Source organism: Epinephelus lanceolatus, chromosome 23, assembly GCF_041903045.1.
Source record: "Epinephelus lanceolatus isolate andai-2023 chromosome 23, ASM4190304v1, whole genome shotgun sequence".
Lineage (NCBI taxonomy): Eukaryota > Metazoa > Chordata > Actinopteri > Perciformes > Serranidae > Epinephelus > Epinephelus lanceolatus.
Window position 1 is genome coordinate 31,101,916 of NC_135756.1, and position 50,894 is coordinate 31,152,809.

The following is a 50,894-nucleotide window of genomic DNA, read 5'->3' on the forward strand; positions in this document are numbered from 1 at the left end:
CAAACATATATATTTTATTCTCAATTTTATATGTACTAGTGTTAAACATTGTAGTATAATGCACATTTGTATATGTATTTATATCTTATTGTACTTTATTGCTTTATATCTACATAGTTCTATTTCATAGTCTTTTCCTACTTATAATAATCTATTCTTTACATTGGGGCGACTGCAATAAATCATAATTTCTCCTCCAGACTCAATGAAGTATTTCTGATTCTATCTCAGTTCATTGTCTGTGGAGCAGTTCCACACTTGAAGACAACATAAATCTGAGTTTTAGCATTCTTGTTTATGGATTTGGGATATAGTTGTTTATATTTGTTTTTTGGATGGTCTCAGACCATAGGAACAACATTTATGAATTTAGAAAATGTGCGTAGTTCTCCTTTAATGTCATGTGAATTTGAAGTTTAGCAGCTCTTGCTCCAGCTCAGCTCTTTCCACGAATACTGATTGGATGTTTCTTGCTGACGAAATGCATCTAGGGAGTCGTAGTTAACATCAACCTCAAGGTTTTTATGTACACACACTTCTGGTTTCTTTTCTCAGAGAACTATGAGTTCTCAATCATTTCTCCTGCTGAGTTTCGTACTCATCAAAATAGTACAGTTGGAACTTCCAACTGTGAGTCACATAGGTCACATACCATTGTCCAAATTAGCTCACGATCCACTTCGCAACTCTGTGAAGAACGAAGGTGAAGTTGCCACGTTGAATGCGACACAGCGTTGTTCCGGAAGATGACATCGCGAGAAAGTGTGTTTCCGGAAGACGTGGCTGTTGCTGCAGTGGCAGCTGTCATCCAAATTGTTCCAGGAGGAGTACTTGAATGCCACAATAATATTTTTTCTGTTTCTGTTTAATCTTCACCCGTTTATTCGGCGTCAAGATGATTTCGTTAACGGACTCCCAAAGTAAGACTCTTTGTGTTTCAGCATCTCTGTGAGCTACTGCTCTCTCTGTGACACCGGCTTTATCTCAGCTGCACCACTTGGTTAACTAGCAATTAGCATTCGTTGCTAGGAAAGTTAGCTTAGTTTTTTTTCTCATGGTGTGTCATAACGATAACCTGTGGCCCAGAAAGCTAATAGCTACCTCCTGCTACTATTTGTGCTGCTCCTGGCAAGCCTTTTACTTGTAAATAACATACGGCCATGTTTTAATTCCGCATTTGAAAAGCTGTGACTAGCTTCAAATACAGAGGGAACAACGGAGGTCCAAAGGAAGCGTCAGTGAAATTACTGTTTTAGTTTGAATGTGGTTCAACTTGAAATATTGACCTTTATTTGTTTACCTAACTGTTTTTCCATCTATGAACGGAGTACTTTGAGGTATTGTCAGGTTAAATACTGAAACCATTCAGTTAAGTTGATCATTAACAAGTATAACATACAGGACAAAGTGTGCTGCATTCACCAGATATTTATCTAGATGACAAACTGATTGTGGCCTTGGCTGTGAAACAGCTGGGGACCTGTTAAACCTTACATCATCGCCTATCTCTCTCTATAGCAGCTCTCTGTAACAATAAGTTTAGTTTGAATTGGCCACCCATAACAATACAAATCACACTTTCTAGGTGATTTCCACTTGTTCCTAAGAGTTGAACAGTCAGTGACATGCAAAGCAAACCTCTACACTTCAGTGGCTATCTCAGATGGAGTAATTAAATTTTACTGTGGTATGTGTGTGTCCTGCAGAGATTGGAATGGGATTAACAGGCTTCGGCGTGTTTTTCCTCTTCTTTGGGATGATCCTTTTCTTCGACAAAGCACTCCTGGCTATTGGGAATGTGAGTGTTTCTGCTTCATTGAACTGTCATTATAAGTAATGTTGAGAAACATACAGATGCAGCTATCTTTCCTCCATAAGAGTTTGTGCTGACCCTGGAAAGCACTCTGTCCTCAAGTTATTATTAACATGAAGGTCCATCCTCTGCTTTTCACAAAAGAGGAGCAGTTTATCAGGTCTCACCTGGTTGATAGTGCTGATTAAGTCAGTTCAAGACAGACTCAGCGCACTTGTAGAAACAGGTTTGCAAACACTGTGTTAGTTGTACAGTAAAACCACCTGCATGAGTCCTTGATAGTATCAAAACTGGCTAACTGACATGTTCTTGAAATTTTGCTGCACAGCTTTCTCAACAACTCCTCTAGCTTTGCTGTTCTTCTGTTGTCTCTCACTGTTGGGATTGGGGGACTCACAAGTGACAGATTAAAAACTGAAGCAGCAGATATCATAAGATCTTACCTTGGTTAGACCTTCAAAATCACTGGCTCACACATTTCCTACAATGCAATTCCATATCATGTCTTTGTTAGCTCCTCCCTGCCATGTAAACTTGGATGTCTTTAAACTCCACACCCCCTATTTCATAATTAATACTTTCTGTTTAATGCTGGGTACACCCTACATGAAAATCAGGTTAGTTTTGGCCCCATTCCACCCTCCCAACAGTAGCCAGCAAAGCCTTGATTTTTTGATGGTGCTAAAGACCATGTTGTGAGTGTTGTTACAGCCCCCGATTTGCTCAGAAGTCCTTCCTGGCTGCATCGATTTCAAATTGTAAACACATTCAATATGTTTGCTATGTATCCCTGTTGTGAGAGTGGAACCCCAAGGACAACCAGCAGTCCTGCAGGTGTCAGTTTTAATGCAATGTCAAATGGGATTCAACTCAGAATTTACTCACCTCCAACTTGGAGCTGTAACTTGTACAATCCATGTTCATGCTGTCTCCATTACTTTATTCAGATTTTTTTCTTTTGTTTTCCTGATTTTTTTTGTAAAAAGTAGTGCACATACTAACAGTTAGTTCTTCCTGCCTGACTTCTGCCATCTTGTTTGTTCTGAAGTCACATTTAATTGTGAGAAATTTGCAAGATTTCCACTTTTGAGTCTCCGGACTTTGGTTGTTAGTGAGTGTAATCTGTTAGTGTGTGGTGTGCTGTTTTGGCCAAATCATGGCTGTCGCACACACTATAGGAGCAGAGTAGGCAAATTTATCATTACATTTCCAACATCTGTTAAGATTTGAAAAATCTTTTTATGTGGGCCAGTCTTAAGTCTGAAGTCCCCAAGCCAAAACTGAAATAACCCCAATGCCATCACTATGACATCATCTGTGTTATTTTCTCAGACGTGACAAAGCTCCTCCAGAGCAGCACAAGACAGTTTTCACAGGTTCTCACCCTATCTTGATATCAGTTGAGTGCCCCTTCACAGTAGTTATATATATATATATATTATTTAAGAATAGGTGGTGTAATCCTGCTAAATGTGATCTGCAAAATGTCAGTTCCCAAATACTAGCTATAAAAAGATCAAATTTATTTTGACAACTGGGACATACCAAGAGGAGTCTCGGAAATGTGTCTCTAATATTGTTTCTTTGCTAGAATTGTTTCTTACATCGATGTGTCCTCATACCACATTTGTATAATATCCTATGGATTAGCACCCCACGTACTTCATGTAAAATTACAGAATTAAGGTAAACATTAATAGCATTAAATTAAATTTTATCCCTAGTCCTACTATACCAGCACTAACCAATGCTTTATTGCAGTCTGATTGGATGCTGCATGCAAGGTGCAGCAGAGAAAGGGGCTAAAATTGAAATAGACTCCTCAGTCAGGATAAAGGAAAAGGTGGAGTTGTTCCTGCACTTTCAAAGGACAAATATTGGACCAAATTTGACACCCCCCTCTTACACTGTAGATCCTGTTTGTTGCTGGACTTGCCTTCGTCATTGGGCTGGAGAGGACCTTCCGTTTCTTCTTCCAGAAGCACAAGATGAAAGCCACCAGTTTCTTCCTGGGAGGTGTGTTTGTGGTGCTGATTGGCTGGCCCATCATCGGAGTTGTGCTGGAGGTCTACGGCTTTTTCCTCTTGTTTAGGTAAGGGTAAAGAAACTCTAAATAATAATAAACTACTGTACTTTCTGGACATCATTCTTATTTTACAAGATCCAAATCATTTATACATGTTTAGATGTTATTATTTTTTCATAAATTGTCGTCCTCTGTTTAGTGCAGTTCTCTTTATTTGGACTCTGACTTCACTGTCTTTGTCTTTTCTCCTCCCTTTCTCTTTCACTCTCATCCTATCCAGGGGTTTCTTCCCAGTTGTAGTGGGCTTTATCAGAAGAATACCTGTCCTTGGCTCCATCCTAAACCTGCCCTTCATCAGTGCAGTATGTATTACCCAGCACTGCAGCGATCCTGCAGCTCTGCTTCGTCCACACGCAGCATGGCTTTTTCTTGTTTATTAATCACTCTGTTCAAACACCGCAGCTACAACAGATTAACCAAACTGCCCTGATCCAGTGACAGCTCAGCTCCTGCATATTACAGCTGGCTGAAACTGTCAGTTTGTCTGGGTTAGTAAACCACTGGGAAACTACCTGCAAATCTAGTCAGAGATTAATTCAGTGATCACAAGATCTGAGTATACATGGCAAGAATGTTGTGGTATATCAACATCAAAAAAGTGGTTTCAGAAATGAAGTGATATGAGGGTCATCTGGCCTTTAACCCCAGTCTCATGAGGTCTCCAGTGGGGACTGGTACCCATTTACATCTAGAGCTATGAGTTAGCAGACACATAGTGTTGTGGCTAGTGGACATGCTCCTTCCATGCTGTTGTGTGCGAAGCTTTGTTTTGAGGTGAATGTCTCTCTGTCTTTGTTTTTTATTAAAGCCTTCGTAAGGCTCTGAGGACAATCAGCAGTCGTGGTCAGTCACTGCCGATTTTCCCTTGCATGCTAACATATACGCTTTACAGTATCTAGTAAACAATTACCTCATGATTAAAGGGGAAATATATACTTTGGTTAGAGATCTGCTAATCCTTTTTTGTTTTTTTTTAAGATTAAACCTTAATGTTCATTTGACTTTAAAGGCACACACCATAGGTAAAGCAAGATTCAAAGGCAACTATGAAGTCCAGGTTATTTATTTAATGGTATTTTCAACATTTTCTGTGGCCTTTTCTGAACTATTATTGAGAATATGTGCATGGGAAATAAATGTTGCACAGAAAAATGTATCTCTTCAGCCTCGCAAAATGGGTCCTGCAGGAAGGGTGATGGCATAGTGACTGTTAGCAGGGGAAGTTTGTGATCTGCTATAGCTGGCAAGCAAACTGGTAACATAGATAAACATAGACATCTCATTGGCTGCTGGATCATACGTCAACTTTTCCGACACATTGGACAAGACAAGATAAATGCCCGCATCTGCTTTTTTTTTTTTTTTTTAATTTATTTATTTATTTATTTTTTTCCCCATCGACGATTTGACTGCAGATTCCGTCAATGAATGAAATCACTCTGATTGGCAGTTCACCTCAGCGCACAAGAACAGAAACAGAATTGACGAAAGTAAACACACAGGCGAAGTCAAGAGGGAGTGAGGTTGAAACAAACTTGTTACATAAAGTAATGTATGTAATGTGGGTTCAGATTGTTTCCCGTCCACCAGCGAGCATGATCCTGGAAAAATAAAAGCTTGCTAGCATTAACATGCTAGCTATGCTGGGGGCAGCCAGAAACAAATAGCTATGATCCGTTTTCTGTTTAATTATCTAAACAGTGGTGGCCTTTCGAAAATGAGCAGTGTTTAAAGTTTCTATGCTCCAGAATGATCAAGGAGTTTGTAAGTAGACAGTGCTAGCTAGCTAGCTAGCTAGCTAGCGCTGGCTGAATAGTTATGTATTTCTGCATTAAGTTATATTATATAGGGATGTCTCCAAAAGTATTAACCAAGGAAAATAAGCCAAATCCATGCTTGACAAACTTGAGTTTTTATAGCCTCTTATAACAATTAATTATTTTCCACCCTGTAAGTAAGTGAGTTCATGTAAGCCTATCACACAGAGTTAAAAGTTATTTTTTCACCTCTCTGTATGAATTACAGATGTATTCTTACATATTTTTCTTTAATACATGGGTCTGCCACCCAACAAAAGACTTATTTCCACCAACTCTGTATCCTTTGTAACACTTTTCAAAATAAAAACCCATAAATCAAACCCACAGCTAGTGTCGTTATTAAGAAAACCTTGTAATAACAGCTTGCGTAGTCAGTAATGGTCAGTTTTTAGTAAAATTGCCGAGTCAGGCCTTGTGGGTTTTAGCGTTTGGTAAATTCACAAAGTTAAACTCACATATAAAGCTGCGTGCATCGTTATTTCACCTCTGTCAGCAAATCCATTAAACACCGTTTTCCCTCGAAAAGAATTAGCTTTACTCCAGTTTTCTATTCTAAATACTCGGGGTGGGAATGAGCCGAGGCCCCATGATAGGATGTTTTCACAATACTTTTAAATGCTGATTTTTAATGCTTTGTGATGTGCTGAGTATTGTAATTACATACATTGCAATTATTACCTTTTTTCAACTGCAAATTATGTCCCTAAAGCAAAACTTTGTCAACATCTGTTTTATTAAATAAGATAAAGTTTTCAGTCTGTTCGTATTTCAGTCATTTTTTGCAGTAAAGTGGACTGAAGCTATTGATTTTATTATTCTGGTAGGTGCTCTTCTGCAGTGGTACAATGGCACCAGGCTGGAGACTTAACGCCACCTGTTGCTTATCTTGATGAACCAACTCCTAATTTTCACATAACAGTAGTGGATGGAAAAGTACATAAATTTTCATTTTCTTTCACTGATTTATTGAACATTGTGATACATATGGATGGAACCCCAACTAAAGTCATTATGCTTATATGTGAAGTTTAGTTTGTAGTTTTATGAGATATTATCAAGATGAATGAATCAAATTCTTGTGTTCTTTAAATTATAACCTGTTGAATGATTCTTCACAATTAAAACAGAACTCAACCTATGCACAAATTTGCACATTTTCAATGAAAATTTTCATTTCATTTCCAAATTGTAATAAGAATACAACCAAAAGTGACAGAGTAATTCTGTTTGTCCTGTTCACCTGTGGTGTGTCCCCTTAAGTCATGCATGCTTGCCATTATAATATGCTTCAGGATAGCGGGCAGACAATGCAGTCCAGTCATCGGATTAATCCACACTAACACTTTGCATCTCATCAAAAGCTCACAAGTGTGTGTGTGTGTGTGTGTGTGTGTGTGTGTGTGTGTGTGTGTCAGATCATGCTTTATACATGGGAGAAGCTGAAAATCAATCAACTGCCTCTTAACATGATTTTTTTTCTTTTCTTTCAGTACGTGGATCAAGCGGGCGAGAGCAACACCATGGTATAACAGTGACTCTTTGTACCCAGAGAAGGCTGTTTGAGTACAGCAGGTTTTATAGAGCAACACAATCTCCCATTGGGCTGATTTAAAGCCGCTAAGGTTATACGTTCAGATTCCTCCCCTCCTCCAGCAGGCAAAGACTGCTTTCTGTCTGTCTGCAGTTTCACTGGTCAGTGCTACCAATCAAAGGTTCATCGGAGCGTCGCACCACCAGTCTCTTACTAAAGGGTGGAGTCACTAAGGTCACTACAATAAATATTTCAAATGCTATTGATCCCTTCGCCATTGAGTGCATCCGACATGAAAATGGAGGATGGAAGACTCCCTCAGAGCACCATCGACTCTGTCTACGTGACTTTCTTACTCTGTGGAACAAACAGACAAAACCACTGACCCTCCACAAGGATGAGAAGTGGACCGACAGCCTGTCATGTTGCCATATTTCTGTGCCTGTGCTTTAACTTTATTTGGACAAAAGCTTAAGTCCAGCATTTTGTCTCTTTGCAGTTATTCTGTGACACTTTGTTCATTTTTTGTGGCTATTGTAATATTTTCCCTTCATTACATGTTATTTCTGTTCACAGTTGGCTAATGAGTACTTCAGTATAAATTATTTTTTAAACGATCCGTGCTTTACTTAATCTATGGTGAGGTGCTATGAGGTCATACTAGTATTTGTCACTAATGCTGCTGTTAAAGGGACAGTTCACCCCCAACTCAAATATATATTTTTTTCTTCTTACCTGTAGTGCTGTTTATCAGTCTAGTGTGTTTTGGTGTGAGTTGCCGAGTGTTGGAGATAACTGGTGTAGAGATGTCTGCCTTCTCTCTAATATAATGAAACTAGATGGCACTTGGCTTGTGGTGCTCAAAGAGCCAAAAAATAAATAAATTCATAAACGACGTCTCTTTCCAGAAATCATGACGTGGTTACTCAGGATAATCTGCAGACCTTGTTGTGAGCAGTTTCATGTAGGAACTATTTTCTTTCTAACAACCTACCCCTTCCCACGGCATCACTGCATAGAAGAAAGCGTGCATCTACTGCTAGCACACCTAGCACTGCTGAGGTAGTTAACTTTACAGCTCACCTGAGGAGAACGCTATTAATGTTTACATCTTGTGCTGTCACAAGCATGAGCCTCCAGTCCATGACTAGTAATACGGTTGGCAGGTGTTCGGTAGCGAGGAAATGGTTCCTACATGAAACTGCTCACAACCAGGTCTGTGGATTATTATGAGTAACCACATCATGATTTCTGGAAAGAAACATTGCTGTTGAGTTTTTCAATTGTATTTTTTTGGTGCTTTGAGCACCACAAGCTACATTCTGGGTCCTCAACCCTAGGGGGTCCTCAGACTTACTGTAGGGGGGCTGCCAAATTATTGTTTAAGTTTTAATTTAGTTTATTTTTTAATTAAAATATGCCTGAAAATACACATGAATGTGGGTCAAATATATTAGCTAGGATAAATTAGCCTATTAATAAAAAACATTTAATTTACAGTACAGAGCATTAATGACTAACTAACTGTGAACCATGAATCTTGTGCAATCATGTTAGCTAGCTAACGCTAAGTCACTGTGTGGCACCTGTCCATACAGCGAGGTGAACTACTGACTTAACGGTTCTTGTGAGCCACAGTGGATTGTTTTGTAACTTTCTGAACAAAAGACTCAAACAGACATACCTTCACCTCAGACACTAGCGAAAAACCCTTGTTGTTGAAGACCCCTGATCTAGATAAATAAAAAGGAATACAGGAAGGAGGGAAAATATGAAGGCCTAGTTTGGATTTTGGGGTGAAATGTCCCTTTAACAACTGGTCAAATCAGAAAGTGACAACACCTAATTCACAATGACACATGGACGGGGAAGTTTGTTCAGGTGGTGCTAGAAGCTTGGTAATTTATTGACCACTCATAAAGCCACCTCGATCACCGTTGTAGTTGGTGAGCTAACAGCTAACACACTAGCCAGCCGGAAACATGCTAGCGCTAGTCGGTCACAAAAGCTCTCCAAGCTAGCTGGTTTGCTGTTAGTAGCAAGCTAGGTAGCTTAGTTGTGAAATACTCAAGGTTCAGTTTATTCAATACATGTTTGTACCATCCTGTCTCTCAACCTTTCTGGTGCAACAAGAAGTTTCCCACACAAGCACTTAAACAAATCACCAAAAGAACATTTTTCAAAATGTAATGCTAATTGTAATGGATTGTTTGAGCAGCATGGTTGAGTTCTCTGCAAGCTGATTTTCATAGCTTACTGAAATGAACCGGTGTCTGCCTGTGAGGTAGAAAACTAGATATACTGTGGAAAATGGTTGGCGATATAAAGTGTACACCTTTTGTTATCAAAGGGTATTATTGCTTTATTTCAACGTGGGTCCTATTAAAGCCAAAACTATGAAAAAAAGCCAAATTGTAAAAAACAAAAAATATATGGACTAAAACATGTTAAATACTGGTATGGTGATGATTTCTCACTTAAAGAATGTATTATTTACTCAGAAATATTACTTCAGTGGTTTAGAGCAGTCTGTCCAGTTTTTGTGTAAAAGTCTTTTTAAACCTGAGAACTTTCACTCTGAAGCAGCTGCAGCTTCACATTCTTGTGGACTTACAGACCCTTTATATCTAAATGAGCATTAGTTTTATAAGATCATACCACTTAGAGAATCCCTCTGTGTCCTTAAACTGTGTTGAGCTTTAATGTTCAAAGTCTCCTTTTTTTCTTTGAGAGAGAGTTCTTCAGCAGTTCGTCAATTCGCCACCACAACCCAGGAACTGAAAAAATGAACTCTTCAGCTGTGGGTTTTTTCTGTTTAGGGTATCCAGAAAATTGAAGTGACCTGTGAAATGACAATGTTTTGCTGTATGGCACTTTTGTAAATAAACTATGGAAGTTAGCTTTGTATCTGCCATCCATATTGTTTCTGTTAATTTCTTCCTGTCTTGCCATTGACCCTTTACATTCACTATAAATCAGATTTCTCAACATTCACATGCCAAATATAGATATACACAGTATATATTTGCATATTGTCTGAGCAGTTGTAGAGTAACCATTCAAAATTAAACTGAAAAAGTAAAGAACAGATGTAGGTGATGTGAGCCAATCAGTAAGTCAGCCCATCCAGCACTTTGGTGCCAGATATAGATGACAAAAAAACCTGAATAAGTAATAAGTAAGTATAAATACACTGCTCAGCAAATTATGAATGAATTATTCCAAGTTGGAAATTTTTTACTGATGTACATTGTATAAGTTATTGAGAACAAATTTACGTGACAATGGTAAACGGAAACCACAATCATCAACCCACTGAGGGCTGGATTCAAAATCACACCGAAAATCAAAGTAAAAAATTGAAATCACAGGCCGATCCAACTTGTATCAGTTTTATCACAGCAACTTATAATGTGACTCAGTAGTGTGCATGACCCCCGCATGCCTGTATGTACTACTAACAATGTCTGGGTATGCTCCTGATGAGTTGGCAGATGGTGTCCTGGGGGATCTCCTCCCAGACCTGGATGAGGGCATCAGTGAGCTCCTAGACAGTTTGTGGTTGTACTTGGCGGCGTCGGATGCACCAATACGTCCCATATGTTCTCAGTTGGATATTTGAATTGGAGAATCCACGTCAAGGAGCACTGAAGCTGTTCTGGAGGCTTGAAGTGGAACACTACATCACTAACACACTTAATATTGATTTTTCCATTCATTTGTCACTCATCCATATCTTGAAAGTACCAGCCAGTTGCTATTTATATTTATGTTTAGGTACTCCACGGGACAAACTCTAAAATCTAACCAAAAAAACCCCAGAAGAATCTGACTATCTCAAAATCTAATAGTCAAATTGGTCTAAAATTTACTGGACATATTTTTTACTGGACAGAGAGCATATAAATTTTGAATTTTGCTATGACTCTCTCTGGAGAATCTTAGTTATTAATTCTGGTAATCCAATGGCCTTTTTAATATCAGCAGCAGCTATGGTCGCAGGCATTTTGTTTGTGGGTTGTCTGTCAGTCCATCCATGCATTCCATTCTCGTGAATGTGGTATTTCAAGAGTGCCTTGAGGGAATTTCCTCAAATTTGGCACAAACATCCACTTGGACTAAAGGATGAACCAGTTAGTGTTTGGTGATCAAGGGTCAAGATCACTGTGACCTTGTCTCAATCCCCTTCTTGTGAGCATGATGTCTCAATAATGCCTTGAGGGGATTTCCTCAAGTTTGCACAAACTTCCACTGGAACTCGAGGATGAACTGATTAGCTTTTGATGGCTGAGGTCAAGGTCAATGTAACCTCACAAAACATGTTTTGACCAAAAATCAAGAATTCAAAATTTAATAATTTGGTAATCCAATAGCCTTTTTTTATGCCAGCTACATCCATGGACGCAAGCATCCATCCATACATTCCATTCACAAGAACATGATATTTTAGGAAGTCCTTCTGGGAACTTCCTCAAATTGGCACAAATGCCCACGTGGACTTTGTGATGAATTGTTTGATGTTCAAAGGTCACTGACATTTGGTCAGATACTGAATTAGTGACATTAATCTTGGGTGTCCATCTTGAAACTGTGCTGATTGTATAGATGATTAGATGATCGTAAGATGTGTGTGAAGTATTCACATTTTAGAATTTGTAGCATCCCTGCAGTAACATCCATATCTGACGCATTGTCTACAGTCATGGCTACATATGAGTCTAGACAGACATTACTGTAAACTGTTACTGCAAGTTAACGTATTTGTATAGGTATACAATCATGAGGCAGTAATTCTAGTTTGATAAAGAAATGTGGCTTGTGTATGACAGTATAATAAACCAATAAACACTATACATGTTGAGGTAATTCTTCAGTGGGGCAGCAGTGGTAGGCAAACTTGGACTCATGACCTCAGTATTTCTAAAAGTAGCAATCTTCCTGCCTGAGTGTCCGGGGAAGGGGTGGGGGTGCTGCCCTGACAGTTAATGGTATTACTTAGACTGTCTGACATCACTGACAGGAAAATTCAGTGCTCCCAGTCTCACTCACTCATGGATAATTACATTCATAATTGGAAGTGTGGCCTTTTGATTCATAAAATCCAGCTCTCATTCCTTCTCGTCATGCTCCAGTGAGCAAGGTGCAAACATATCAATACTCCCACGGAGGGGGACATATTACCTGTCATATCAACTTTGACAACATCCCCCAGAGCCCATCCACATTTAACAACAATGACCTGCAGCACCAACATGTGTAATTTTGAAAAACTACATCGAGGGGGCTGAATGTGCTAATGGCAGCAGGTTTAATTCAGAAGTATTTACAGGCCAGCTCTCAATGGAAGGAGCTGAATCGATCGATGGATCCGTTCATTCACTCCCCTCACCGCCCCCGATTCAACAAATTGGCGTGACCTATCGCTGCTGGCATGGTGAAGGAGCGCAGAGCATGGAGGCTTCCCCGTCCCGGAGGATATAAATACAGGGAGAGGGAACACCGCCAGCAAGCATCCTCAACTCTCTCATCCTCTCTGCTGGACACCAGGAGCTTCGACGCCATGAAAGTAAGTACAGTGTAGAGATGTGGAGAATATAGTGAGATGCGTTTTTCCTCCTACACTTTATTGGAGAAAATAAGCTTAATAATATTTTAATTAAAATGCTTTCTAAAAAAATCGACAATTCTTTGAAACGAAAGAAAGCTTTTCTGGCATTTTACGCACCATTGGACTGCTGCTGATAAAATAAATAATAAAACATGGTTCGTATCTACATATATCAATTATACTATCTTGCACTCAATTTTCAAAGTTACTAAATGAATTCAATGTTTGGTTAATCTTCTTCTAATGCGCGTACCCCGTGCGTAAATTACGCTCCAAAAACGCACATGCCCGATTAAATCTTTCTCTGAGAAGGACGCTGCTGTGTTACAAGTTTCTTTCCATTTGCCTTTATCTCCAACAGGGTTTGAAGGCCGTCACATCAACTTATGTGCTCAGCCTGTTACTGCTGGCATCATTTATCTCGCAGTCGTGGAGCGCACCGAAGGTAAAACTGTTTTCTTTTTATTAAACTATCGACGGTGATGTTTTCACTTAATAACTGGAGGAAGAGAGCTCCAAATATGAAATGCGATTGCAAGATTACAGAAGGGCAGCGTTACAAGCATTACATGTATGCAGCTTTAAGATTTGTTTCTTTATTAAAGGGCTCTTTCCAACGGAGAAACTGGACGCCGCAGGCTATGCTGTACCTCAAGGGCACTCGTATGTATCTACCTAATGATCCCATGTCTGTATGCAGACTCAAAGTGTTCATTTTTTAGAAAAACAAACAAACATTTAAATATGATTAAAGACAGACGCACTATGTAATGCAGTTTTTCCGCAGTCAGTTTTAATTCATAATGCGTCCTTGGGAACCCTTTATCTAGTCAAGACAAGCAATTCAAAGTTTGTGACTTTGAGAATTTTTTTTTAAAAACGATCATTGTGAAATAAGAGCTGCTGTTAATTGATAAAACCACTCTTTTATTATGGAAAGAATGAACTGATTTTGAAACACCTTTTGGATTTCTTACAGTGTCATGTGTCAGCCCAGGTGCCAGAAGTCTTGGCATTGTACGTTTCTGCAAACCACAGATTCGTTACATTTGCACGTTATTATGTAGTTTTGAAGTGTTATGTTTGAACAATGCTGTGGGTAATGTGTGGTTAGGTTTTGGCACAAAAACAACTTGGTTATGGTTAGGAAAAGATCATATTTTGGCCTAAAATACCTGACACTGGTGGCACAACCCCTGTTGGAAAAGCAGCAGTGTATTGTAAAACCAACAAGTGCTTTTTGTGCCGAAAAAGCCTACTGGAAAAACAGTGATGGATCACTTAAAATGCTGCTGGAAACACAGTGGCAGGACGCCACCAAACTCCCATGCTTGGTGCCTAAAAAGCAACTGGAAACAGGTTATGTAGTTTGTTGGTCTTGAACAGTGGTCTGCAGCTTGGCAGGCATCTTGCCTGGGTGTGACATCATCCACCGTCCTCTACACCTCCGATGACTAAGTCAGCTCACATGGTATGGTATGATACATATGAAATGTACAAATGTAACGTATTTATGGTTTGCTATACGAACATTTTCCTCTGGCCTCTGGGCTGCATGTGTATTTCACATAATCTATATGCTTATTGATATTATTATTTACTTCATTATATCTAATGTACTTATTTAAGAACACTCTAGAAGAAAGATGAATCCTTGTGTATCTGTTTCTAGGCATTACCCTCCAAAAAGTGAGTATTAGATGCATCTTTTTATTTTATTTTTTCCCCCAGAGGGACGAAGGTTCATCTCAGAGGACCGAAAAGAAGGAGATGTCTATGACACATTACACTTAGGTACATGAACATTACTAAACAAAAATTCTTTGTGTAGTTCAGAACACACTTTGTTAACCGTCTTTATTTTATTGGAGAAATTTCCCCAAGAGCTTCCTAAAACAGTCTTGAAGCTGGAATCACCTTTGGCACATAAAGCAGACAGATAATCTGTATCTGGTGTGTGTTCCCTGTCAGAGACCCGCAGTCAGAACACAGAGAAGCTCAGCGTGGACCAGGCAGCCACCGTCCTGCTTAACTTCCTGCAGCAGGCCAGAGAGGGAGGTGAGAGCAGCATCTGCACCAGCTGCCACACAGCAACTACATCTACACATGCAGGTTGACACAGTTGGTAACTTTGATTTAAAAAAAGAGCTGTTTGTCATATTAGATGAAACTGTCATTATATCCTGACAGTAGTTCATGAGACGGATAATCTGAAAAAAATCAGGTTCCTTTGCCTCCACATAGTGCTCCTGATGGCACCTATAAGAATCCACAACACGTGAAAGGTTGACGGGCTGTATTTGGTTAAGACTGGATTTCTAACCAACATGGCAGCCAGGTCACAAACTGTCTTATTTTACAGCTAAACAGTACACTAAAATATGTTTCTGAAAACTTTTTAGGCGAGAAATAGGCAATGCGGTAACAAAATATTGATCATATTTGATCAGCGCTGCCTAGTTTGACAATTTGACCGCAGTTCACTAGCAGTGATTGTCATGATTGAAAGCTGCGTTAGAGACTCCTCAGCTCTGACTGGTTGTTTTTTTTTTTTTTTCACATATTATCCATCTCATGTAGCACTATCAGGATATAGTGACAGTTTCACCAAATATGACACTTTTTAAAACATAAAAGTTGCCAACCATAGCTTTAAGAGCTGAGGTTTGGTTTCAGCAGTGCGGGAGGACAGTTAAGCCAATATATTTCTCTCAAAAGCAAATAGCAGAGTATGACTAAAATGATTGCAATGATAATAGAAAAAAAAGGCTGGAAAGGAAACCAATTTAATTCGTGTGAATTTCTGTATTATTAAGACCGACTTTAAATGACACCCAATTTTATTTGTGGATAATATTGTATTGGTAACTTTTTGATCAAAATATAGATTGATTGATTTTTAACCCCCCAAAAAAGTATAAGAGGTGACAGTGCTTTCATCACTCCTCAGTAATTCAGCACTGGACAGCGTCCAGTATCAGAGGATATGGGCAGCCTGTATGTAGTCTGTTAGGTGAAACCCAAAGCAAAAAAGTCAACAAATGTTTTCTGTTGCTTATAAAGCTTATTGCTTTGAGCGCACAGAAAAATTGAAGGTCACCCAGTTGAGTGTATCACCATTTTTATAAAATCAGAGTTCTGGATTATGACAGCTGGACAGACAAAGGACAATGTTTACAGAGATTTTAGTGAGTTAATCAAACAAACCGGAAATGTAAAACAGTAGGATTTCAAGTTCATCATTTTTGTGACGTTTTCTTTTTTTAAACACAAGAGTATCTTACTGTCCTTTCTCTGAACACCTACTTAGAAATCCAATGTAAGGGTCTTTCCAATACTTTCAAGGTCATTTATTTATGAAATTCAAGGAAACTGGGGTAAAAAAGAAAACTGCATGTTATGATCATGAAATTTCTTTCTTTTTTTTTTGTTTTTTAAAAAAAGGGACAAATGAGTAGTGAAAAACTTTTGAGGGCATTCAAGGCATCCAGATGAGTGATTGTGTCATTTGCTCTTTCTTTGATTCAAACCTTATATTTGAATTCTATAAGTTAATGGTCATTTTCTCTTATTTAGCAGATGAAAACCCAGATGAAGTGTATTTCCAGGAGCTGCCGGTGTGGAAGAGAGAATACTTCTGACCGTCTTTCATACATTTTTAAAGCTGCCAGACAACACTGTCTTTGTTTTCAGTCGAAGGTGTTCAGCTCTGTGAGAAGAAAAACAGCTGTTTTGTAAATACGAATTCTCTGACTATGTTTGAAATGTAATGTTTTAATAAAAAGAGTTTGAATTCATAGCACTACTGGTTTAAGATTGACTGAGTTTTGTAAAGTTCCTTGACAAAATATTGAGGGTTCTACTTTTGTGATTACAAAGTAGAACACATACAGCATTTATGATGGCATATCAATTACAATGCATACAAATTAATCAAAATTCTGTAATATAGCCATGTAAATGACAAACGTAACCAAAGAGAGTTGGTGGGGTTTTTTTGTTTTGTTTTGTTTGTTTGTTTTAGATGATTTCTTTTTTTTTTAGTGAACATACACTATTTTTTGGTGGGGAATTATCTCTGAGAATGACTCTCTCTTTTTTTTTTTTAATAACAGGATAGAACATAAGGGAAAGAGACGTTACATGTACAATTACATCTGTCCATAAATATGATACACTGTATTGCCAAAAGTACATGCACCCCAAGAAGAGGGGGTAGATCACACATGTGCAGGTATCAAGCAAGCATCAAGTCCTAACCTTCAAGTCACAGTTAAGTCCCAAGTCGAGTCAAGTGCCTGCTTTAAGTCAAGCAAGACAAGTAAAGTCATTGCTCAGGTCAAGTAAGTCTCAAGTCAATTATGATCAGCCAATAAGCTAATAAGTTAACAAAAAAAAGACACATTCACATAACTTTCTTTTTTGATTTTGTAGAGATGCATGACATTGGATGTTGTGGTCATGTCACTTCGTAAGAACTGTAAGAACTGTGTTCTTACAACCATCATCAACAGCATAATCCTGGATCCAAATTTTACTATTTTTGGACCAGCCCCCTTCATGATAGCTGCCCCGTGTGTAAAGCTAGGCTGGTCTACTGCATCTGAGTAGGTTGCCAAGTTGCACTAGAAATCAGCCAATCGTGTTTCAAAAACAATGGATAACTTTGCAATATCCAGAATAATGCAAATCTTTAATTTTAAAAATCCAAGTCCTTTCGAGTCATCTGTTTCAATACTAATTCAAGTCTCAAGTCATTAATACCAAGTAAAAGTCAAGTCTAGTCTTTTAATGTAAGCCAAGCAAGTCTTAAGTCCTCAGATCTGCAACTTGAGTCTGACTCAAGTCATATCTCTCGAGCCACCGACCTCTACATGCCCCTGTCCACATACATAGCAGAGCTTATCGCCCGACATCAGTGTTGGACCTAATTTGTTGATGAGCTATCAACAGTGAGGTTTAACAGCAAATGATATATATTCTTTTTTTCATTTCACTGTATGCGTACATGTGACAAAGCACTTGAACTTGAACTTGAACTTGATTGGTTAGGCTACTAGAATTGCTTGATGCACCAGAACATGTAACTGTATGCCATCTGCATAGTAACTGGGGACGACATCTTTCTTCTGTATATCATGACTGAGAGAACACATGCATATTGAGAACAACAGTGGACCAAGAATGGAGCCTTGGGGAACACGACCACTGAAGCTTAATTAAGAGCTTTACAGGAGAAGTTTGGGTTTTGTGATGGACCTGGATCAGGACTAGTATATTCCAAACCAACTCAATCGAGACCATCTACTTTTGTAACACTTTTAGGCCTTTTATCATTTTGTCTCAAATCTATAAATATGCAATGATTTAAGAGAAAAAAAAAATATCCATACCCAAAATTACTTGTTGATGTGTATTTGTCTGAGATAACTGATTAACACAGACACACAGGGTGTGAAATTGTAAAATTGTTTTATTTATTTATCTTTTAATTTCACTGTTATTAAGGCAAACACTTAAATGAATTAGGCTGCTAGAATTACTGGATTGCATTATAACATATAACTGAATATGATCTGCATAGCAACTGAGGACAACATCTTTATTCTGTATGACCTGACTGAGGGGAAGCATGTATATTGAAAACAGTGGACCAAAAATGGAGCCCTGGGGAATCCCACAAAGACAGCTTATTTCTTCAGAAGCGAGGTCTGGGACTGTGTTGGACCTAGATCAAGACTAGTACATTTCAAACCAGTGCAATCAAGACCATCCATTTTCATTACACTTTCAGGCCTTTAATGATTTTGTTTCAAAATCCACTAACGTTCAAGAAACTTTATTATTTTTTTAATTTATTCTCCTCACATTCCATTAACCTGTGTATAATCTGCAGCTACTCAAGGTAAATCTCAGTTTCCTGACTCTCCAGGTTGCTTTTTCTTGCCCTCTGGTATGGTACCCAGCACAAAGGGAGACTTGATGTTCAGTCGGTCCCTCTCAGCCTCCTCATCTTCATCATAGGGCTCGTCATCATCATCCTCCACATCACTGTGGTGGGGGGTGGAGTGGATGGAGGCAGAGGGAGAGGGGGGCACTGAGTAGGGTCGGGGGTAACGGAAACCCTCAGTCTGAGGAGACAAAGATGTTACTGAAGATTACTCTGCATAAAGTTTTATAAAGTATACCTTAAGATTTTCTGTTTTCCAAACGGCTTTCTGTTCACGTCTAAACTACCTAACAGAGACTTCAGATTTTCTGCAAATAAATAATTTATCACTATCAGTTACTTCATAAATTGTATTTAAGTCAGGTCAAGTTTTATTGTCACTCCTCTCTTTCCATCATTCACAACCCTCCTTTTCCCTCCTTTCTTTACCACTTTCTTTACTTTTCCTTTGTTTGTCCCCCTCTTTCCTAGTTCCTTTCTTCATCTCTTCTCTTTCTTTTGTATCCCTCTTTTTTCCCTCCCATCCTTTTCGCTTTTTTCTTTTTCCCTTTTTTGGAACTAGATGTTTATCACTCTTGTATTAATACATGTCAATGACGAATTAACATTTAATCTAATTGTGTTTGAAATTCGAAATTTGTAACGAACCTGAAAATTGTGTATCAGATATAGTATAAATCACAGTCCTTGAATCAAAAAGGAGGAGCAAAGGTAGAAAGGGGGAGTCTTATTTTATCTAATTCTGCGGGGATCGGCATCAGCACACTCCATGATAATGTCTTGTCATTCATCCAAATGTTAGGCTGTCAATTAAAGTCTGACAAATGTGGGTGAAATCTAAAGTATCCAATGTGTGTGTGTCAGTCAGTACATGAGAGGGATTCTCATGTACATGCATGTGCAGTTAGAGTGAGACCCCGTTCTTGGCTCTCAGACAGCAATTCACTGGGAGCTGCTGAAAGATGCTTTTCAGTCTGTAGCACCATTGAGATATTGTGCTTAAAAGTTGTTGTTTGCTTATTTGTCAGTGAGAACTCTTGCTGCATAAAATGAATAAGGGTGGGAAGCATGGTAGTGCCGTAATGCTTTTTAATGGGAGGGGGCTGACTGGGGCACATTTGGGAAATGAGAAAATATCTGGTAAGACTCCAATTTAAAGTCCTGTTTTTTTGCAGTAATAAACATTTTAGTCATTTTGCGTCTCTTTGTTGACATTGGATTGACTTTTTAAGGAGTCACATCATCCAGAGGTTCTGATAGTAACAAGCCAATTACCTGTCTGTCTGAACCACACCTGGACATCCCTCTGGCCCAGTCTCTGAGCACTCTTAAAGGGATAGTTCATGCCAAAATAAAAAATACATATTTTTCCTCTTATGTAGTGCTATTTATCAGTATAGATTGTTTTGGTGTGAGTTGCAGAGTGTCAGAGATATCACTTACAGATGTCTGCCTTCTCTCCAATATAATGGAACTATTGCCTGTATGATTAGGACCCCCTTGTAAACGAGATGGTTCATCTCAAGGGGCTTATCCTGCTTAATAAAGGTACATACTAATTAGATGGCAGAGGTGTGGACTTGAGTCACATAACTTGGACTCAAGTCAGACTCGAGTCAAAAATTTAATGACTTTAGACTTGTGATATGTTTGGATATCAATTACAGACTTCATCTTCAGTTGAGCTGGCATTAATGCAGAACATCACAACAAGACCATCATGCGGTTATAGCCTCTTCTCACTCCGCCATATTACCGTCTACTGGGCGCTTCTACATGCTCTCACTATTTCAATCTCACTGAGGCCCTTTACTGGTCTTGAACTGACATAGCCTAAGTCAACTTGGACTTAAACACTATTGACTCTTGACCTTACTTGGGCTTGAGCCTTTTGGATTTAAAATAGCAGATACCTTCTCCCAAGCCCATTACTTCCAAGCTACATCTACTCATGGATGAGAGGCTTGTGTTCATGACAGCATGAGATGTAAACATTAATGGGTTGAGTTGCAATATTAGCTTGTTCAGTGGTCCTAGGTGACCTGCTTCCTTCTGTGCAGTGATCTGGTTGGTGGGTGTAGTTTAGAAAGAAAACAGTTCCTACATGTCATTGTTCACAACAAGGTCTGTGGATTATCTTGAGTAACCAGGTCATGATTTCTGGAAAGAGGCATTGCTGTTGAGTTTTTCAAATTTATATATTTTTTTCTTTTTGGTGCTTTGAGCACCACAAGCTCAGTGCCATCTAGTTTCATTATACTGGAAAGACAGCAGACATCTCTATGGCTTATATCTCCGACACTCAGCAACTCACACCAAAACAATCTGGGGAAAATATGTATTTTTGATTTAGGGGTAACCTATCCCTTTAAGCAGTCACAAGAATTGCTGTCAAGGGGCAGTAAATGGGAGGCAATATGGGACAAAGCCCCACATCCAAGAATTTTAAAAATAATCTCTTAACATAGATATGGTATTTTACCTAATTTCCCATGAACTACTGCACATAAAACAGTTGCATTGGATACTAAAGGCATCTGTTTGCAGGTGTAGATCCAAAATGTAAAAACAGTTTTTTCATTATTAAAATAACTTATGCTGATGACTCTGGGGCCTTGGCAGAGGTGTTCATTCTCCTGTTCACTCACTCATTCACAAACTTCCAGATTTCTTGGACAGTATTCCTTACCTTCATTGGGGCCATGGGGTCTATTTTGAACTTGTCTGGGAATGCTCTATGAAGTGCCAGATGGCGGGCATGTATGTAGAACTGCAAATGACAGATCAGCAGAGATGGACATCAAAAACTGAGTAACATTTGACAGAACATCTGGCTAGATCTACATCTTCAGCTCAAGCTTTCGCCTTTGTTTTGAAAATTTTTAAAAGGCATTTTACGATTCTGTTTCAAAACAGTAACATGAAAAAGGAGATGGGTTTACGGAGGGAACACAGTGAAAAGACTTCCTGTTTCTGGCCCACGTTTACGTCCAGTACAAGAACTTAACTTCTTGGTCTTGAACTTGTTTACTACTCAAGCTACACTGACTTACAGCTCAGTGTCATATCTAATGTGCATCTTAAACATGGTTTAATGAAAATCTCTTTCTGTTTTATTGATTATTATGATTCCATTAATGAACTGTGTGCAGACATGAATAAAGTGTTCTGCCAGATAGATATTGTAAATTGCTAAATTGATAAATTGCTGGTGCAGCAAAGACAGACCCGTCCCAGGTATCTCCAGTCCAGCAGGTCAGACAGCCTCTCAGTTCGGTTCCGTTGGATAATGCGCTGGCGCAGAGACTGCTGACAGAAATTGAACATGAACTGGGTCAGCTGGTTGCAGGACTCCTCGGCTGCACGGAACCGCCGGTCCACGATGTAAACGCCTGATAGAGACGGTGAGGGACAAGAGGGGTAGTGCAGGAGGGAAAAGAAAAAACACAGACAGTATCAGTGTCAGCATGTGGACAGTCATGTAAATCTCAAAGTGAAAGGGCAGCAATAGTTCTGATTATAACCTGTTATAACCTATTATATAATTATTATGTGTGTGTGTACTCGCCATAGGCAGCAGGGTCTGACACATGCTCCTCCATAAAGCAGCCAAAACCTGACAGGTTGGTGGTCACACTGGGAATGCCCATTACAGTGCATTCACCTGGGGAGGAACAACACAGCTCAGAAAGAGTATGACAAGATCGTCTCATTGCATTAAATAGTGTGCTGATCAAAGACTACCAGCTGGGTGAATTTCATATACAGAATGTTGAGGATTAATGTTATGTTCACACAACGAGCTACACAGCAACAAGCTACAAGTCTTTTACAATGTAAGCCAGTGACATGCAACTTCAAACCGACACCAAACACTGCATGCTTCAGGGATGACGACCTGTAGGCTGATGTGAACGTAGCATTGCCTTGGTTCCCTCGTCAAAAAACCTATGGGATTTTCCCACTGGACTTTGTTTGTCACAGAGCTTATTTTCTGCAATAGTCCAAACATTTATGATATACAGATATAAGATAATCTTCACAAATGAACACCACTTTAATGAGTTTTGAAGCCCAAATGCAATCACTAAAAGCTAACGTGGGGCTATAAAGAAATACACCACAGTTGCATAAATTAGCGTCCCTACCACAGTGAGGCTGTGAAGCCATGTTTGGCATGATGACGTTCTATCATCTCATTTAGCCACTTGTTAGCAGCTGCCTTTTTTGAGACGCATAAAAGTTTCAAAATTCACAAGTATCCAACGACGCATTTTATGCTGTAGAACAAAACATTAAAGTCTCTTAAGCTTGTGTTCAGCACAGAACGTATTTTGGGCATCTAAGCAAAAAACCCATAAAAAAACCCCCATCAACTTTGAGACGAGGAAACCACGTGTTGCAACAATGCAAAAAACTAATTTCCAAATTTTAGGTCTCATTCCTGGGGCACTCTGTGCAAGCCTTCTATGTATAGAGAGCCAAAGTCTCTCCCTTTTCACTGGACCACCATGGAACTGGAGGAAATATATAGGTAAAATCCAAAAGTATCCACTTTTGTAGAGAAATTTCAGAGAAAATGTGTACATAGTTAATGGGGAGGGACAAATAATTTTTGATTTGAATTGCACCATGAATTACACATACAATGTTTGTCAGTTTAAAAAATCATTCTGCAAGTTAAGAAAGTTTGTCCTAAAACTGTTTAAGTATAAGACTGAAAATATGTAATTACAACATTTACACAAGTCATGTAAATGACATCATAGTGTTCTCTCTCACTGAAGCTACGACGCCTGTGCGTTTTGTATCGTACTCGTTGCTCTTTTCTTTGCTTCCTGGCTGATAAAAAAACAGGAGTCACTGGATAAAAGACATCAGGTATATTAGATACATAGATATTTTTACATTTGCGCGTGGAACATAAGTAAATTACCCAGATAGCTAGTTAGCTAGCTGGTAAAGGTGACGTATATTGTGCCAGACAACAGATGTACTTCACTGAGCTGAGTTTCACAAAAAACTATGGAGTACTGCGATGAACCCACGGCATACAGCAACCTTCTTGACTTGCAAAATTAGGTTTTAAATTGACAAACATCATATGACACAATTGAATGGGATCAAAAAATTATTTGTCTCTCCCTGTTACTGACTACTGCATGTATTGTTTCGTAAATAAGGTCCAGACATTAATTAAAGCATAAATATTTTTTTGACCAAATACAAAATTTAGATGACATTTGGTCGGGGTGCTTTGTCACAAGTAGCAGACACATACAAGCCCAGGATGACATAACTACGCCAACGAGCAACACTTCAAGGGCAATTCAGTGTTAATGCAGCTGGCCACATTGTTGCTTTGTAGCTCGAAGTGTGAACACAGGATGTCAGCTTATGTAAAGTGCCTTTTAGCACAGCGTGTTCTACAGATTGCTATACAAAGTATGCGTCATGCATTAATGATGCAGCACAACATGCACTGTAAGCCTGAACAGGTTTCCAGGCTTCATGGGCTCATAGACTGCCATATTGTAAAGTGTGCACCGGCTATACAAAATGCTGAAGAACTACTCCGTCATTGCCTCGTGTGTCTGCTGTGGAGATTTATGTCCCAACTGTGAAGTTACCAGGTGTGTATCCCCATGGTTCATAGTAAGAGGGGAACACTCCAAGGTTACAGCCACGAACAAAATCCTCATAGTCCATCGGCAGCAGAGGACTGGTGGAGGACAGGAACTCAGGGTGGAAGATAATCTGAGAAATGTAGAGTAGAAACATGAGCTTTAGTCTCCACTTGAACGTGGACTTGTCATTATTTGCAATATGTGAAACAGTAAATACAGAAATATGAGGTCTACCTTGACTCGATCGGTCCTGGAGTTGAAGAGGCCGACGCGTCTAACGTTGGACAGGATGGGATCTTGTGAGTCGTCTTGCATGTTGTGAGTGGTCACTGGAGGAAGGCTGTGTCTCTGTGCATACAGTTTTATTTAAAAGACAGGCACAGGTCAGTTTGGTGTCTGGATTGTGTGGTTCTGTGATGGAATTTTCAAGCACCACATTTTCATACCTGACAAAATATAAGAAAACACCAGCCCATTCAGAAAATGCTGTATGTTTTGCATGTTGATGCAATATATGTTTCTGCATGCCACATATACATTGCATTTGTATGCTTTATAGTTATCATATCAACATTTATATAGGGAAGCATTACATAAGCTGAGGTAGAGGTGATTGTGGCTGCAGTGACACCTTGGCGAGATGTCTGGGATGACATGCAGCAAAGGACTGTGAGCCGGAATCAAACCCGTGGCTGCTGCAGCAGGAACTGCCCATTGGTCCGACATCCCATTGTTCCGACCATATTAAACCCATTGTTCCGAAGTCCGTTCCGAAATCATCATGATGCCCTGTGGTTAAGGTCTGGTTAGGTTTAGGCACAAAAACCGCTTGGTTAGGGTCAGGAAAAGATCATGGTGTGGGTTAAAATGAAAAAGAAAGTGACAAACACATAAGCTGTGAGCCTGCTTCACCTCAAGCTTTTCCCAGCTGACCCAGAGCCAGTCACAGCGCACCATCAAGGCAGAAATACGCCCGCCGGGAGCCGTTCAGCACCACGGACCGTCAGACTAATGGGATGTCGGACCAATGGGCTGTCGGACCAATGACATGCACCCACTGCAACAAGGATAATGTCTTTGTACATGGGGCGCCTCCTCTACCAGGTGAGCTAGTGGGTGCCCTGAAATGCGGTAATTTTTTGCAGAGACATCACTGCGTTTAGAGCTGGATAGTCATGAAAAGCGGTTATCATTTTTACCGAGACACTGTTGTGTTTCCAGCCCCGATAGCGCCACAAAAAGCAGTTGTTTTTTATTGTGAAATTGCTGTGTTTTGAACTTGGGACAGTGCCATGAAAAGCGGTTCTTTTTTCCGAGACATCGTTTTTTCTCCAGTTTTTTTTCTCCGTTTTTTTCTGTCACACAAAGTGGTTGTTTTTGTTATCAAGCCTCCAAAAATGGATATTTCAACGTATCCACTACGTGATAACATATAAATATAATGTACCTGTGGCCTACAGAAACATATACAATGCCAACATTTTCTTCTGGTGATTGGCTTGACAGTCCATGTAAGATCTATATCCTCATAAGGTCAGTTTAATGGGGTCAGGGTCCTGAATGTTGTTGTGATTTCATTTAAATCAATGTCCCTGAAGGATATCAATGTTAATTAAGCTCATACTCATTGTATCAGGATAAGAGACTGAAACATGATGAAGTCTACTGTGAACACCACTGGACAGAGAAACAATGTGTGTATTCAGTTTGTTTTCCCCCGTTAAAGGGGGAAAAACAAAGGTGGAGTTTTGCCTTATTCGCTGTGAGGGTCCTAAGGACAGAGTGTTGTTAATGTTTACATAACTGCATCCATACACTACACGTCACACACATTCAAACCCACACTAAAGCAGCAGAGAGAGGAGAAATGACCTAATGACTGTGAGTCAGTGGTCCTCGTCTCGTAACCTTTCAGAGTGTGATTCTGAGAGGTATTGATCAGTGCAGGCATCATCTGAAACTAATGATATCTGATTACTGGCTCACACCACCTCACAACACAAAACAACACCAGTAATTCTTTGTATTATTTAATGGTTTCCTAGAAAGGAAATGTCAGGTTACAAGAAGGTTCCTGAGAAGGACTTGACTTGAGAAATGCTAATAATATGGAAAACGGGGATTTTACTCAGTACACTTCCAATAAATTGTTATCATTACAGAGGAAGCCTTTTAGTCAGTGCACAACACATTTACTGAACTCGCAAAAATGTAATCTTTGGAAAACACCTACAATAACCATCATTTATAAATGGTAAACTGACAGTTAATTAAACTTCAGTTAATAATTATTTTGTTAAAGAACAATGAAATGATAATTAATAATGTAAGTGTTATGTTATAATTTATGTTACTTTAGGAATAACTCTAGGCAGAGCTGGACCTAGAACACTGGGCGCCACAGGCAAGCTTACCCCAGTCTTATCTAACCCTGATGTTGTTTGCTGTAGTCTCTGCTTCGAGTGTTATTTCGTGATAACTCACTTTGTTATGTTCCTTCTTATTAACATATGTTTTGCCATGCTACACAAATTTAAAAAAAGAAATCATATGGAAGACACAACAAACAACTCAAACTGATGCCACTACATGTTTACTGTAAACAGAGGAAGAGAAGAGAAAAGCTCCAGTACCTGAGTAGCATAGATGGCTCTCTTCATAATGGTGAGGTCGTCTCGATCCAGAATGGAGCTCATGTCCGGGATCTGCCCTCTGAGGACAGAGCAGACCATTAAACACTAACACAGAACATTCACCATTCATCACAGAGAAGCCGTGTTGATGTACACAGTGTAAAATCAATAAAGCTATAGGTACACTTACAGTGTCCATTTACTTACTTTAACAGAGCATCATACAGCTTTTTACCAAACTTCTCCTTCACAGTGTGAGCTGTATCCCTGTAAAAGCCAAATGGAAACCTTCTTAAGAACTGTACCTTCATATTTACCATTCACCCCTAACTAATGAACGTCACCAGCATTGCTTAACCACACACATATCATGTCCTAAACAATAATATGAAAATGGAAACCTCCATTATTAACTCTCTATGAGGACGACATGAGAGACCATCCTCTCCATCAAGGTCCTACATTTTCAGGTCTAGACTAGAGGTTCAACAAACCAGCGTGGGACTAGAAGCTTGCCTGCTGGTTCCCCACTCCAAAAGTGATTTATGTTACTATTTTTATCTGCCACTGCTGTGGTTAGTTTAGGCATAAAAACAACTTGGTTTAAGGTTGAGGAAAAATCATAGACATGGTTAAACCAATGTTTGCTTATGGCGATAGAAACACTTCATCAACCTCAACCTCCTCCTTTTTTTGTTTTGTTATACTACACTATCATGCCCCCTTTGCATTTGCTTCTTAGGGACAACAGTCATTATTTGCATGACCATAAGAGATCAGTCAATGCCATTGTTTTTCCGCCTATAGGCAAGATGCCTGCCAAGCTGCAGACTATTTTCGAAGACTGTTTGAAACTATTTTTTAGCGAGTCATTGCTGCGTTTTCAGCAACCATTTGGCCATCACACATGGGTGTTTCATAGTGACCCGTCATGGTGTTTCCAACAGGTATAGTGCAACAAAAAACATTTGTTTTTTACATTGCTGTGTCTCCTGCCATGGATAGTGTCATGAAAAGTATTTGAAAGGTACTGAGACATTGCTGGATTTCCAGCTGGGATGGCGCAACGAAAAGCAGTTGGTTTTTAGTGAGACATTTCTGCATTTCCTGCTGAGGATAGTTTTTTTTATCCTCAGCAGGAAATACCCAAACCTAACCACATGTTAACTGCACCTTTGCTGAAATGTGCACTTTCAACTTATCTGCTACATAATAACCTACAAATGTAAAATATCCATGGTTCACAGAAACGTACAATGTCAACATTTATTCTGTCGATGGGGTTGTTATGCTGGTATTGAACTGTTATATAAACCACATCGGGACATACCAGAGCTGCTTGCGTACTGCCTGTCCCTTCAGTGACTCCACATTGAAGTTGTTGGTTTTAGCTGGCATGATGAAGAAAACTACCACTGTTACATCATTTCTGTGGACCTGTGGATAGAGTGAGGAACGAAAAACAGGGGGATCAGGACAAAGTGGTAGCGTACAGGAATGCATGCTGAAGATTATACTCTCATCTTTTTTCTTTACAAGGTTAGAAAACGTTTGAAGGTGTACTTTTTGCGAGGTTTGCACATTTAATGCGTACAGCAAAGTGCTACTGAATGCAAAGGACTAAAGGATCTCACCCGCAGTAGGTAGTTGAGTCTGGAGAGTGACTCAAGGAAAATATCAGCTCCTTTGTTGGAAAACTCATAGCGTCCGGCAATGAAGAAGAAGAGGGTTTTCTCCAGGTTGAAGTCCAGGTGACTGAGAAGAATTAAGAATGACAGAAATTCATAATTTTCTGAAGTACTTTGTCTCAGTTAATATGTGAATGGTCTCTACTGTAATGAATCAAAACTGGACAGCCCCTTCTTAAAACAAAAATCTGGGTTACCTTTAAATGAGATGAATCAGAGCTACATGAATAAACTCCACCCACCCATAGAAGTGTCCTCTGACAAACTCCTTGATGCGGGCCTTGCTGGTGGAATGCAGGTTCTGAAACTCATGCATGGCCGAGAACTTCTTCACATTCAGCCCGTTCGGGGTCACGACATCTGTACCATCAACACAGCAACAGGACAGCTTTAATAGGCAAATGGATGGATGAATAGACTAACTAGCTGTCATCACTGTGCTTAAAACAATCAAATCAACTCTGTTAAAATCAAGGTGCAACAGTGGAAAGCTTCCCCACCTGGCTTCCTGTGCAGCATGTGGCTGGCCTCCACAGCGGTGATCTGGGAAACCGTGGTGAAGACGTGAGCACAGTGGACCGCCGCTCTTTCCAGGCAGTAACGATGGTAGATCTGCCTCTCACCTGCCTCCTTGTCGATGTTGAACTACAACACACAGGTCAGTACGGTGTGAGGGGCAATTATTTAAGAATTCTCATTTTTAACCTTGTAGTATAAATGTAGGATTAATTCACAAAATGTATTCAAGCACTGAAAGTAAGAAAATTTAATTAAACTGCAAATCTTACATCACTCACATACATAATGTATCTATGTTGCATTGTGTTACGTTACAAATGAACCATTCTTGGAACCCATCGGCTGTATTCGGCGTCTGACTTCCGGCAGATGCCGAATACAGCCTAGCACCGGAAACCAGGGCTCTTCCGCTCTTCTTCCGGAGGCAAGATCTCCGGGGTTTGCCTACAGACTCTACATTCACTGAATGTAGAGTCTGTATATAGAGACTACAAACGAACTTATTTCAACCAGGCCCCCAGGAAGTGTGACATAGTGGCCAAACCATGTAACTACAACTTCTGTGTCCGCCACTTAGTGTCATTGAGTGCATAACTCCTTTTCCCATAGACTTACATTGGGATGTCCATTATTTCATACAGTCTATGCTCAATGTTCAGTTCAACATTCGACCTGACAGAAGTGCCACAGAGCTTGCAGGTGCATGATGCTATGTATAAGCTAATTTTATTTATTTATTAATTTATTTATTCCGATAAGGTGAAATGTAGACAAAGAGCATATCACATTGACTCTCAGAAGAGTCAGTTGATTTTTGAAGACACAAAGGAATGTATTTATAATTAAATCATTAAAACCTTGTGAATGTGAATGTAAGATCGCAGCTGTAGATGCCTTAAGTCCTGCATGCAACATGCAAAACCACATCCTTAGAACAAACAGTACCAAAACACTAGTTTTCAGCTTCTTTTTTTCTTAAATTTGTATTACAGCAGTTAATATGCTTCTGGATAATAAACTGTATTGTGAAACCCTGACCTATGAAATCCAAATCTGAATGACTGCCTTTCAACTCATGTGCATCTGTGTGTGTTTGCATGATTCTGCATGCGTCTAAAGGTGAGTAGAGGCTGTAAAAGCATTGTTTTTACTAACAGGAAGTGATGTGATGTGAACAAATAAATGTAAATCAAACTGTGACTTTGGCATCCCACTGCTAATTAAACTTCAAATGATGTTTGCTAAACACATACAACTACTATACATGTAAAAAATATATATATAATATATTTTATTTTGATTTCATTTACAATGTGTACTGTATCTCTGGTACATAATACAGCTCTCTGGTTCCATGTTCTGCTTTGATTTCTCTATCCTGCATGCATAATAAGACACAGTCAATAAAACCGAAAATGCATATTGATAGGATTCCTTCAATAGAACAGGCGTGAAGTGCCTCTGGACTTCCTGTTCAAGTCAAGGGTTGTAAATACGATGTCTGTCAATTATCCATTCAGCCAGTGAGTGGCCTTTAGCTGCACGCTGACCTTTAGGATGTGACGAGAGCAGGGCCAATTATAAACCTCACAATGACCCCTCCACACACAGCTCAACACCGCTGATGATGCTCTAAGTGTCTGTAAAGGACTGCGATTTGTTGACCTGAACCTTTGAATGTGAAAATGAATCTGATGAAACAGAACTATGTGGGATGTGTGCGTGCATGTTCAAAATTGTGTGTGCTTGCATGTGTGTCCCAAATCCAATGCATATTGCTATTATCATGGTTTGTTGATCTTAAAATGTTGTTGATATGGACAAGAAGAAATATGTGGGAGATCTTCAGGTCCATATGTGATAATCATGTGCAGTAACTCCCATAGGTGGTGTGAGAATCACGTTTTAGTGAAAACATAGAAGGTGAATCAAATGGGGATTTCATATGTTGTTTTTGGGGTGGAAGAGTTACATGAGGGAGTATTTTCTAACCTCTTGGACCTTTTCAAAGCCTGGGGAATACTGTAGCTCTGCTAATGAATAACTGTTATCAAGCAATAAACCAGGTGTCTTTGTCTTGGTTCCTGGAATTTTGAAGACACCTTTTTTTCGGCAAGCAGCCACCATGATGACCGACAATTGAAACAAATGACAAAATTCTTAAATTCTTGTGCATTAATCATACAACTAGTGGCTGCTCAATGCTGGCTCCAAAAATTCAGAATAAAAACCCTTTTAAAATGTCTTAACGTATGCAAGAGTTTTGTCTCTCAAGTGCTCCACTCCACTCCAGTCTTGACTACTATCCAGAAGTTAGAAGAAAGAAACATGTTTTATGGTGTGCACTGGAATAAAAGTGTTAGAATGTTTCAAACAAAGTACTTGTTGAATGGTGAAACAGTGTTTAAAAGCCCTGGCCCCAGACACACAGCTGGGTTAGGCCCATTTTATGCAGTAATTGGTCAGGTGTGGAGCAATCTCTATACACAGATTCTGAGTCTATAGGCGATGAGACAAGATTTAGTATCGGAAGTATTCTGGTTTTTGTTTGGAGTCTATTTGTAGTCGGTGGTCCAGGCTAACAAAGTGCAGGACTCCAGTGGGAAGGGGGAAGGTGGACTCTAACTTTGCATCTGGGATGCTTGATGATCAAGTGTCACTCATTTTTAATGTTAAGATGCTGGCTGTATTATCTTCCCAGAGAATCCACCTGTGTTTTTGTTGCTGCTGCTCCACCTCATGCAAACTACAAAAAATGCACTGCTGTTTTGTGTGTGTGTGTGTGTGTGTGTGTGTGTGTGTGTGTGTAGCATAGAGGGACTACAGCTGCGTTTTGCTGTCCAACCATATGTTGTATAATAACCTTTAACCCTGAACCTCGATAACTAAATAGAAATCCTATAGAAATAATCAGCATGTGCAACATGATCTTACAGAAATATGTGAAATGACCGTGACTACTTAACACTGCATTACATGGTGGTGGCACGGTTGGGTTTAGGCACCAAAACTGCTTGGTTAGACTTAAAAAAAGATTGTGTTTTTGGTGAAAATATCTATGTTCGTTTTGTACGGGACATAAATACTTTGTAAAGTGGTGTAACTACATAAAGGACGCAAGTATGTAAAGTTAAAAGAGGTCAGCATTAAGTTTCATTTTAACATAAGACACAAACAGTAGGCTCCTGGCGGAAAGTCCTGTGTTAGGGTATTAGGGTAAGGGTTAGGGTTAGGACATAAACAGCTGTCTCCTGGGTGAAAGTCCTGTATTTATTTGACCCATCCACCATCCTAACCTCCTCCCTACATGGACCTTCCCTCTCTTTATACTACCTGTGGGGTTGTAACATTAACCACCACCCACTGCATGACATCGCTGAGTCAGGGAATTCATGTGCCCATCACAACAAATGATCCTAATTGACTTTCCATTGGCATTGTTTCTGTGGTGCTAAAACCTGCCACCACATAACCTCATAATGTGGTTTTAAGAGGTTGTGCTTATTTCATGTATTTCTGTGAGATCAGGTTGCCATGTTCGCACAGTATCAACTATGCACAAGCTGCATTTAACTCTAAGAATAATGCAGGAGCTGCATTGTCGCCTTCAGTAATAATGTGTCCATATCTGTTACAGTGTTGTTTTAGGCAGTGACAGTATGTGTATGCCTCTGTATACTGCATGACCAACTTGATCTCCTGGTCTCTCACCTTGTCCAAGTTGTTGTAAAAGTCGGCATTCCCAGCACAAAGGTATCTTCCCAGCAGGGTGGCGTGTGTAGTGAAGACTGTTGCCATGGGAATCTTGCGGGAGCGAGAGAGAATAACCCCTGGACCCGCCTGCCACTCATGGAAATGACCAATGACATTGGGATTGTCTCCCAGCTGGTCTGTTAACTGGAAAACAAAGGATGCATCTGAGTTAGAAATAGTGTTTACTAAATTCATACGGTCACTTTCGCACTTTTTTGGCCAGAAATGGCAGCAGGAGGTAAAATGTTGAAATTCTGGGAATTTACAGATGAGCAGCGTGCTGAACAGCAGGCTGAACACCACCTCACCTCTTTGAAGAACCAGGTGATCAGGGAGCCCAGGATGAGTGCGTCATTAGCCTCTCTGTCATGGTAGGGTAAGCCTATGTGGCAGGTCTCCCACAGGTCCCCCTTCCAGCGGTCCAGGTTCCAGGCTGCAGAGCCGATATCGAACAGGATCACAAAGGGGCTGCCCTCAATCAGCCAGCGGCCAAAATAAACCTGCAGCATCAACGTCAGCAAAGGAAGCCCAGTGAGAGACATACCATTTAGAGAGCAATCGGCAAAATGTAATTAGTGTGACTGGGTCCACTAAAAACACACTGCGATGAGAGCCTCTATCAGCAATTTCCTGCTCATACACAGCTGCTGACATTGATTTTTTTTTGCAAATAATAGTGGTAGAAAAAGTTCTCACTGTCTTTACTTAAATAGAAGAATCCCTACATGCAGAAGTCCTACATTTAAGGTTCTACTTTAAGGTCCAGTGTGAGGTTTTAGTGGTGTCTATTGGGGAGGTTGCAGAACTGAAACTTCTCCCATGTGCCAAGCATGTAGGAGAACTATGGTAGTGAAAATACTTATGGTCCTAACAGGAGCCAATGTTTGGTTTGTGCATCCTGGGCTACTGTAGAAACAACATGGAGGACTCCGTGGAAGAGGACCTGCTTTGTGGGTAGATATAAACGGCTTGTTCTTAGGTAAAGAAATTCTATTTTCAGTTAACTATACACTTAGAACAACGTAGTTATGAATATTATATAGCATTTCTGCAGAAGAGCCTAAATCCTGCACATTGGACCTTTAAGGAAAAGAACAATATCACATACAATATTTGTTTCTTTTAGCATTTCTAATTCCATAAACTGTAATGTTTGAGTTTTTAAACCCAAGAAGCCATTATTGTGATTGCAATTTTGTATAAATGAAATAAATTATTGTGCATCATTTTATGCATGTTTCCCTGCAACTGAGCATTTGTTACCTTTGAAAACTTTTGGATCTTAATTAGATTTCATCTTCAGGTTGTCTTTATGTGGTCAGGCACTGTTCATTCAAATTTTGCAGGCTTGTAACATTACATTTTCTGTTTCTTACACATCATGGACTGGAGTGCAGTGAAGTAAAATATTTCTGACTTAAGTGGTGGCAGTTTTTTTTGTTTTAGCAGACCAATGAGCTACCTATAGCATTTAAATTGGGACAATTTTGGACTGAAATATTTGTCCATACTCCTGGATCCTCATGGTCTCTGATATATGGTGCCATCTAGTGGCTACTGATTGGTAGCTAGACAATGCACAAGTACTATCAGTGAGAGTTTGGTGAATAAGTAAAGTGCATGTACACTGCGACACTGTTGGGATGGGAGAATAAAGTCAGTCTTAATATATGCATATTTGTGCAATGTACATTTATTTGGTTCCCATGGTGTATTTGAGTGGTAAATTTGAGTCAAGTGGAATTAATTTGGGTTTCTCGGAAAGGGAAAAGCTTGAGTTATGGAAAAAGGGAAGTGTATCAGAGAACTGATACTTAACAAAATACCTTTCATAAAAAATATTTTTTACTTTCATTTTTCTAAGCCAGTGACTGTGTCTTTTTGCATGATGAAGATCTAATTGCTCTAATGCCAACCACCAATCTCCTTATTGAGTCTAGTGAATTTAGTGAACCTCAGAACAAAGTGAATCCTTAACCAGACTGAGCTATAAAGATTGTGGATATTTTGAAAAAAAAAAAAAGGTCATATTCACAGACATTCTGGGAATACTCTCAGAGAGATCCTCACTTTGTAGTAAGGAGTTCTGGCTTAGAAGTAATTTAGGGAAATTCACAGCACAACTCTGAGCAGCAAAGGGAGAGAAACTTTTACCCTAGTGAGAAGGTGTGGTTGACTATGTTGCTGGGTATGATGCATTCTTAAAAGGTATGACTGGTTATTAAAAAAAGATAAGTAGAAATAAAAATGCACTCAGTGATAAGAGGCATAGAACTGTGAAACCAAGAGGCCTAACCATAGAAAAGTTTTGAAAACACAGACCTACTAGTGCAGTAGTCAGTTCATATGCTAATAGTTGGGTGTCTTTTTTTGTTTGTCCGTTTATGTTTATTTCCCATGCTTAGTGGTATGATCACTTTAATTTCTGGCATCATAGCCTATTGTGTTGGGTGGGAGATGTGAGCGAGTCTCTTATGAGGGCGGGCGACGTGCTTTATGCAACAACATTATCTTAACTTTTTTAGGATATCTCTTATTTCTGTTAAGAGAAAAATAAGAGGAATCAAGTGCATCAAATTCTTAAACACCCAAATCTGCTCAAACCCAGGTAGCCACCAATTCTATGAATAATGACGACCTGCTCCAGACACAATCATACGTGTTAGCAATTATTAAAATTAAACTAAAACTAAAATAGCACTCTCAACGTCCTTAATTACATTAGACATGAGACATTTTGTCTATTTCTAACACACACAAACACTCACTCTCTCCCACCTGGCAGCCGTTGTGGATGAGAGCGTCCATGGCCTTCCTGATGGCAGGGTTTGGCGGCTCGCAGCCTTCCACCTGGGTCTTAAAGTTGTGTTCAAAGTAGGGCCCCATCATATAGTAATTCTCCCCCCATTCATCCACTGTGATCTTGGCTTTGGTTTGGATCACTGTGTAGATTCCTCCAACTGCAGGTTCACATACAGAGAGTGAACGGAAGGGACAGCCCTGAAATTGTGTTTTTAACTTCTCTTCATTTAAATATTAGTGTGACTTTACTGAGTAAGATGAAGGAAATGCTGTTTTAAATTTGGGACCCTGTTCTACCTGAATACACTAATAGAGGTCAAAGATCAGATAGTCCTCACAAGTCAAAGTGATCAGTTGAGTTACGGTTCTGTATAAGACTCATCTGATACAGTCTATTATAATTAAGTGCATTTTGTAACAATTGTCTTATGGGCTAACCTAAATTGTACATGTACATAATCTGTCATAAATTTTAAATTCAGATGTTTCTCTATTTTTAAGAAGGTTATTCTGAAGAAAGACATGCATTCATCCATACTTGGAGTTATTAAGAGACTTGGAGAGGCACATCTGTCCCTGAGTATTTATGCAGTTGACTTTGGGATGGATGTGTTAATTTTGGATCAGGAAAAATCGGAAAAAAAGATGAGTCTGAAATTAAATCAAGACCAGATTGACACAGTTCTAAGGGGGTAATTTCATGCAGATAAACATAAAAAAAAATGGAAAATGTAAATTTAAAGCAGGCTACAAACTGATCTCATCGCTGTTTGGTTTGTGACACAGACAGATTTTTTTTTCTTTTTTGTAACAGACCAAAACATGTGGAAATGTTTTCCAAGTCTCTCACGTGGCAGCAAAAAGACAAATATTGATATGAACGACCATCAACAATCAGTGACGTCTAAACTGCATCAGAGAGCAGGCGTTATATAAGTGCAGAGGGCAGAGAAAACACCAGAATGGCCAATAACCTCTGAACTGTTTGACAACATGACCATGCACTATATGCACAATATAATATGAATACTGTAATATGTACTCTATGGAAGAAAGACAGAAATTATTTTATGTATTTTCTCAAGTTTACATATTTTAATTACATATAAAATTTCCATCCAGCTGTGAATTGATGAACATTAACATATTTGAAATACTTTGAGTTATAGTTAGATAAATTCTTATGGTCTATTAATCTCAGCTTTATTTGATTTAATTCCATAAATGATACTTTTTAGTTTATGTTAAAATTACTTGCCTCACTTGGATGGAAATTTTATGTCATTAAAATACGTGAGCCTGACAAAAAGACTTAATTCAAAAACATTAGAATATTTTGAGTGTATAACATACTGGTGCTGAAACCAATAGTTGATGTTGTCACTAGCAGACCATTTCCACAACTAATCTCCACCTATACTGATTGCTACACACATTAGAAACAAGTTGCAAAACCTCCACATCCCCCAAAGGGATCATGACCTCGTCATCCTCAGCAGTACGGCTCTGCCTCAGTCAAAGCTAAAGTCAAACTGAGGGTATATACAATCATAATGAGTGGTGACACAGGGTGACACTGTCACCAACACTTATATGTTGACACCTTATCCAGGAATTTATTTATCCAGTTTGTTCGCTGTCAGTTTTTGTTTCATGTCTGTGTTATTACACATGCCTTTTTCTCTTTCACCACTTATCTGCAGTTTAATGTTTAACTCTTAAGAGGGAGCAGACTCTGTGTCTATGCTCACCGGATTTCAATATTTGCTCTTTATGGGGTACAGAGACACAGATTTACACAAAATAAAACCAACACTGCCAAACAAACAGATTTTTAATTGCTGAGTCATAAGCATTAATGGACATGCTTCATTTGCTGCTTTTGATAAAATGCCCTGTTTACAGTTAATGTACAATCTGAGAAATCTCTGGATAAATCATACAGTTTCCTGCTAAAATCAGACAATATTTTCCCTTCATTATGGCTGACTTTGATTCAAGTTGCAGTTCAAATACTTGAAATGGTAAGGCAGCATTGTGAAATATAAAAATGCAGCGTTCGCACTGTAGAATTTTGCAATACTTTGGAAGAAAGCCCTCTGTGGCTGAACTCGTGCTTACTGACTGAATGCATCAATTCAAACATCTAATTTTGTTCAGAAAATCATTACACTTGTGATCTGACCTTTGTTGGTGACCTCCCAAGCCACCTCAAAGAGCAGCAGATCCTCCACGGGGAGCTCGTCTTCCTCCCAGGCCGGCAGCACCCCGCTCAGGGACGACATGGACAGGGAACGTGACAGCGGCATCTTAAAATATCTGAAGGTCCGACAGAAACTGAATGGAAAAGTGTCAGTGGAGAGATCCTTCAAACAGGTCTGCAGGTGGAGGTCCTGGGCTCAGCGGGGACAGACCTCCAGGACAAGATAAAAGGGACTGATGGGGGCAAAGAGCTTCCACCCCGCCTACTGAGGCTGACCTCCAGGAAGGGATGTCAACATTACACACACAGACACACACACACACACACACACACACACACACACACACACACACACACACACACGTAGGGGTGAAAGGTTTAGTAGTGTTGTTGCTGAGCTGAACTGAATGTGATTGTGAAATGTAGATGAATGAAAGAAGGTCTTCCCATTAGTGCACTCCCACTGACTGAAAGTGCCAGAATATTCACAGAGAATGTCACCCTGGCAGTCATAGTAAAAACTTCATCATTACTGGCAGCCCAGAAGAAAATGTTTTGGCTTTGTATGTTTTTGCGAACCACGAATATGTTACATTTGTATGTGTCATACGTATCAAATCAGTGTTTCTAAAGTGACGTAGTATATCAATCAATCAATCAATCAATCAATCAATCAATTTTATTTATAAAGCCCAATATCACACATCACAGTTTGCCTCACAGGGCTTTACAGCATACAACATCCCTCTGTCCTTATGACCCTCACAGCAGATAAGGAAAAACTCCCCAAAAAAAACCCTTTAACGGGGAAAAAAAACCGGTAGAAACCTCAGGAAGAGCAACTGAGGAGGGATCCCTCTTCCAGGACGGACAGACGAGCAATAGATGTGGTACAGAACAGATCAGCATAATAAATTAACAGTAATCCATATGACACAATATGAGCTGACCTTGTCATCTGGAGGTGGAGGGGATGGTTTAAAGCGACCCATCACTGTTTTTTCCACTGAGGATAGTACAACAGAAAGCAGTCGTTTCCTTCTGAGAACATGCCATAAAAGTGTTTTTTTTGGTGGCTTCTTCAGCTGTGACTGTGCAACCAAAACTGGGTATTTTAAATCCAGACATGATTTTTTTCCTATCCATAACCAAGTGGTTTTGTGCCTAAACCAGGCTACATGCTAACCACAGTGTTGTTGGAAAAGGAAATGTTAAGTTTCAATGTATCCACCACATTATGACATACACATGTGACATATGAGTGGTTAAGAAAGTTATGATGCCGACTTTTTTTAGCTACATTTCTTTGAGATGATTACTTGTGCTATGTTTTGCCTTTATCTTCCTTTTTTTCATGTTTACTGTAGTTAGTATGTTTGACAGGGACAGTGCTTAATGATCAACAGTGGAACACTGTAAATGACCCTGTGTTAACCTAAAAGGTTCATTTGCTTCTGTTATTCCTGGTCATACTAAAAAAGGCAGCCTGAAAATAGAATAAAAAGACCTAACATAAAATTCATATATGCATTCTAATATGTAATAATTCATATGTGACACTAAGTAAAAATTGACAAGAAATATGAGGAGAGAGGAGGCGGTGACACTGGAGGATTTGGCAGTTGCATGATTTGCATCAGACCAGACCAGGAGGCCAGAAGGACTACTGTTATTGTTGCAGTCCTGTGGAGCCCTCTGGCGTGTCATAAGTGTGGTGCAGCAATGTTTTAACCTCTTTTTCCCCCACATGAGATCATGCCAAAAACAATATGACCACCTTGAGAGTATTTTGTGAAAAACTGAGAATACTGAATAATACTTGCTCTGAAAATTCACACAATATGAAAGCAACATTATTCAATTGAGTTAATAACTCATACTTTGGCAATATATAGCACAAAGTGTATCAAAGTTATATTCATTTTCAGGTTGATAAAAATGTAAATATGGGCTAATTACACCGACACACAAACATGCTTAAGCTTTGTCTGCATCTTCAATTTCATTCAATACTCTCTGGCTTTAATCAACGCATTGTCAGAGTCATGGCTGTATAACCAAAGCCAAACCCAGATGCTCAAGGGCCTCTCTGCATGAAGTCACTGTTTTTAACTTTGCTTTTTGTGAAAGGAGTAAGTCATCATGTCAATAACAGAGCCCCAAAAGTGCTAAAACAGAAAAAACCCTGAAGGAAAAACCTACACAATCACCTTGAAGGAGGGGCTCTTTCATGTATGAGCCTAAAGGCCCACTGTGTCATAATCCACCTATGGTCAGAACTCCTTTCAGTATTCTCAAGCTTTCATTTAACATCAGTTTTTCATTAAACGTTCTCATAAACAATGCAATTAATCATAGTCATCATCAACCTCATAGTCATCTTCATCATCTCTGTCTTGGTTCACTGTCAGACACCTAATGGAAAGATGTTTAGTGTTTTCACTGATGCCACAGAGTGGAAAGAAAACACTTATACTCTGCTCACTTGGTGCATGTTCTGAAACAGATCTGTGTTTCATACATTATCACACACTAAGTGGCAGACAGCTAACCTCAGGCAGGGTAATGTTCCAGTGAGGAAATACTGCACAGTTTTTTGCGCTCATCCTGTCTAATACAGTTTTCTTGCAATACCTGCAAGCCGTTGTCAGGCTTGTCATTTCCCTAGGCTGTAATTATAAATCTCTCACACGCATTGAAAAGTGGAAAAATAGAATAGAGTGTCATGTAGGCTACATCACTGTCACTTGTAGTTTTTGCAAAGTGTTGGCAGAGTGAAGTCTGGTCATTGGGGACATTTTTTGGCAAGTTATAAAGAAAACTGCCTAAAACTCTGAGGACTACCTTGAATGTTACTTATTTAACTTTATATATTTCTGCTATATTTCTATAAAGAAAATATGTTGCCAAATAAAATAATTTAGAAATGTTGGACATTTAAACACACTAAGAACTGCTACCTCACTCCACTGACATGCTCAGGTAAAGTGGGACACTCATGCTTGCTTGTTTTTTAAACAATTAAATCCATTTACCAGTTCAGTCATTAATTCGTCAAATCATTAATGTAACCTAACTATTCATTTAAAATATATGTCCAGCTTTTCTGACATGCTTTTCCAGTCCTTTTGTTGTCTGTTTCCTTGTTGCCATATTGTCCACAATGGACTTATTCTGTGTGTGCTTGCATTTGTGTAACAATGATGGTCAATGCTGGACTACTTTGGCTGATGCAAAACTCACTGCATCATCTTTAGTTTTTTTTAAGTGACACAAATACTAAAAATGTTTTTTATATTACAGGGTGGCACACACAGCATGGCAGCTGGTAGCTTAACAACATGCTGGTTTCACTTCAGAAACGATGCCCTATTTTAGCTTATTCTTTTGCCCCATTTTACCTGAATGCATTAATTACTCACTTAAAACCCTTCCCCATAAAAACTAATGTAGAGTAACAAGTCAAACAGTTAATAAAATGCAACATCCCCACCATTTTTGTTGCTATACCCTTTTAGTTTTAGTTTCAGCATTCTTATTACCCCAAATGTTAACTAGATGATTACGGCTCTGTAATGTTCTATAAGAAAAGTACAAGAAGTAACTTAGGTCTAAATATGACTTAGAAACAATTCTCCAAATGCATTCACTTTATTTAATAATCTAAATCTGGTCTATTTTGTATTTTATTTCAATTTATGAAATCCGGTGTGTTCTGGTAGCCACAGGGCTTCAAGACATTAACCACGTGATGTCATCATCCTGGTTCAAGTCTGACTAAGAGCCTATGGTTCCTGTTATCCTACCTCTCTCCCCTCTCATTATCTGCATCCTGTCTGGAAGAAATGCCAAAAAAATATGAATACAAGAAAGATTGTTTAACCCTCCCTGCAATGACAGACCTTTACCAATAGTGGTAATGCTCCTTATATCCAGGTATGTACCTATTTATCAGACTGTGTCCCAATTTCATATACAGCTGCATTTCATCCCTGGAAAGTCTACAAGCTCATATCCATACAGCGTGCAGTGGCAAGTCAGTAAATGCTGTTTGTGTAGCCATTTATGCTTTGGGCCTTCCTCTCTCTGCATGGCAACACATTGCTGTATTACACACATGGAAGTCAAGAATTAAAGTAGAATATATATTAAAGAACAGTTTTCTACTATCAACTCAGCCCACCATTCTGCTGCTGCTCTTTGTTTTACTGTCGCCAAACTGGAACCTAATTGGCCAATTACACATCCTGGCGTTTCAGCCTTGTTCCTGTCACTTATTTGATTTTAAAATGCTCAGGACATCACCATTTTCAACATGCAGTCACACATTATCTTGCAATACCTGAATGATCCCAGCAGCAAACTGAGCTGGCCACATTTCCCAGAAGAGCTGATGAATGATACATTTCAGCACCAGCAGCAGAGGACAGCTCCGCAATTTACAGCTCACAGACGCACACGGCTGTGATTGGCTGTGAGCTGGAGGAGCACAAGGTCACCTGGTGAAAATATAAAACAGGTCTGATAGGAGTGAACGTGTTAGTGCCTGCTGAGGAGGTGAAGATAAACACTTGAATCAGCACTGTTGGACAGAGAGACAAAGGATTTGTACCTTGTGTCCAAACATGAGACTGGTGACTCTGGTTGTGGTGTGTGGCCTGATTGTTGGACAGGATGGAGACAGTGTGGGAGCAGCTCTGCCGGGATTTGACTCTGCACAGAGGACACATGCAACAGGTGGGCAAACTGATGAGAATATTTAATCTTATATTATTCTTTATGGAGATAGTAGACTGTGACTGGTGGAGGGTAACTACACAGGATACATTTACCCAAGAACTGAATATAATCTTAAGAATTGCTCCTTTTTATGCTAATTTCTACTACAGAGGGAGTTAGCTTACTTTTTACATTAAGTTACTTTGCTGATTATGATTTTGCACTCAAATCATATGATTAAATTGTGAAATCTAATTACACTAACCAAACAGTCTTTGAAGCAAATCAGCTCCACCTTGCCCAGCTACAACACGCTGCACTAATCCAATCCAATAAAATGATATATGTATTATCATCATTATTATTATTATTATCATTATTTTTTTTATCATTATTATTATTATTATTATTATTATTATTAGTCCACTACTAAAGGGGAGCATTCTCCACAGTACTTACAGTATACAGCCCCACCAAGTACTTTCACTACCATGTTTTTCATGTTTTTCGATATTTTTAAACTTCCTTTAATGCAGGATTTTTACTTTTAATCTAGGCTGACACTGGACCTGTCTTTTATTTTGGCTGTAGAAACCTAGAGTTTACAGTCTAGAATAATAATTAAGGGTGCCTACAAGTTAAAACATATTTTATACACTGGTCATTTTGAGGTTTTGGGTTATTTTACTTCTGTCTTCTTTCAGACTAGTAGAAATAAAGTGTCTAAGAGTTTAGGTGTTTGTTTTAGTTCAGATTTCTGTGTTGGCAAATGAGCATGTATTTTATTAGATAATGCAAATTTATACATACAGTTTGAGATAATTTATAAGATAAAAAATATTGTCTTAATGTAAGTAATAAACTGGGTAAGTTTCATGGTGATATGTATAAGTTTTTTTTGTTTATTTGTTTTTTTGTTGTTTTTTTTACCCTATCCACTGTAGTGTCTTCTTTTTTGTATTTTACAATATTTATCATTACAGGCCATGTTTCTGGTATTGTGATTGTAATACAGAGGAATTTTTTCAAATATTATTTTCAGCCTTACTTTTTATTTCTATAAAAAAAAAACATGGCGACAGTGGATTTTTTCAATGGCTGTTGACAGTATTTTCAAATTTATAGAAAGAGAAATTTAAAATTTCCTCTGTTAAACCTTTGACTCCAACATGTAAACAAAACAAGAATATTGAGAAGAAAAATGTCTTCTGTCTTAATTTGTCTTTTTTTGGTCTAAAAATGTACGGAACCTTACAAAACAAATCTTTTAAAGGCAGTTTTTTCCTCAGACTAACTACATCAGTACCACTTTCACACACCAAAGTTCCCAGTTGTATTCCTGTCTATATTCTGAAGGTTTTTACAGAAGGGTTTGTTAATATGTCAGTCATAGCCTGATTTAAAAGACATTTTATTTCCCAAAAACATGGCAAAAGATATTTTCAATAATAATAAGAGATTTTTAGGGCTGTTTTTTAGCTGCCTTATTTGCGTATTTAAAAATACATTTTCAGAAAACAGATATAAAATTGACAGAAAATATGACCAAATATGCCTAAGTAAAATATTACCTTTAAATAATACTAATGATAGAATTTGTCAGTTAGTTTAGTTAACAAACAGTGACAGTGATGGTGTGTTTATGTAGCAGCAGCAGGCTGCAGGTCCATGCACTGAGCTGATGTCCCTGTCCTCCTCAGGATCCATCCTGTCTGCACTGAGGAGAAGGAGCACAGGAGAGTTTGTGGCGGAGGATACCAGCCCGTGTTTGTCCCTGAGGGAGAATGAGGAGCAGCGGCAGCTGCTGTGTAACGACCGCAGGAGTAAATTCAACTTCAACCCGTTTGGCCTCCGCTTCGGGAAACGATACAACGGCTACATTTACAGGAGAGCCGTGAAAACAGCCAGGACAAATAAGTTTTCACCCTTTTCTCTCTTCTCGCGAGAACTGGAGGTGCCTTCTTGAAACAGATGCGTGTCTTCCTTTGAGGACTTGTGTCCCACTGGTGAAAAGTCAAGGTGACAAGTGTCTGTCTATATGTGTTTGGAAAAGGCCTTTTGTCTCAGATGAAATGATGTTTCTGTGAATAAAACTTTTGTACCCACCGTCACTGTGAAATTATTTTAAAACAAGAGTTTGAGAGGAACAAAAAACTACTATACTAGAATAGGTTAATGCCTCAGACAGTAACATTTTTTTTTGCTTGCATGTTTGCTTGTAGTCCTCTAGTATTTAAGAAGTTCAACAGTTCATAGGCTTTAGTGATGAGGGGACAATAGAAGAGATGCAATGTTAGAGAAGCTCAATTGGAATTTTATGTAGTGGCTTGATCTGACCATAAGATGTCACTGTGGTGCCTTTTAAAATAAACTGCATGAGTTGTTTAGCGGCCACATCGTTGTGCAAATAAGTATCACGTTCATATAATGTGCATCAGCAATCAGGGCCGGCCCTAACATGTTAACATGTTAACATGGCACTGAACCAGCTTGTGTATTAAGTATCTAAGCACACACAATAAGCATGCAAAGATTAAAGTTGTTGACAGTGATATAGCCTACGCAACACTCATTATCAGTTCTAGTTTTTTGCTTCTTTTTTTTTAATAAATTTGAAATAGAAGGACAGTACAGTGCTTGGCATTGATTATATCTACCCATTGCAGTCGAGTGCTACCTCGTTTCATATCATACTATCTATGTTTATCATCCATATCAGTATATTCTTGACATGATCATGAACAAACGTCAGGTCAAATCTTTAACCAGATTCTCTTCTGTCATTTGAAATACAAAATTTAGAAGGAGCAAACTTAATCGATATTGGCTAATTTGTTGATTCCTAAACGATCTGTACTTAAATATTTTGGATCTGTTATCTTGCTCAAAAACAGGACTCTGTTACAGTAACATGATAACTTCATTTCAATAACTTTTTAATACTTTTAAGAATGGCTTTATTACAGAGATTCATTCTTAAACTTGGAAGAAAATCCTTATTTTTAAGAGATGGCCACTCTCAAACAACACAGTAACGAAATGGTGCATCTGTGCTCTAACAGTTGACAGTAATATTGATGTGGTTCCAAATAAAACACTATTTCTGAGATAATAAAGCCTGCTGTTGGAATTTTGCAAATGTTACTGACATCTTTTTATCCATTTGATCTTAGAAGTACATTTCAATTGGACAACCTTCCAGTCATCCCTTTGCTCTCACGGTGGTGTCTATTATTCCACGAACAAAAAATGAAGGAGCAATGATTTCTCCTCTTGTTAACAAAAGGTGACACTGTTTGAGTAATCTGAAAAGGAAAAACACTCACATACACAAACCACTCTTCATCAGATTTATTAAGTTACACACAACACAAGGTCAGACGGTAACAACTGATGTTTAAAAAACAACTCAAGCTGGACTTTCCCACTCCTCCCCTGCTGCTCCATCTCCCTTTGCTAACATTGAGAAAACAGGAGGGGAAGAACAATCCACCATCACACTCACGATGTCACAATTTCACTGCGTGTTGACCTAAGTGTGCAGCCGACTGCTGCAGAAAACCACTTTTAGACGAAGGCAAGAGGAAAACAGCGTCATTTTGGATTTTTTTGTGTCTTTGCCGAGACGTTTGGGGTCTTTCTCTGAGTGAACTAAAGAAAGGACTCAGTACAGGAAGTGGTGGCGGTGGAGTACAGTGATAGTTTTGGCTTTCTGAGGGTTGTGTTTGATTCTGGTCCAAACAGCTGAAAGAGTACAGTAACACAGGTCAGCTTACATCTTGTTACATAAACACAGTAACACAGCGACTTCAGCCTACTAAGTGCTGGAGAGCAAATCTCTTTATTTTGTTAAAGGAGCATACCAGAGTTTCTCAGACAAAAAGGTGAATGACAGGAAGCTGACAGCACCGATTTTAAACAGTCAAATCAGGCTGGATGACGTACAGGTTAAACAAAAAATCTCACTGGCACAATCTTTACAAAAAACTCTGGTAGTCTCCTTCAAAATAAGAGCGATACGGTCTAAGAGAGGGGGGCGTTATAAAAGGAGTGTGTACGTGCCGACAGGCCTCTCTGCACCATGGGTGTGTCTTATGTGCGCGGGTGTGTTCAGAGGTCCTTCAGGTCCTTCTGGATGCCCCACAGCGTGTCGGCACTCTTCTTCAGCTGGGCCACCTCGGCCTCCGTCAGGGTCATGTTGACCACGCTGCTCACGCCGGTGCTGTTCAGCACGCAGGGCAGAGACAGGAAGACCTCCTCACCAATCCCATACATGCTCTGAGGAAAAGACACACACATACACAGAGTTAGGTGAGGAGGCACAAAGACACACACCATCCAGAGACTTCCAGAGACAGCACTGACTGAGTGATGTTTGGGAAAAAACTGATTACTAAATAGTTACATCTAGTACTTAAGAGTCGCAATGACTGTCATCAACACACTAGCTGTAGGACTGCTATTTTAGACAAGTCATACAACTGGAGGCAACTGCAGAAGCCAAGAAAGGGATTTGCTCACGATCAATATTTGCAAATGGGTTGCCAGGTGGGCCACAACCTCCCTGAAACAGTTGCCCCAACTGGCCAAAAAATGATTGCGAAAATGATTAGAGGCTGAAATTACTGTCTTCTACAGGCTGTGGTGCACTTGTTTTTTAAGCTAAGAAGGTAGTGGTATCTTTGGACAAAGAGACAATCTAAGGCATCCATTGGTACCAACCATATAAGCATAGTTTGTTGAAGGCATGGGGGTTAAATAATTCTCCAAAGTAAGGCTGAATTTTGACGAGGGAACAACTGGCATGGCCCTTTTCAAAGGGGTTCCTTGAATTTTCACTTGGGTTGGGTTCTAGGGGCACCCATAAGTCTCCCCTAAAGTTGAGAAGGCCTGTTTCTAGTGAGTGTTTTACTTACATTCAATGTCCTCCAAATTTAAGCTAACAATACATCACCTAACATGTATAGATACATGAACATAAACTTTCAGTCCAAGAACATGCATTTGTTATCTGATTAGGTTATGGTTAGTGATTAGTGTTCTTATTTTTTAAACCTGTAATCTAGAGATAACAAATTAACCAGCATAAGTTTAGGTTGTTAGAAAAATGAGACAATGGTGCAGAACAGTGTGTCTTTTTAACCTCCCTTCTGTCCTTCAATAACAAACAAGGACTGAAATGGCAGAGGAATATGAGTCATGGTGGGGATCATTTGATAGCAAGACCAAAAAATAATCACGTCACCATGGTTTTTATCAGAAACAATGACTGTATTTAGGATTTAGGCTGTGTGCAAGGTTAGATCACCAACTAGCTATAACAGGAAACTATCCTGGGGTCCTGAGAATCCACCTTCATTCTTTTGCAGGTGATTTGTTGTAATTAAATTCACTAAAAATTATTTTGGGAATAAGCACCACTAAGGCACAATAACAGCTTACATGATGGTAAATGATGGGATATTAAGGCATTACTACCTGTTTAACAAAGGGGAACTGTGTCAAAAATCTGCATTGTGGGTAATAAACAACAACAATAAATAACAAAACAAAATTTGTAAATCGGGGGACGGCTTGTGCAAGTGGGGACAGAAGCCATGTCCCCAGCTGGCAAGAAGAAGATTATGGGGTCAGCTTCCAGTGGTTATGGTTAGGTTAGCATGAAGGTTAAGAGGTGAGGGGTTAGTTTCCAGGAAATTAATGTATATGTCTGCATAAGTAAACGTATGTGAGTGTACGTGTGTTTTTGTTTGTGCTTTTTCATGCATGTGTGTTTTGTCAGACCTTGACCATGGTGGAGACAGGATGGACACGGCTCATGTTCTTGACAATGCTCTCAGTCAGGTCCGCCACGCTCAGACCAATGGCCCAGTTAGTGTAGCCCTTCAGCTTGATCACCTCATAGGCACTGAAACACAAAGTCACATTCTTTTAACATCTATATACATATATAATAGTGTGTGTGTGTGTGTGTGTGTGTGTGTGTGTGTGCACGCACGCATGTGTACATTGTGTACAAATACACATATATCAATATATATTTACTAGCAACCACCCACAACACCGTAGCAACCACCTTGTAACATGTAAATTCATATAAAATCTATGATCTGACCATTACCCCGTAAAAAACTGACCTAAATCGTTGTAAATCAATTTTATATTAATATGAAAAGTACACAAATAGAACTTTCCATTTTTATAGACATCCTACAGTATAATATATTAATCATATTGCAAGAATACATAAGTCATTATATTCTTAAGAGCCTTTTCTGCAGTGAATGAGTTATGGTCAGGGTTGGGGATCAGGGTTAGGCTAACCCTAACCCATTTTAATATGAGTAACAAAACTGATATAACACAGGTTGATGAATAATAGTCAATATACTATGCCATCATAAAAATTTATTATAAAATATGTAAATGCCGTTTAAGCGGACACAACCTGCTGATTGGTCTTTTATGTACTGTGGATGAACTAACTGTGCTGCTGCCTTTCATGCAGAGTCCTTAATGCACATCCGCTCTGACAGGCTGCTAGTGAGTGAGGCTGGTATTAACACTGCCTGGGTTGGAGGTCACATTCCCTCTGGGCCACTTGAACTAAAACTGTAATCACTCATGCCTCAGATAATAGAAGCACTCACAGTTCTCCCACTGACAGACGAGTTAAATAACAGCACAGAGAATCAATGATCATGTACACGATAGCAGTTATCGGTCCACTTAATCATATAAAGATGTCGTCAGTCTTGTGGTCTTGTGTTTTGTCTCCATTTAAAAGCCATGGCAGGATGCAGCCTGAGCTCTGAGCAGTGGTGCCACCCAAAGGGGGGTGGGGGGGCCATGGCCACCCTGATACAATTGCTGGCCCCCCATTGGACCCCCTCGCAGAAATAACTGGGGGCAAAAACATCTTTCTTTAAGAGGCTGTGACACACTCATTTTTTAAGATAGTGCAGAAGTAGTGGGGCATCCTGGAGAACTAGACAGCATAAGGCACCCATTTGTACCAACCATGTCGGCGTAGCTTGTTGCAAAGAGAGCTTAATAATGCTGCTAACTGCTGCTGGCGATGGAAAAACTGGCATGGCCATTTTCAAAAGAGTCCCTTGAACTCTTACTTCAAGATATCTGAATGAAAATAGGTTCTATGGGTACCCACGAGTCTCCCCTAAACTTACGAAGGCTTGTTCCCAGTAAATGTTTTGCTTCTTGGACCTGCTAAACAGGAAGTGACATCAGGACTTTGGCTCAATAGATATTTTTGTGATGAGATTAGTTCAGCCTACTGGATGTTTTATTAGATGTTTAGCTTAGTTACTGAAAAGATATGAACCCTAATTTTGTGTGTAAATCCCAGATATTAGAGATGAGTTATCAATTCAGTTTTCTGAAACTCAACTTTTCTGTTTTATTATCTGATCATAAGTCTTGCTTTCTCTCTTACATTCACTCACACAAACCGTACCTGTCCACTACAGCCTTGTGTGTGGCCTTCCATTGTTCCTTATCACCATCAGTGCCAATCTCAGGATTCAGCTTCTGCAGGTTGACTCCTGCCACGTTAGCACCGCTCCACACAGGCACTGAAAACAAAAAACACACAAACACATAGTTAATACTGTACAATGTACATTTTTAAAGTCCATTCACCTTGTCAGTGTAGACTATTCTTATGATTCTAAAGTGATGATGAATAACAAAGTCTACCCACCACTGGTGTCTCCATGCTCTCCCAGAACCCAGCCGTTAAAGGAGGAGGCATGGATGCCGAGGCGTTCAGCCATCAGGTAGCGGAAGCGGGCAGAGTCCAGGTTGGTGCCGCTGCCGATGACACGGTGCTTGGGCAGACCGCTCAGCTTCCAGGTCACATAGGTCAACACGTCAACTGTGGAGGGAGTGTTACAGCCAGGAGTTATTGATATGTAAGATACACAACACATACAAACAAAGCCAGAGATGTGTACGATTGTATTCACCAGGGTTGGACACCACGATGAGTGTGCAGTTGGGGCTGTACTTGATGATCTGGGGGATGATGGACTTGAAGACGTTGACGTTCCTCTGCACCAGGTTGAGGCGGCTCTCTCCCTCCTGCTGGCGGACACCGGCCGTCACCACGACCAGGCGGGAGTT

At 39.4% G+C, this 50,894-nt stretch overlaps 5 protein-coding genes across 8 annotated transcripts in view; 3 read left to right on the forward strand and 2 right to left on the reverse strand.

Annotated features, from left to right (window-relative positions):
- Positions 1 to 743: 743 nt before the first annotated feature.
- golt1ba (golgi transport 1Ba) lies at positions 744 to 10,155 on the forward strand. Of its 2 annotated transcripts, XM_033614299.2 has the most exons (6): positions 744 to 920; positions 1,707 to 1,798; positions 3,727 to 3,905; positions 4,120 to 4,201; positions 4,708 to 4,742; positions 7,210 to 10,155. In XM_033614299.2, the coding sequence occupies exons 1-5, from the start codon at positions 896 to 898 to the stop codon at positions 4,714 to 4,716; spliced, it is 387 nt and encodes a 128-aa protein (XP_033470190.1). In that variant the 5' UTR covers positions 744 to 895; the 3' UTR covers positions 4,717 to 4,742; positions 7,210 to 10,155. The 2 variants fall into 2 exon arrangements, with proteins under 2 accessions (XP_033470190.1, XP_033470189.1); XM_033614298.2 differs by lacking the exon at positions 4,708 to 4,742 and having other exon boundaries at positions 747 to 920.
- A 2,559-nt stretch (positions 10,156 to 12,714) lies between these two features.
- Positions 12,715 to 16,660, forward strand: spx (spexin hormone). 3 transcript variants are annotated; one of them, XM_033615232.1, is made up of 6 exons: positions 12,715 to 12,816; positions 13,220 to 13,303; positions 13,464 to 13,521; positions 14,590 to 14,652; positions 14,830 to 14,970; positions 16,435 to 16,660. In XM_033615232.1, exons 1-6 carry the CDS (start codon positions 12,811 to 12,813, stop codon positions 16,497 to 16,499), a joined length of 417 nt encoding a protein of 138 aa, XP_033471123.1. In that variant the 5' UTR covers positions 12,715 to 12,810; the 3' UTR covers positions 16,500 to 16,660. The 3 variants fall into 3 exon arrangements, with proteins under 3 accessions (XP_033471123.1, XP_033471124.1, XP_033471125.1); XM_033615233.1 differs by having other exon boundaries at positions 14,830 to 14,916; XM_033615234.1 differs by having other exon boundaries at positions 14,830 to 14,916; positions 16,438 to 16,660.
- A 1,653-nt stretch (positions 16,661 to 18,313) lies between these two features.
- gys2 (glycogen synthase 2) lies at positions 18,314 to 38,265 on the reverse strand. The gene is made up of 16 exons (XM_033614193.2): positions 38,016 to 38,265; positions 35,807 to 35,988; positions 33,337 to 33,528; positions 32,987 to 33,172; positions 29,257 to 29,401; positions 28,999 to 29,116; positions 28,703 to 28,823; positions 28,399 to 28,505; positions 27,276 to 27,335; positions 27,069 to 27,147; positions 24,670 to 24,783; positions 24,439 to 24,565; positions 22,377 to 22,472; positions 22,037 to 22,200; positions 21,498 to 21,578; positions 18,314 to 18,989 (listed from the first exon to the last, which is right to left on the reverse strand). The coding sequence occupies exons 1-16, from the start codon at positions 38,137 to 38,139 to the stop codon at positions 18,771 to 18,773; spliced, it is 2,115 nt and encodes a 704-aa protein (XP_033470084.1). The 5' UTR covers positions 38,140 to 38,265; the 3' UTR covers positions 18,314 to 18,770.
- A 4,338-nt stretch (positions 38,266 to 42,603) lies between these two features.
- Positions 42,604 to 45,009, forward strand: kiss2 (kisspeptin 2). The gene is made up of 2 exons (XM_033615259.2): positions 42,604 to 42,770; positions 44,453 to 45,009. The coding sequence occupies exons 1-2, from the start codon at positions 42,659 to 42,661 to the stop codon at positions 44,716 to 44,718; spliced, it is 378 nt and encodes a 125-aa protein (XP_033471150.1). The 5' UTR covers positions 42,604 to 42,658; the 3' UTR covers positions 44,719 to 45,009.
- Positions 45,010 to 46,088: 1,079 nt separating this feature from the next.
- ldhba (lactate dehydrogenase Ba) overlaps positions 46,089 to 50,894 on the reverse strand; it is a 13,024-nt gene continuing 8,218 nt past the window's right edge. Inside the window, exons 4-8 of the mRNA XM_033614991.2 lie at positions 50,738 to 50,894; positions 50,473 to 50,646; positions 50,227 to 50,344; positions 48,537 to 48,660; positions 46,089 to 47,030 (exon numbers count right to left, since the gene is read on the reverse strand). The exon at positions 50,738 to 50,894 is cut by the window's right edge and continues 17 nt beyond it. Of these exons, the coding sequence (XP_033470882.1) occupies positions 46,863 to 47,030; positions 48,537 to 48,660; positions 50,227 to 50,344; positions 50,473 to 50,646; positions 50,738 to 50,894 (741 nt within the window). The 3' untranslated portion in view covers positions 46,089 to 46,862. The remainder of the gene's footprint in view (positions 47,031 to 48,536; positions 48,661 to 50,226; positions 50,345 to 50,472; positions 50,647 to 50,737) is intronic.

Bases quoted from the DNA above. Each gene is read 5' to 3' on its own strand.
- gys2 (XM_033614193.2), bottom strand. From the start codon at position 38,139: ATGCCGCTGTCACGTTCCCTGTCCATGTCGTCCCTGAGCGGGGTGCTG. The intron at 33,529-35,806 runs GTGGGAGAGAGT...TTGATGCTGCAG, and splicing joins TCATCCACAACGGCTGCCAG to GTTTATTTTGGCCGCTGGCT. The intron at 22,201-22,376 runs GCGAGTACACAC...CGTCTCTATCAG, and splicing joins GTCAGACCCTGCTGCCTATG to GCGTTTACATCGTGGACCGG.
- kiss2 (XM_033615259.2), top strand. From the start codon at position 42,659: ATGAGACTGGTGACTCTGGTTGTGGTGTGTGGCCTGATTGTTGGACAG. The intron at 42,771-44,452 runs GTGGGCAAACTG...TGTCCTCCTCAG, and splicing joins ACAGAGGACACATGCAACAG to GATCCATCCTGTCTGCACTG.
- spx (XM_033615232.1), top strand. The intron at 13,304-13,463 runs GTAAAACTGTTT...TCTTTATTAAAG, and splicing joins AGTCGTGGAGCGCACCGAAG to GGCTCTTTCCAACGGAGAAA. The intron at 14,971-16,434 runs GTTGACACAGTT...TCTCTTATTTAG, and splicing joins AACTACATCTACACATGCAG to CAGATGAAAACCCAGATGAA.
- golt1ba (XM_033614298.2), top strand. From the start codon at position 896: ATGATTTCGTTAACGGACTCCCAAA. The intron at 921-1,706 runs GTAAGACTCTTT...TGTGTCCTGCAG, and splicing joins TTCGTTAACGGACTCCCAAA to AGATTGGAATGGGATTAACA. The intron at 3,906-4,119 runs GTAAGGGTAAAG...CATCCTATCCAG, and splicing joins GGCTTTTTCCTCTTGTTTAG to GGGTTTCTTCCCAGTTGTAG.